Source organism: Siphateles boraxobius, unplaced genomic scaffold (assembly GCF_051911475.1).
Source record: "Siphateles boraxobius isolate OS27281-9 unplaced genomic scaffold, OSU_SipBor_1 61, whole genome shotgun sequence".
NCBI classification, from domain to species: Eukaryota; Metazoa; Chordata; class Actinopteri; order Cypriniformes; family Leuciscidae; genus Siphateles; species Siphateles boraxobius.
This window is the reverse complement of record NW_027509188.1, coordinates 4,123,797-4,195,885: the sequence shown is the minus strand read 5'-3', so window position 1 is coordinate 4,195,885 and position 72,089 is coordinate 4,123,797. Positions and strand designations below refer to the sequence as shown.

General features: G+C 42.2%; 2 protein-coding genes and 2 long non-coding RNA genes across 4 annotated transcripts; all 4 read right to left on the bottom strand.

Moving 5' to 3' along the window:
• Nucleotides 1-26,663: 26,663 nt before the first annotated feature.
• On the bottom strand, nt 26,664-34,054 carry LOC143718475 (uncharacterized). Its single transcript, XM_077209536.1, has 10 exons — nt 33,931-34,054; nt 32,611-32,772; nt 32,354-32,448; nt 32,145-32,195; nt 31,378-31,735; nt 31,161-31,298; nt 30,516-30,761; nt 27,562-27,804; nt 27,067-27,195; nt 26,664-27,007 (listed from the first exon to the last, which is right to left on the bottom strand). The coding sequence occupies exons 1-10, from the start codon at nt 34,052-34,054 to the stop codon at nt 26,664-26,666; spliced, it is 1,890 nt and encodes a 629-aa protein (XP_077065651.1).
• A 6,533-nt stretch (nt 34,055-40,587) lies between these two features.
• LOC143718512 (uncharacterized) lies at nt 40,588-53,033 on the bottom strand. Its single transcript, XR_013196418.1, has 3 exons — nt 52,874-53,033; nt 51,464-51,678; nt 40,588-40,876 (listed from the first exon to the last, which is right to left on the bottom strand). It is a non-coding gene; the product is annotated as an uncharacterized LOC143718512 (long non-coding RNA).
• A 3,230-nt stretch (nt 53,034-56,263) lies between these two features.
• LOC143718474 (uncharacterized) lies at nt 56,264-60,282 on the bottom strand. The gene is made up of 8 exons (XM_077209535.1): nt 59,500-60,282; nt 59,307-59,413; nt 58,708-58,740; nt 58,162-58,247; nt 57,699-57,913; nt 57,568-57,618; nt 57,329-57,385; nt 56,264-56,791 (listed from the first exon to the last, which is right to left on the bottom strand). The coding sequence occupies exons 1-8, from the start codon at nt 59,710-59,712 to the stop codon at nt 56,264-56,266; spliced, it is 1,290 nt and encodes a 429-aa protein (XP_077065650.1). The 5' UTR covers nt 59,713-60,282.
• An 8,092-nt stretch (nt 60,283-68,374) lies between these two features.
• Nucleotides 68,375-71,612, bottom strand: LOC143718511 (uncharacterized). The gene is made up of 6 exons (XR_013196417.1): nt 71,391-71,612; nt 71,183-71,279; nt 70,907-71,067; nt 70,705-70,786; nt 69,160-69,447; nt 68,375-68,559 (listed from the first exon to the last, which is right to left on the bottom strand). It is a non-coding gene; the product is annotated as an uncharacterized LOC143718511 (long non-coding RNA).
• Between the last annotated feature and the right edge of the window lie 477 nt (nt 71,613-72,089).

Below are 72,089 nucleotides of genomic sequence, written 5' to 3'. Positions count from 1 at the left end.
CAATTGTTAGGGTTTGTTTTGTTTGAATGGCTAATATGTCATATGAATGGCTCAGCTAAACAGGCCAATAAGAGACTATTAACTACCTCATTCTAATTATATTAATGTCTAATTAAAACGTCTATAACGTGTATAAAACTGATCAGAGATCAGGTAAAACCCACAGACACTTCTTCATTGGTTCTCAGTGACTCATTATTCATGGGTTGACAGAGATCATTGTCCCCAGGGGTAAACCATTGAAATTTCGAAGTGTTTCAAAACAGTTATGAAAATGAAGCCGCGTTTACTGAAATCACGTGACTCTGGCAGTTTGATACACGCTCCGAACCATTGATTCGGAACAAAAGATTCGTAAAGGCTTCGAAGCTTCATGAAGCAGTGTTTTGAAATTGCCATCACTAGTAATTAGTGCCCTTACACAACTCTCACCTGATTTCCCTGTTGTTTGATTTCTCACACTATTTAGATCCGTTCTTTATCTGCCTTCTCTTCCAGAGTGTTTTGACTGTTTTGACCATTTCAAGCCATTCAAATATTGCTATATTTAGTTTTGTCAAGTACTTTGATCTTATTTTGTTTCTCCTAGCCCTGCAGCTTAATTTTCCTCAACCATTTTAGGATTTGCCTCCGTTATTGGAACTTTGCCTGTACCTGGATTAATCTCTGCCCTGTTCCTTGGACTGTGTTTGCTGGTTCTGACCCTGCCTACCTCTTGACCACTCTCCTGTCTTGCCCTCTTGCATTGTTGCCTTGTTGGACTGCCTACCCGTTGCTGACCCTTGTCTGTCCTTGGACTACAGATTCATCTCTTCCCCCGGAAGCTCGGTGGCTCAGCTGCCTGATTTAATATTGTTTCCTTTTACTTTGCTTTTTGTCTAATAAACACTGTTGGAACTGATCTGCTCTTGGGTTCTCTGGGTTTTTTTTTTCGTCCAGCCATTTCATCTATCTTTAAACTACTTTAAAATACTTTAAAGAAAGTTCAAAGTATTTCAAAGTACTTTAAAGTATTTTAAAGTAGTTTAAACTAATTTAAACTTCAAACTACTTTAAACTTCTTCAAACTTCCTGGTCCAAACTTTCTCAGGCCAACTTAAAGTTTGTCTACAAACTTTTTAATCTAGTTCATTTTTTTATTTTATTAAATACTGTGAGAATCCCGTTAAATCTGATTTCAATGCCACAGCTGTGGAGTATCTATAAGGAGGTTGTTGACAGTATTCTGTTCATGTTTCTACATTTTACATGGCGTTCACTGCCCAATATTGTTTGTGAGAAATAAGTATTTAAACCCACAGTAACTTTCCTTATAGAATGCTCTAACATCTTTTTCAATTGCTTTTCTCCAGCAAACAGCTTAGGAGATCGTTCATCCTAAAATGCACAGATCTACCTCTAGTCCACCTTCATTCCCACACCCACCTGGCCATCAGTGTTTTCATTAAATATGAAACATGCAATAAAATAATAAATATGCAGTCCATAACCAGTGTCTGTCATGCACAATCTGTTCCATGTTCATTGCAAATGTTTTGGATTGTTCTATTAAAGCTCATTATAATCTGTGAGACCAGGTCATCAGCGGAAGCCAGAGTCGGTACGGGACCTTATTTGTGACTATATTCACCTTTATGCTCTCAGCAGTTACTACATTAAATTGAATTTTTAAAAAATATATATTTAAAGATGGACTTAAAGTTTAATCAATTCTCTGGAGAGTAAATGGCATTACATATGTGAATATGTAATATGAATCAAATTAACATTTGTATATTGTTTCTTCCTAAGGCTTCTTCCTTGTAAATCTACAAGGGTTTTCTTTACATTGCCATTTGCCAGCTTTTCCTTGCTCAATTGGAGTTTGTAAGCATCTTTGTTTGGAACAAAATAAGAAAATGGCTTGGTGTGTGTTAAACTATTTCCGTGCATAGCATAGTCAAAGAACCACCTGACACATGAAAGAAAAACAAGACATTCAGAAATGCATAGAACACACCAGGCTTTTATTTAGATTGCAAAATAATTTATTGAGGGCAATTATATAAAATAAATAATATGAACAGAAAAATAATGAGCAAACTATTTACATAGAGCCATGAATAAAAAGGACGTCGCTTGGAAGTTGGAAAAGCCACAGGGGACAACATTTAGGAGAAGAGGAAGGAGGGCATTCTGCGTTTCCTGCAGAGCCTGCTGCTCATTTCTTTTTTAAACTACTCTGAATTTTAGTAGCGGGCGGGGGAGGGGGGGTGTCAAATTGCTCCAAATTTAGCTCAATGGTGCTGTTTTCCAACGCCAATTTATAAATTTGGAATTTAACAATTTCTTTAACATGAGGCGGCATGCTCTGTAGAAAAGCCAGAAGGCCGAGGAGGAAGTGCTCATCTGCGGACAGTGGCGGTTGGGCTGAGGTCGTGCCAGAGGTTGCGCCAGAAAGTCGCTGCTCCACCTCCGACAGACCATCCTGTGACCACTCACGGGGCCGCCGACGGGCTCTCCTCCTCTGTTGGCCTGTGAAATAAAAAAATGTATGCCATGGTCTGGGTGAATACTCGATTCTGATTGGCTGCAGGGTGTCCGTTAAAAAGTGATAGAGGACACCTAGTAAAGTAGTTCTGGTGAAACTGCCTGTTTACAATTCAAAATTAATAAATAAATTGCGCTGCCTACAACAGCTGTGAGTAACCATAGCAACATGCAGTCAAAGTATCCGTTAACAATTTGCTCTATCAAAAGAAACGTCTAACGTTAGTTAGATATTACGTAGCCAGCCTACTAATACAACAATGAGCGACTTCGTTATTTCTTTTAACATTTATGGAGAATACGACAACTTTGACGACTGGGATGCTGCTGAAGAAAGAAAAAATGTAAATAAAACGGAGAAACGACACAAAGAGATAACACCGGGAGAATTGAATCAAATAGAAGACGAAAAAGATGAGATCAACACAAAAAAAAATACGAAATGGGCAGTAAATACACTCAGAGTGTAAGAGCCATAAGTCACTTTTCTTTATATAGATGCGGAAGAAATAATTGTGTGCATTATGCAATCAATAAATAATTAGAAGTAAATAATTGTATATGTGTAATATAATATTTTGTATTAACGATGATGTCATTCCCGGCAATGACGGTTAGTTTTTCTTCTGAAGCAATGTTGGAGCGATACAGTTTTTTGCAGGGGTGGTAAAAGTACTCAAAAATTATACTCGAGTAAAAGTATATATACCTAAATAAAAAATGACTCCAGTAAAAGTAGAAAGTCCTCCATTCAAACATCACTTGAGTAAAAGTACAAAAGTATCCGATTCAAAACGTACTTAAGTACCGAAAGTAAAAAGTAAATATTCAAACTGTAAATATCAATAATTAAACATTGCATATCACTCCCAAAACAATTGATCTGTTTTAATTGAACAAATTATTAGATACGGCAATTAAGAATTTGTTAGATTTGCAATCATAAGAGACAATGAAGCACCTTGCATCAATTCTAAACAATTTCATTAAGTTTAGTGACAGCATATCATGGTGCAATGACTGGTAGGCCATTCTTTGATACAAATTTTACAATTTCAATTCAATTATTGTGGTTTGATTCCGATCTTGATTCAATAGATTCATTTTGATAAATATTTGGTACAGTAGATGCATGTTAATTTTTAAATGAAGAAAATATCACCTAATTCTGTAAACATAGGCTACAGAGAGCCATGTCAGCTGGTATTATTACATGTTAAAAATACATGTGATTTTTATTATAATAACAACTTTATAATATTTTAATTATATAAGTAAAAATATAATAAATATATAGTGCACATTTAACAAAATACTTATTTATACTAATATTACATATATTATAAAATACAAATTTTTCTAGCCAACTAACATATTATGGTCATTAAATGTTTTTTTTTTTTTTTCCTGAGGTAAATGTAACGTTATGTGACATTGTTCTCCAGCTGTTTTATTGACCTCTATCCGCAGTTGAAAAACACTGATTTATTGATATTATGTATAAGGTATATACATTTCGGTAAGTTGTACTGTATCTTTCAACATAGGCTACCTATTATTGTTCATTTGTGTTTATTTACAATTAACTAGTAGTAAAGAGATTAACGGCACCCCATAGCAGGCGCTAGCTATCTGTCACGTCACATTTAAAAGCTCCAAAACGGTATTTATTGTTTGAATTTCATAATAAAATTGACAGAATCTGAGAGCTGAGAATTTGTTCCATATCAAAAGTAACCTACTCTGTCTTGTCTGTCGGTGTCAGTGTCCTCTTTGCTTCGCGATTTTTCTCTGCGTGAGAAAATGGATGTGTGTCGTGAGAGCGTGTGGAAAGTGTCAATTGCGTGAGTCTCACACTGAATGAGTGAGAGTTGGCAGCTCTGCAATAGACATGTTCCATAACATTAGCTGCATCAAACAGAAGATGTGCAAGATTCAAGGTAAGCGGAAATCTCGGGATCATTGCTGGGCAGAGCTGCACCTTCACCTGTTTCTGCGGTCATCTTCCACAATGGCGAACAGACTGCTATGTGAGCGTATGCTGGCAAAGAGCTTGCGCGTTCTTTTTTTCAAAATAAAACCAAGTTTTTCATTGGTTTGGAAAGCCAAGGCAAGGCAAGGCAAGGCAAGTTTATTTATATAGCACATTTCATACACAATGGTAATTCAAAGTGCTTTACATAGAAGAAATTAAAATAATCAAAAGAAATCAGAATAATTAAAACAGTTTAGAATAAAAGATAAAATACAGAAATCAGAATGATTAAAACATAAAATAAAATACAGTGCAAACAGTCGGACGAACAGTGGCACAGTGCTCATTCAGTAAATGCACAGCTAAACAGATGTGTTTTGAGTCTGGATTTGAATGTGACTACTGTAGGAGCACATCTGATCTCTTCTGGAAGCCAGTGTAATAAATACTTGGAGCAGGCTTTGGGAAATGTAACTGAGTAAAAAGTAAACTTTGTCTTCAATATTGTAGTGGAGTAAGAGTAAAAGTAGATGCAAATAAAACATACTCAAGTAAAGTACAGATCCCCAAAAAAAATACTTAAGTAAAGTAACGAAGTATTTCTACTTCGTTACTTACCACCACTGGTTTTTTGAACGTGTAACATTTTCCAGTTAATTTTGTTATTAAACTTGACCGAAAAGAAGTTGCTGGATTATGGTATGTTATTCGAGTTCAAATCACGCTCACCTAAACATGAAGAAGTAATAAAGATGAATATCAAGACGGATTGCTATCACATTGAAAGTCAAAAAACTCGCACGATGGATTTGGAAAGTGAAACTGAAGCGGCGCGGGCGGCACGCACTTGAACCGTGACGTCGTTGGAAAGGACTGTCTGTGAATGAACATTGCAACGTTTCATGATCGTGGATTATGAATATCGGACATTGATGCTGCTACGGTGGATTTAATTAAACAGCCCGTCACAGAGAAGACCGTTGTCACTCTACAGAGTTTCATTATTTGAGGTAACGGACTTTGAACCAGCTATTAATTTTACAAATGCATGTTTGAAGAAGCTGAAATGCACACGTTTGATACAGAAAGGTAATTAGATTGCTTTTAATCGTGTGCAAGCAGTTTGCATTGGTAGAATTAAGATGGCTGAAGGAGGAGAGGATAACGTTGCCGTTTTTGAACACAAGAGGGCGCCTAAAACAACCGAAAGAGCATTAGAGGAGCAACTGCACAGACGCATTGGACAGAGAAGAGCGAAATTATCAGCTCTTACCAGTAAGATCAACGCTATTGAAAAGTTGATGATTGATGAAGAAAATCTGCAGAATGTACAAGATTTGATGCAATTTGACTTTGTACAATTGATAACTGAGTTTAAGGATTTAAATTCACAAATTCAAGATATTTTGCCTCAAGATGAAAAGATTGCAGATCAACAAAATTGGTTTCAGCCTAAAATGGATTCCATGAGACTTTTCGAAAATAAAACAAACAATTGGATTGCTGCTGTTGGTGATAAAAAAGGCCAAGATGATGAGGTTGATGTGGAGGATGATGTTTCTCCTCATGACAGTGTCTCACAAGTATCTGTGAAAAAGAGGGAATCTAAAAAGAAGTGTGATTCAGATATTGAAAGTCGATCTGTTTTCTCCTCCGTATCATCTGCATATGCACGTGAAGATTCAAAACGTGCAGCCCTGATAGCAAGGGCAGCTTCCTTAAAGAAAAAACAACAACTTGAAATCGAAAAGATGCAGCTCATAGCCAAAATGGAGGAACTGGAAATAGAAACAGCGCTTGCAGAAAGCAATGCTAAATTAAAAGTTCTGAAAGAACATGAAAACTCAGAAGATGGCAAATGCAGTATACAATCTAAGTCAAGAAGGGGAATTCACCAGAAGCCAAAAGAACTTAAAACAGAGCAGATTGACGATTCATCAGGTCATTCGTCTGAGAAAGAAAGAAAAAAGAAAGTCACCTCAAATCCAGTCTTTCTTGCACCGCTACAATCGGACACATCTAGGGCCACAGACCACAGCAGTAATCGTCAAGCAGATGACAACATTATTCAAATTATGCAGAAGCAAAATGAACTAACAGAATTGCTTGTGAAACAGCAGACACAAATTCAGCTTCCAAGTAAAGACATTCAAGTGTTTACTGGTGATCCACTGACGTTCAAATCCTTCATCAGGTCCTTTGAGCATACCATAGAACATAAAACAGACAATGAAAAAGACAAGCTATATTATCTAGAGCAATACACCGCTGGAGAGCCACAAGAAATAGTAAGAAGCTGTGAATATATGTCATCAAGCAAGGGTTTTAAAGAAGCAAAACGATTGCTGCAAAGGCATTATGGAGACAAGCTAATCATAGCAAGTGCTTATATTGATAAAGCGCTAAAGTGGCCTCAGATCAAGTCTGATGATGGAAAAGCCTTAAGTGCATATGCTCTGTTCTTGATTGGTTGTCGGAATACAATGGAAGATGGAGAGTTCATGGAGGAAATGGACAATCCTACCAATATGAGAGTTATACTTTCAAAGCTACCATACAAGATGAAAGAAAGGTGGCGATCAGAAGCTTATGACATCAAAGAGCGACAAGGAGTAAGAGCAAGATTTACTCACTTGGTTAACTTTATTGATCGTCAAGCTAAAGTGGCCATGGATCCCCTCTTTGGTGACATAATAGACCATCGCAATGTTGTGGCAGAAAAAGTGAATCGAAAAGAGAAGTATCCTATTAAAAAAGGAATAACAAGGAGCAGTTTTGCTACCAACATTTGCATGGAGGAAAGAAAACCTCAATATGTGTCAAAGAAACAGGTCAGTCCACTCAAGATGCTCAATGCCTTTGAGAAACAATGTATGTTTTGCACAAAGGATCATGCTCTCGAGTTATGTAGTGAAATAAAGGAGCAGCCACATATGGTGCGTGTGGAATTCCTGAAGTCTAAGGGCTTATGCTTTGGATGCTTAACTCAAGGCCATATTAGTAAATCTTGCAAAAAGAGAATGGAGTGTAAAGAATGTTCCCAAAAACACCCAGGCTTTCTACACATTAAGGAGAATCTAAAAGAAACAAAAGATGTTGAAATACCAGACAGGAAGATCTCATGTGCTCTCTTAACCACCAATCAAGTGATTGCACAGAATATAGAGGAGATAACTGTGTGCTGTCAATAGTGCCAGTAAAAGTCAAGTCAAACAAGGGTGACAGAGTTGTAGAAACGTATGCTTTCCTGGATGCAGGAAGTACAGCTACATTTTGTACGGAGGAATTGCAAAGGAAACTGAACCTGAAAGGAAAGCCAATTCAGATTCTGCTGAGCACTATGTGTCAAGATAAGCCAGGAGAGCAGAAATTAATAAACAGTTTCATCCTTACAGACTTGGAAGTGTGCGCGTTGGAAGACACAAAGTACTTTGAGTTACCTAAAGTTTTCACACACAGCAGTATCCCTGTTCAAAATGAGAACATTCCCAACCAAGAAGACATCAGAAAATGGCCATACCTAAGCAAAGTAAACAAACCTAATATCGATTCAAATGTAGGTCTTCTAATTGGAGCCAACAATTCAAAGGCAATGGAACCATGGTACATCATCAACAGTCAACAAGATGGACCGTATGCTGTAAAAACTGCGCTAGGATGGGTAGTGAATGGACCCATCAAAAAAGAAAGCAACACTTCAGAAAAGTCCAAACTGCCACATCATTCAGTTAATCGGCTCTCAGTGGTGGAAATAGAGCAATTGTTGATTCAGCAGTACAATACTGATTATCTAGAGCGCCACTATGAAGAGAAAGAGGAAATGTCCCTGGAGGACAAACAGTTCATGCAAGTAGTGCAGGAAAAGACTAAGTTTGAGGATGGACATTACTGTGTGAAACTACCATTGAAAAATGAAGCAGTCAAGATGCCAAACAATCGAAGAGTTGCTGAACTGCGTGCAGCTAACCTGAAGAGAAAGCTTCAAAGGAACTAAAGTTTGCTTGAAGACTACAGTAACTTTATGAAGAGAATAATAGAGAAAGGATATGCAGTTAAAGTTCCCACAGAACAGCTTGGTCGCAGCGACAGCAGAGTGTGGTATATACCACACCACGGGGTGTACCACCCAAAGAAAAACAAAATTCGAGTGGTTTTCGATTGTACTGCTTCGTTTCAAGGCATGTCTCTGAACGGTCAATTGTTACAAGGTCCAAACCTCACAAACACACTTATTGATGTCCTTGCCAGATTTAGAGAAGAACCAATAGCCATGATGGCAGATGTGGAATCGATGTTCTATCAGGTGAGGGTTCCAGAGGAGGACGCAGATCTGCTTCGCTTTCTTTGGTGGCCAGAGGGCAAGCTGGATGCACCTATAGAAGAATTTAGGATGATGGTGCATTTATTCGGAGCCGCTTCGTCACCTAGCTGTGCCTCTTATGCATTGAAAAGGACAGCAGAGGACAGAAAAGATGTAGCATCTCCAAAGGCTGTTGAAACAGTTTTGCACAATTTTTATGTGGACGACTGCTTGAAATCTGTGTCTACAGAACAAGAAGCAATTGACTTAGCAAAGGGTGTTAGAAATTTGCCAGGCGCTCAATTCGCGCGTAACGCGTCTTTGCATTGACTTAACATTGAAATCACTCGCGCTAGACGCTCTATTCGCGTCCGGTGTGAACGCACCATTAAAGCCGTAGATCATGGAATAAATTAAATTGTTACTCAAATTATCAAGCTTGTTATGCTACACTCTTAATTAAGAAGGGTCTAATTTATGCTTTCTGCAATATAAAAGAATAAATGTTGAACCACACCTATAATCAGCAGGTAGCTATAATCTTTACCTCAAATGTAAAACTTGGCTGGCATTTTTTGCATGTTTTTTTTTTTTTTTACTGAGGGATCAAGCAAACAAACAAATGTGATCCAGAAAGTGTTCCTGTGTTGTTGTTGGTTTTTTTTACATTATTTTTATTATATATTCTGATTTGTATCCATTACGAGGATAAAGTTGCCCTTAACAAATCATTGAAATCATTATTTAAATAAATCCATGTCTGTTATATTTATGCTTATATTACATTATTCTGTACTGAAAGCAAAAAAAAAAAAGCAAAAAAAAAAATAAGTGTCCCTCATAAATATTAATGTAGTAAGACAAAATGGATCAGTGAAACTACATTAACCAATGGAAAATCTCTTAATAAGGGTAAAACTACTGATTTTGTTTTCACATACATGTGTATGCTGATCAACTTCAAACAATGAGCCATCAATGTATGTTTTTTATATAATTATTTAAAATATATATATATATATTTCCGTGTTTACACTGGATGTGAGTGGCACAATGCGGAGCAACTTCAGACCCCCGGCCGCGTCGGCTGATCTGCTCGATCCTACTTCGTGGCAACGTGCAATTTCAATGTTGAAGAATCATCGTATAGGGAATGTGATGGTACGTCACACAGTGTTGCATTATGGGACGTGGGCGCCATCTTTACAAGCACGATTTCTGTTTACCTTTGGTATAATAGTGGGTGTGTTTGGCTAAAACAAGGTAAAATTCAAGAAGAACGGAAGAAATGGAGATTTCGTTATTTGAAAAAACGTTATTTGGACAAACTGTCCACGATAAACAACGTTGATACATATGATTTGATTATGAAGTTGATTACCATCGTATATATATTGTTCTAGCTATTTGACCTGAGAAGCAGATCTCATAGTTAATGTTAGCTTGCTATTTTCAGCATATGTTAAGTTTTCATAGGTTGTGCAAGAAAAAATTTTTACATTAGTTTATAATGCCACAAGATGGGGTAACTTGTTAAATGATTTCCATTACACGAGAGTAGATGTTAAAACTTCATGCTGATTTGTACTCGGCTTTCGCCAAGATAATCACCAACTAAGACGTAGCTTTACAGTAACCTATGCTTCTCCATCCATTCTTTCCATCTGGTGACGTGAATTTTCTGTCTGGTGTTAATACAGTGTATTGCGCGTCAGCACACACAACGGCTGCAACCACAGTGCGGTCCCCCCATAACAACCCTCTGGATTGAGCGGAGTAGGGAACATCTCTAGGGTCTTCAAGTGGGCACCTTCCGTCCTCAGTGTTTCGTCGACTAGCCCACGACACCTCAAGAGGGCTCGACAGTGACTCTGGCGTCCCAGAGTCACCCCCTCCGTCCCCCACTCAACTCAGCCCAGCTTACTGACCTCTACTTCCCTCTTGCTGCTGAGACCTAACCACAATCTCACAATCTCTCCGCAACCCAACCATACGCGCCAACCCGTTTGACTAAGGCTGTCGAGCCCCACTGGTGCGTTAATATGCAGTTTCAGTGGCAACGGTTCCGTATGGCATACCACCTACCACAAAACACAATATCTGCCCAACCACCCGTCATCCACGCAATATACACAGGAACGTAATGACTGTGAATACTATACAACCTATACAAATAAACCAACAGTTGCTGCTGAGACCTAACCACAATCTCACCGCAACCCAACCATACGCGCCAACCCGTTTGACTAAGGCTGTCGAGCCCCACTGGTGCGTTAATATGCAGTTTCAGTGGCAACGGTTCCGTATGGCATACCACCTACCACAAAACACAATATCTGCCCAACCACCCGTCATTCACGCAATATATACAGGAACGTAATGACTGTAAATACTATACAACCTATACAAATAAACCAACAGTTGCTGCTGAGACCTAACCACAATCTCACAACCTATACAAATAAACCAACAGTTGCTGCTGAGACCTAACCACAATCTCACAATCTCTCCGCAACCCAACCATACGCGCCAACCCATTTGACTAAGGCTGTCGACCCCCACTGGTGCGTTAATATGCAGTTTCAGTGGCAACGGTTCCGTATGGCATACCACCTACCGCAAAACACAATATCTGCCCAACCACCCGTCATTCACGCAATATACACAGGAACGTAATGACTGTAAATACTATACAACCTATACAAATAAACCAACAGACCTTTCAAGTTTTCAAGAATTCTACGAAACCGTAGCATGGCGGCCTGTACACAGCCAGCTCGAATCTTTCCGTCTCAACCACAGCCAGTTGCTGCTCCTTTCTGCTGCTTCAGATAAGTTCTTTACTGTACGACGCAACTCTTGGCCACTGAATCCGACGTCTCTGAGGAACCGGGTTGTAGAGTGTGCCACAAAACCACGACAACCCACTTCCACTGGATAAACCTGGACTCTCCATCCTCGCTGTCCTGCTTCAGTGGCCAGATGAGCATACCGCAGTTTCTTCCTCTCATATGCCTCATCTACCGCATCCTCCCATGGCACTGTTAACTCTATCAGTTGAACAATGCGTGCTGATCCAGACCACAAAACAATATCTGGTCGTAGGTTAGTGGTGGCAATCTCAGGTGGAAAAATAAGCCGTTGATCAAGATCAACCAGCATCTTCCAGTCCCTAGCAGCTTCCAGTTGTCCTGGGCGAGAATTGGTGTTAGCACCTTTTCTTGGTGGTTGCTCGCCTGGGCGGAGGAATATTGTCTTCTGCGTGTAATGTTTTGCTAGAACAGGCGGCAATTTATTGGTCATACTACGCTTGCCTTCCAATGCTACAGCCAAACATCGCAATACTTGGTCATGGCGCCAAGTAAACCGACCCTGGCTAAGAGCCACCTTACATCCTGTCAAAATGTGCCTTAATGTGGCAGGTGATGAACACAAAGGACAAGATGGATCCTCTCCTACCCAGAGGTTTAGGTTCTGCGGTGATGGGAGAACATCATATGTTGACCTAATAAGGAAACTGATCCTACTCTCTTCCATTGACCAAAGGTCTTGCCAGCCCATTTTGCGTTGTTCCACACTCTCCCATCTCATCCACTCTCCCTGCTTGGCCTGGGAAATGGCCTTTATACATCTCATCCTCTCCTCCTGCTTTCGCACCTCGTTGACTACCAGCTTCCTCCTTTGGGCTGGGCCTGCCTTGTGCCATTTAGGAGGAGCTAAACTGAGCCCAAAACCCCCTCTTCCATGCTGTACCTGTCCCACGATATCCCCAATTTGAAGGTCAGCCTTTGCCTCTACTACAGATTTCTTTGCTGACCACTTTCTACCAGTTTTTACCACAGGGGCTGTCTCCCTTACACATTTGTCGCGTGACTCTGCTAAAGTCATTTCCAGTCTGACCTTGGCACACTTAAACTCCTCGGTTAAAGCAGAGACTGGCAGCTGCAATACTCCTTTACTATAAAGTCCCACTCTGCTGAGGCAGCGTGGAACTCCCAACCATTTCCTGATGTATAAACTTATTAACGCTTCCAGCTTATCCACTGTTGTCAAAGAAACCTCATACACAGTCAGTGGCCACAGCAACCTTGGCAGTAGACCAAACTGAAAGCACCAGAGTTTCAGTTTGCCTGGTAGAGCACAGCTGTTTATGCTCTTCAACCCTTCCACTGCTTGTCGTCTAACTTCTCCCACTCGAACTGTGTCCTTTAGATCCCCATCGTACCATCTCCCTAGACTCTTCACTGGCTTCTGAGAAACTGTTGGTATTGCCTCACCATTAATGAAGAATGTTTTATCTACTACCTTGCCTTTAATTATGGAGATGCTCCTTGATTTAGAGGGCTTAAATTGCATTCGTGCCCATTCAATATTATCTGTTAACTTCCCCAATAACCGATTAGTGCAGGCTACCGTTGTAGTCATGGTTGTCATGTCATCCATGTATGCTCTGATTGGTGGTAGTCGCTTCCCAGAAGCCAAGCGCTCTCCTCCTACTACCCATTTTGATGCCCTAATGATTACTTCCATTGCCATGGTAAAAGCCAGTGGAGAAATGGTGCATCCTGCCATTATTCCAACCTCTAAGCATTGCCATGTAGTGCTGAATTCTGGAGTTGAGAAAATAAATTGCAAATCTCCAAAATAGGCTTTCACTAAATTTGTTATCGACATCGGTACCCTGAAAAAATCAAATGATGCCCAAAGAAGCTCATGTGGCACTGAACCATACGCATTAGCCAAATCCAGGAATGTCACGTGGAGCTCCTTCCTCTCCTTTTTAGCTGATTGAATTCGTTGCCAGATAACACTGATGTGTTCTAAGCATCCTGAGAATCCTGGAATGCCCGCTTTTTGAACTGAAGTGTCAATGAAGCCATTCTTTAATAGGTAGGTTGACAATCTCTGAGCAATAATGCTGAAGAAAATCTTTCCTTCGACGTTTAATAGTGAAATAGGGCGAAACTGACTGATGCTTGTAGCATCTTTTTCTTTGGGTATAAAGACTCCCCCTGCTCTGCGCCATGCTCTAGGTACAACCTGCTTTTCCCAAGCCACTTTTATCAATTTCCACAGAATTCGTAGAACTCCTGAAGCACTCTTGTACACTCTGTACGGAACTCCATTAGGCCCTGGAGATGATGAAGCCCTTGCCTTTCTCACAACCTGCTCTATCTCTTTCCACTTAGGTGCACAGACCTCCATTTGGTATTCTGGTGGATTGACAGGTGGGATGTCTGACGGAATAGACATAGGCTTATGCCTTTTTGCATCTGTATGTGTTTCCTCCAAATATCTCTCTAGCTCAACCCTAGATGCTTTTAAAGTGCCATTCTTCTCACTGGTGAATAACTTCTTTGCGAATTTGAATGGATCTTTATAGAAATTAGCCCTCGCACGCTCCTTCTTTTTGTAGCGTTTCCGTAGGCGCTCAGCTCTGCGTAATGTTGCAAGCTTATCTTTTATGGCCCTTTGTAAGAGATTGAGTCCCTCCTTCTGACTTTGTTCCGCTCTTTTCCATTGCTTCCTCAGCTGTCTCCTTTCTCTAACTAACCCTTCAATTTTCTGCTGCCGTCTAGACAATCCAGGAGTAGTTTGTACTTTTTCCTTCCTTTTTTCCACACCAAACCTCTCACTTCCATATGCGTAAATGATGTCCCCAAATTTATCCAGCTTCTTTTCAACTGTACCAGTTAATCTTTCTAATGCAAAGCATAGATCTGTGTTTACCCTGTCCCATGCAGTTTTCTCACAAGCTCTTGGCCATCTAACTCCAGGCCTATGCCCGTTGAGGTTCTTTTCTCTCTTATGCTGGTTAGTCTGACCAGGTTCACAAGAATCAATGTGTTCATCACTAACTGTGCAAACCCTCCTCTCCTCTATGACAGGGGTGCTGATATCCTGCGAACTGTGGTTTGCTTCCTGTCGCTGGATTTCATTCGACTGACTTGACTGACTTCGTAAGAAGTACTGATCAATGCGAGGCCCTTGTCCCTTCTCCCTCAAGCATTTCATTTTCCCTTGATGAATCTTCAAACCCCTGACCGTTGTCGCCTTGCTCCAGCCACAGACACAAGCTTGGAGTTCAATGGCTTTGCTAACTGCAGGACCTGAACTAGTCTTTTGTGAAGTACTCTCTATACTCATATCCGTTTCCATTCCAAAGTCGTTAACCATGTTGTCCACCATTGAGTCATCTTCCGCCCCTGCTCTCGCAGACTCTAGGGGTATTTTCCTCTTTAATTTTTCAGAAGCCTTGGGCGGGTGTCTCCAGCATCCTGTAAACACAGAGCTGGATACTGCCGACAAGGGTAGCTAACCCTTACCAGCCCCATTGGGGTCTCTTTCCTCCTGTCAGCTGTCTCTCCAGGCTGTCACAAGGTCTTTCCCTTGTTGCCAGCAGCACTATTCACCGCAGTCACTGGACGTATCCAGATCTTCATGATTTCCATTACACGAGAGTAGATGTTAAAACTTCATGCTGATTTGTACTCGGCTTTCGCCAAGATAATCACCAACTAAGACGTAGCTTTACAGTAACCTATGCTTCTCCATCCATTCTTTCCATCTGGTGACGTGAATTTTCTGTCTGGTGTTAATACAGTGTATTGCGCGTCAGCACACACAACGGCTGCAACCACAGTGCGGTCCCCCCATAACAACCCTCTGGATTGAGCGGAGTAGGGAACATCTCTAGGGTCTTCAAGTGGGCACCTTCCGTCCTCAGTGTTTCGTCGACTAGCCCACGACACCTCAAGAGGGCTCGACAGTGACTCTGGCGTCCCAGAGTCACCCCCTCCGTCCCCCACTCAACTCAGCCCAGCTTACTGACCTCTACTTCCCTCTTGCTGCTGAGACCTAACCACAATCTCACAATCTCTCCGCAACCCAACCATACGCGCCAACCCGTTTGACTAAGGCTGTCGAGCCCCACTGGTGCGTTAATATGCAGTTTCAGTGGCAACGGTTCCGTATGGCATACCACCTACCACAAAACACAATATCTGCCCAACCACCCGTCATCCACGCAATATACACAGGAACGTAATGACTGTGAATACTATACAACCTATACAAATAAACCAACAGTTGCTGCTGAGACCTAACCACAATCTCACCGCAACCCAACCATACGCGCCAACCCGTTTGACTAAGGCTGTCGAGCCCCACTGGTGCGTTAATATGCAGTTTCAGTGGCAACGGTTCCGTATGGCATACCACCTACCACAAAACACAATATCTGCCCAACCACCCGTCATTCACGCAATATATACAGGAACGTAATGACTGTAAATACTATACAACCTATACAAATAAACCAACAGTTGCTGCTGAGACCTAACCACAATCTCACAATCTCTCCGCAACCCAACCATACGCGCCAACCCATTTGACTAAGGCTGTCGAGCCCCACTGGTGCGTTAATATGCAGTTTCAGTGGCAACGGTTCCGTATGGCATACCACCTACCGCAAAACACAATATCTGCCCAACCACCCGTCATTCACGCGATATACACAGGAACGTAATGACTGTAAATACTATACAACCTATACAAATAAACCAACAGACCTTTCAAGTTTTCAAGAATTCTACGAAACCGTAGCATGGCGGCCTGTACACAGCCAGCTAGAATCTTTCCGTCTCAACCACAGCCAGTTGATGCTCCTTTCTGCTGCTTCAGATAAGTTCTTTACTGTACGACGCAACTCTTGGCCACTGAATCCGACGTCTCTGAGGAACCGGGTTGTAGAGTGTGCCACAAAACCACGACAACCCACTTCCACTGGATAAACCTGGACTCTCCATCCTCGCTGTCCTGCTTCAGTGGCCAGATGAGCATACCGCAGTTTCTTCCTCTCATATGCCTCATCTACCGCATCCTCCCATGGCACTGTTAACTCTATCAGTTGAACAATGCGTGCTGATCCAGACCACAAAACAATATTTGGTCGTAGGTTAGTGGTGGCAATCTCAGGTGGAAAAATAAGGCGTTGATCAAGATCAACCAGCATCTTCCAGTCCCTAGCAGCTTCCAGTTGTCCTGGGCGAGAATTGGTGTTAGCACCTTTTTTTTTTTTTTTTTTTTTTTTCTTTTTATTTAACAATCAGGCATACATACAAACAAACCAACATAGTGCAGTAGTGAGCAATCTTGTAAATCCATACTTCCAGCAGTGACAAGAGTGATTTAAGTGTTTAAGTGTGTATGTGTGCGGGTGTGAGTGTGGTTATGTGTATGTGTGTGTATGCGTAAACAAAGTAACCGTTTATTATGTATTACCATTGTTATTACCATCACCATCCCACTTCCCACTACCACCATATTGCCAATATTGTGTTGGTAGATTTTTTACTTCCATCCTTCCTCCTATGTAATAATTGCCATTGTCAATCCTGCATAAAATACGACATAATAAGATAATATAATATAAGATAATATAATATAACCTTCCCCCTCATCTCATCAGTCCATATCTTTTCCTAATTTTTTTTTTTAATTTTTAAATTTTTTTTTTTTGTGTTATGTGTGTTATGTGCAATGTCTAAGGTGCATTAAAATAGGGAGTACAGTGCGAGAGTGTCTCAAATTGGGACAGAGATGCTGTCCCGTTGAAACCACTTCTCGCCTGTCTAGCCTGCCTTGGTGTTTGTGAGGTTTTTCCATATATCCTTAATCCTTCTTTTTTTTTTTTTTTTTTTTTTTTTGTTGTGGTGCATTAAAAACCCATGAAGAGATAAGGGGGAAGTTATTGCACTAGTGATGACAATGATATCTAATTCTAAAACAGCATTGACAATGGCAATATTGATGATGATAATAATAATAATAATATTAATAATAATAATAAATGACAATGATGATGGCAGTGGTGATCATAACGGTAAGAGCAAAAGACAGCAACAACAGTAGTTACAACAATGAAAAAAAAAAAAAAAAAAAAAAAAAAAAAAAAAGTGAAATTAGTAATCATAACAGTAACAGTAAAGATAGCAATAACAATGATGACAGAAACAAGTTTAAACAACTAATATGAATATTCGTGGGTTGAGTAAGAAGGTGAGAGAAGTCAGAGTTGAAAACAGAGAAAGGATTCATAGCTGTAAGAGGTCAGAAAGTGTTGGACGGCAGGGATCAGTTTCAGATGTGTTATTATGAAGGGGAGATGCGAGTTCCATTGCCATGAAGTCTGTTATAAGATTTTTCCAGATGTTAATGTGTAATTTATTTCTGGTTTTCCAGTTCATGAGGATAGTTTTCTTGGCGATGGCTAGAGCTGTGAGGAGTATTTTAGAGTTTATGGTTTTATCAGTTATTATTGTGAGGTCCCCCAGCAAGCAAAGGGAAGGCGACATTGGGATGTGGCAGCCAACTATAGTTGATAGTGCCTGTGTGACCTCTTCCCAAAAGTGCTTGATTGGAGTGCAGTGCCAGGTTGCATGAATGTATGTATCTGTAGAATTTTGATTGCAATGTGTGCAAATTTCTGATGTGAATCCCATTTTAGCTAATCTATTGCCCGTGTAATGCGTTCTGTGAAGTATTTTGTATTGTATTAACTGAAGATTCGAATTTTTGGACATGTGATAGATGTTTTTACAGATTTGGGTCCAGAAGTTGGCATCAGGGGCTATTGATAGATCGTTTTCCCATTTTATTGTTGGTAAGTATATGGTCTGAAGTTGATTTGAGATCATTTTGTATATTTTACAGAGAAGTTTCTTTGGAGAGGAAATGTTGACCAAGTCTGATATTGCCGGTGGAAGTTCTAAATTTGTGTCTCTGATGTTTATTTTTGTCAGAACAGAAGATTTGAGTTGTAGGTATTTTAAAAATTCGTTGTTCCCGATGCCATACTCCTGGGCCAGTTCCGGAAATGGTCTAAATGTGTTAGATTTGAAAATATGCTTAATGTGGGTGATACCCTTTTCCGCCCATGTGTGAAAGTTCAATGTTTTTTTATTGCTTATAAAGTCACGGTTGTTCCACAGTGGGGTGAGGTTAGATGGAGCTAATGTAGAATTAGTGATTTGGTGAAATTTCCACCAGGCTGTCAGAGTGGTGGCTATAGTTACTGCCTTAAAACATGTGTGTTGTTTAATTGATTTGGTGAGGAATGGTATGTCAGCTATATTTAATTCTTTGCATAGTGATTGTTCTATATCTAGCCATACAATATCAGATTGGGTGGGGCGAATCCATTTGTATATGTATTGCAGTTGGTTAGCCATTGAGTAATATTGGAAATTTGGTGCTTCTAGTCCTCCTTGAACCTTACTTTTTTGAAGTGTAGTGAGTTTTATCCTTGGCGTTTTATTTTTCCAGTAGAAGCGAGTTATAATGGAGTCTAGTGATTTAAACCAGGTGAGTGTGGGGTGGGTTGGAATCATTGAGAATAGGTAATTAATTTTCGGTAAAATCGTCATTTTTATTGCTGCTATCCTGCCGATTATGGAGATTGGGAGATTGAGCCATCTGAGCAAGTCGTCTTCTATTTTTTTTAGCAATGGTGTGAAGTTGAGTGTTACCAACTCTGACAGTCTGGAGGAAATCTTAATGCCTAAGTAAGTGATGTGATCTTGACAAATAGGTATTGGTGATTGCTGGGGAGCCACAACCCATTTGGTTTTATGTAAAGGGAGGGTGGAAGATTTATTCCAGTTTATTGCATAATCGGATATTTTTGAGAAGGACTGAATTGTTTTAATTATTTCTTGAGTAGATGTTAGGGGTTCTTGTATATATAGTAGGATATCATCTGCATAGAGTGAGATTTTATGTGTTTGTTGTGGTGTTTCAATACCTTTGATTGCTGGGTTTTGACGGATAGCTGCTGCTAAAGGTTCAATAAAAATGGTGAATAGGGATGGAGAGAGTGGACATCCCTGCCTCGTTCCCCTGTGCAGTGTGAAGCTTTGTGATGTTAGTCCGTTCGTTGTTACTGTGGCCGATGGTGATGTGTATAAAATCTTGATCCAGTTAATAAACGACTCTCCAAAGCCGAATTTTTGTAACGTGGTGAATAAAAATTTCCAGTTGACCCTATCGAAAGCTTTTTCGGCGTCTAATGTGGTAATGAGAGTATCTTTCTGTTGTACTGATGAGTAGTGCATTAAGTTGTATAATCTGCGGGTATTATTAGATGCATGTCTACCTTTTATGAAGCCGGTCTGATCAGGATGGATTATATACGGTATAATTTGTTCAATTCTATGGGCTAGTGCTTTGCTAATAATTTTTATGTCGACATTCATAAGTGAGATAGGACGATAGTTGGATGTGAAGGTGTGGTCTTTGTTAGGTTTAGGGATGAGTGATATAAGTGCTGTATTCATGTGGGAAGGGAATTTTGCGTTATGTTTTATGTCTGTTATTGTTCTGCTAAATAGTGGGTATAAAGTTGACCAAAAATGTTCATAGAACTCAGCAGGGAAGCCATCCGGACCTGGTGGTTTATTATTTTGCATGCTTTTCAATGCGGAATGAAGTTCTTTTTCAGTGATTGGTGATTCTAGTGTGTTTATTTGTTCCATGTTGAGTTTTGGTAGAATGGTGTTATCGAGGAATTGGGTTATGTCTTCTTGGTTTGGATCAAGATCAGATGAGTATAATTTTGTATAGTAATCTTGAAATATCTTGTTTATTTCAACTGGTGAGTTGGTTAGCTTCCCTGCCGAGTTTCTGATGGAGGTTATGGCTGTTCTTTCTTTATTTCTTTTAATTTGACTGGCTAAATATTTTCCGGATTTATTGCTATGGTGAAAAGTTTCTTGACGGAGCCTGTGAATCAGAAACTGGTTTCTTTTGTTTATTATTTCATTGAGCAATATTTTTTTTTCTCTAATTTCTTTATAGATGCTTTCTGATTGATTATTTGCATGTAAAATTTCTAATTCTTTTATTCTTTCTTCCAGTTGGGTTTCTCTTTCTCTGTCCTTTTTTTTTTTATGTACTGAATATGAAATAATTTTCCCCCGTAAAACTACTTTCCATGTTTCCCAGAGTAGCGATGCTGATGACTTTGGAGAGTCATTTATTTCAAGGAAGGATGTCCACTCTCTCTTGAAGTAGCTGTCAAATTCTGGATCTTTCAAGAGTGATGTATTAAAACGCCATCTGGTGGGGTGCTTTTGTATTGCAGATAGGTTCCATGTTAGAGTTACCGCAGAGTGGTCGCTAATAATGATCGGATGTATTTTGGTTTCTAAAATATTTGGTATGATTGAATTACTGGTTAGAAAGAAATCAATGCGGGAGTAGGTTTGGTGGACATTAGAATAAAAGGTGTATTCTCTGGCAAGTGGGTGTTGTAGCCTCCAACCATCGCAAAGACCAAAATCACTCATGAACTGTTTTATTGTTTTGGAAGATTGCCCAGATTTTCCTGTGTGTTTTGACCTGTCAAGTGATGGATTGATTACAGTGTTATAGTCTCCCCCTATAATTATTGGACCGTTAGAAATGTTTGAAAGAGAAGAGAAGAAATTTACAAAGAAGGAGGAATCATCAGAGTTTGGCCCATAAATGTTGCCAATTGTAATTGGATTATTATTGATTGAAATGTTAATAATGATAAAACGGCCTTCATGATCTGAAATGGTTGTATGGTGGTTAAACTGTATTTTTTTGTTTATTAAGATGCATACTCCTCTTTGTTTTGAATTATAGTGGGAGGAAAAACAGTGGTTAAAATGTGTAGTTTTTAAGCTGTTCTGTGTATATTGAGAGAGGTGTGTTTCCTGTATTAGACATATATCCGCTTGTGTATTTTTTAGGTAATTTAAAACTTTATTTTTTTTTTTGTTTGTGAACCAACACCACGAATATTCCAAGTTATGAATTTCAATTGCATGAACCTATAATGTATATTTCATAGTTACCTTGTGTGAATATAAGTCTGTGTGTGTGGATGTGAATGTGGTTGAGTGTGTGTGTGTGTGTGTGTGTGTGTGTGTGTAAATCTATAACAACAAATGACAAATAAAACAGGGATACCTATAAACAACAAATACAGAACATATAAACAGTGAGCAAGGCTATTTAGGTGCATTTAGAATACAATATGCGTGTGTGGTGCAATTGGGTTAATGAAAGAATATGAAGATTATGAATTGACTATAAATTGAGCATAAACGGATTGGAAATGTTACATTGCTATTTTCAATTATTAGTAAAGCCAGGGAGTAGTGTCTTTGTCTCTAAATAATTGTCCATCAATATATAATTTGTCCACTGTGATGATTGCTTTTTTACCTTGATTGATCATTGTCCTACGGATGGGGAAAAGTAGCTTACGTCTGCGGATGATTTCTTGTGGATATTGATCGTTGAGTCCGTAATGAGTCCCTTTGAGCTGTCGTCCTTGTCGCTGTACCAGTACTTTTTGTTTGAAGTGTTCAAATTTGGCGATGATGGGGCGGGAACGGGTGGAGTTGATGTGTTTCTGTCCTAAACGGTGAACGCGATGGAAAGTGATGTGCTCTACAGTCTCTGGTGAAAGTTTGAGCTGGTTGATCAGGAAGTCCTTAACAGATTTTTCGGGGTCCTCGGTGGATGATTCAGGGATGCCGGAGAAGATTAGATTGTCTCTCATACTGCGTGACTGTATATCCAGGATGGTTTCTTGCATGGCTTTGTTCTCAGCGGTGACGGAGGTAAGTTGACTGTTTACTGTTGAGAGTTTTGTAGTGAGTGTGTCCACGGAGCTTTTCAGTGATTTGTTTTCTTCAGTGAGCGAATCGACTTGTTGTTGACTGTATTCCAGGCTGTGGCGGAGGTTTTGAAATTCTTTGTGCAGTACTTCGATTAGTGAGAGTCTAGATTCCAGGTTAGCTAAGCGCTCGTTGATTGATAAGAGTACGTCGGAACAGCAGTTTGTTTTGATCGGCGTGGAAGCTGGTGATGTTGGTGACGGCGGTGAATCGGTTGATAAGGGTGAATCCGAGGTGCGTGGTTTTTTGGCTTTGCTTGATCGGCCCATTGCAACGTTACAGAGTCTGTTGAAGTGATGGTCAATGTAATCCTCCAGTTGGTCCAGTTCCGAGTTGAAATCCAGGTTTTAAGTTAGGGTTAACGCGGGTGATGTTGTAGCGGAAAAGAAAGAGAAGAGAAAAAAAAAAAAAAAAAAAAATACAAAGTTTGTTTGTCTTATCTAGCAGCGGCGCGCTGCCATGTTGAATTTCGCACCCAACGCGCACACACACACACTACGTCAGTACGTCAGTACGTCATCATGTCATCACCCAACCTCACCTTTTCTTGGTGGTTGCTCGCCTGGGCGGAGGAATATTGTCTTCTGCGTGTAATGTTTTGCTAGAACAGGCGGCAATTTATTGGTCATACTACGCTTGCCTTCCAATGCTACAGCCAAACATCGCAATACTTGGTCATGGCGCCAAGTAAACCGACCCTGGCTAAGAGCCACCTTACATCCTGTCAAAATGTGCCTTAATGTGGCAGGTGATGAACACAAAGGACAAGATGGATCCTCTCCTACCCAGAGGTTTAGGTTCTGCGGTGATGGGAGAACATCATATGTTGACCTAATAAGGAAACTGATCCTACTCTCTTCCATTGACCAAAGGTCTTGCCAGCCCATTTTGCGTTGTTCCACACTCTCCCATCTCATCCACTCTCCCTGCTTGGCCTGGGAAATGGCCTTTATACATCTCATCCTCTCCTCCTGCTTTCGCACCTCGTTGACTACCAGCTTCCTCCTTTGGGCTGGGCCTGCCTTGTGCCATTTAGGAGGAGATAAACTGAGCCCAAAACCCCCTCTTCCATGCTGTACCTGTCCCACGATATCCCCAATTTGAAGGTCAGCCTTTGCCTCTACTACAGATTTCTTTGCTGACCACTTTCTACCAGTTTTTACCACAGGGGCTGTCTCCCTTACACATTTGTCGCGTGACTCTGCTAAAGTCATTTCCAGTCTGACCTTGGCACACTTAAACTCCTCGGTTAAAGCAGAGACTGGCAGCTGCAATACTCCTTTACTATAAAGTCCCACTCTGCTGAGGCAGCGTGGGACTCCCAACCATTTCCTGATGTATGAACTTATTAACGCTTCCAGCTTATCCACTGTTGTCAAAGAAACCTCATACACAGTCAGTGGCCACAGCAACCTTGGCAGTAGACCAAACTGAAAGCACCAGAGTTTCAGTTTGCCTGGTAGAGCACAGCTGTTTATGCTCTTCAACCCTTCCACTGCTTGTCGTCTAACTTCTCCCACTCGAACTGTGTCCTTTAGATCCCCATCGTACCATCTCCCTAGACTCTTCACTGGCTTCTGAGAAAGTGTTGGTATTGCCTCACCATTAATGAAAATACAATACAATATGTTAAATACAACTGTGCCTTATTGTCATCAGTTAATAATGATACATGTAAAAATGAGGGTATTTGTGGATGCAATCAGTACAGAAACAGATAAGTCACTTAATGTATTTATTAAGCAGTTATATAAAAACTTGATTCACACACATTGTAAAAACCATGTAAAAATATGTACAGAATATCAAAGCAAATTATTATTTGAAAACAAAATAAATATAATTTGATTCATGCAATGTGGCCTGGCTTTATCATCTGCTAACATTGTTGTAAACCTTTTTCTTCTTAAGTTTAGAAAACTCAGAAGCGAAGACCAGGAGACTTGGGGGTATCTTTTATGAGTTCTTTATTGCTGTGGCATCGCTGTAATCTTCCCAAGTCTAACTAAGGCAGTATACACTGTAGTTTATATACCTTTCCCTGATCTCATCAGCATGACAGTGTCATGTATAGATGGTGATCCAATCAACCTGATTAGATCACTCAAACATTAACATTATCATAGAGACAACGGCCCAGCTGTACTTTGAGAAGTGACAAAAGGTTAATGGGTCACTCAAACCTTAACATTATCATAGAGACAAAAGGCCCAGCTGTACTTTGAGAAGTGTCAGCAAGCAGGATTGCTCTTTAAATCTCAATATCTATGCCTCAAAATGGAAAACAGTGTGCAGAACTTTCTCAGTTAAAATACTATTGTATTGGAACCTAAATTAAACATTTTAATACATTTGTAACACTACAACATGAACCACAAATTCAACATCATTCATCAACTATCCTACTAGTCATCAAGGAATATACAATACACAACCTCTTGCTTTGTACAACTTTTAACAAGTGTAGTATGCAGTGGAGGACAGTAACTAAGTAAAGTTTTTCCTCCTGATTGCGGCACCCCACGCGATCAGGCGTCTTTTCGTCAGCTCCTCGACCGGCTTCCCTTATTGTTTTTTCCAAGAAGGAAAGCTGAAAAAACGTATTCTGTTGTTCAGTTTCCTCCCTGAACAATCGTGTGCCCTGCTATGGCGGTTCTTGATCAAGCAGCACTGGCCAACCATATCGATGTTTATCAAAATCTTGATAGAAAATCCAAACACAGCCTCCAACACACAAATGTAAATACAGCGGGATAGGGTGCGATCCTGTAAATATGGCGGTGGACCCATAATGCAACACGGCGTGACGTCACCTTCACATTCCCTATAGAGTAGCGTTTCTCAACGGGGGCGTTTGGACAGTGTTGGGGGGCGGTGTGAACGAGGCATTTAATATTTAAATGTTGCTAGTAGCCCACTCAGACTTGTCCGGCTACTTACCGGCAAATGATCTCCATAGCAACGCCTAAAAACAAATGCCGCAGCTGTCAGAGTGGTAGAAAGAATGTGTCCAATCAAAATGTACACAAGCTTCGCAGTTTAAGATTAATGTGTCCAATCAAAATCCACACAAGCACAATTACGTAGGCTAAAACAATTTTGATATCAAAACACATTCAAACATCATGGTTGAAAACAAGAAGTAGTGAGTTGGTGACGATATGGGGAAGAGACCTCTAGTGGACACCCAGGGGAACATATACCAGACACTGTGACATTATATAGGTAGGCTATATTTTGTTTCAGTTCATTTTTGAGACACACTCCAGTTCACAGAGATCATGAAAGTGCACTTGATTGTTTTATTTAATTTTACAAAAGCACAATGTTTTCTTGTTATTGTGAGTTTACACAAATAAAAGTAGTTGCGAATGATGTATTATTCTTTTCTGCATTACCGCAAATCAGAGTATTTTAAGTTGTTTCCACTGTTGATAGGAAAATGTGTGTTCGCGCCGGCACCTCCGGGGCATGCAGTGCGCACTACACACTCGCACAAACACTTGGATATGCGTCAAAATCTTGTGTTTATTTGTGATAATCTTAGCCCTGTATTATTATTATTGTCTAACCTGTATTATGACTGACATTTGACGAATTGCTTTGTTCCTTTTTTTGATAAAAGCCATTCTAAATATGTAGCCTAAATGTAATAATGATGATAATTATTATTATTTGCGTTTATAACTATAAATGAGTTCACTGAAGACAGTAATACTGTATGTTTATCATAAAATAATTTATGAATGTTTTATTTTCATATAACCTAACCTTGTGTTTGTGTTATATTTCTTTTTTTATATGTGAAGTCTTTTTTTTTTGGCTTATTCTATTATACTGAGCTTTTTCCTCCCAAGATACAAGTAGCCTAAATTTCGTTTTTTTGGAAAATTCAAGAAATTATCCATTTTAAAAAATAAAGTTTAAACATAATGAAATCCTGCACCTGTCACAGTCCTCGTCTGCACCAGCCTGTCTTCGTCTTCACTACACTCCCCAGAATCCTCCTTGTCTCCTCACCTGAACTCACTCCCTCAATCATCCACCTGTTCAGCGTTATCATCATCTGTGTCACCTGTCCTCACCTTGTTATGTTTGATTTGTGCTTGTATTTAGTTCCCTCAGTTCATTCAGTCTGGGTCGATTGTTAGTCATTCATAGTTGTGTTAGTGTGAGTTTTGTCTGCCCGTTTGCCTGCCTGTACCTGTTTTGAGTTTGTTATGAGTAAATCTTTGCATTGGAGCCTTCTTGCCTTGAGTTCTCTTTCAACCCGCACCACAACCGTGACAGAACAATCGACCGCCCCAAGATGGACGATGGGGTCACAATTATTGCCCTGGCTGAGAGATGCCACCACTTCCTCTCGTTCGCCGAGGGTTTCATCCGGATTGCCCTCCACAGCACCCTCGACGACGAGAGGTTGGGTATCCTGTTCCGGATCGGGGCCACCTTTCACCACCGGATCGACCTCCCAGACACCACCGGTCTGAACTGGAGGGAAACCGTTCTCCGGTGTCTGGAGAGTGTCGATCCCCGATCTGGAACACTACCTTCCCGCTCAGATTCTTCACCGCTGGACCCGTCCAGCACAGAGCCTTCACCGCTGGTTCCGCCCAGCACAGAACCTTCACCGCTGGTGCCGTCCAGTTCAGAGTCTTCACCGCTGGTCCTGTTCAGCACTGATTTAATAGACTTTTTCACAGAGCTTCCTTCACCGCTGGTCCCGTCCAGCACAGAGCCTTCACCGCTGGTCCCTTCCGGCACAGAGCCTTCACCGCTGGTCCCGTCCAGCACAGAGCCTTCACCGCTGGTCCCGTCCAGCACAGAGCCTTCACCGCTGGTCCCGTCCAGCACAGAGCCTTCACCACTGGTCCCAGCCAGTACACAGCCTTCACCGCTGGTCCCGCCCAGCACAGATCCTTCACCGCTGGTCCCGCCCAGCACAGATCCTTCACCGCTCGTCCCGGCCAGCACAAAGTCTTCACCGCTGGTTCCATCCAGCACAGAGCCTATTGATCATGCGCCAGAGCCCGATGTTCCTGTGCCTGAGCCCGTTGATCCTAGCCCCGAGCCCTCACTGCTGACGCCGTTCAGCCCAGAACCCTTGCCACTGACGTTGTGCAGTCTAGAACCCTCGCCGCTGACGCCTTGCAGTCCCGAGCCCTCACTGCTGACGCCTTTCAGCCCAGAGCCCTCGCCACTGACGCCGTGCAGCCCCGAGCCCTCACGGCTGGTTCCGTCCAGCCCAGCCGAACCTTCACCGCTGGTGCACGTCAGCCACGCCGAGACTGTTCACGTCCCATCTGCCCAGCCAGAGCCTGTCCCCGACTCTATTCTGGAGTCGGGATCGAAATCTGTCACGCTCCCCAATAATTTTTTTGGGGGGGGGCCAAAGGTCCTCGCCGTGGCCACCCGAAGGGTCTTCACCGCCGTGGCCGCCCGAAGGGTCCTCACCGCCACGGCCGCCCGAAGGTCCGACTGCTCCGCCGTGGTCACGCCCACAGCCTGCTCCGCCCTGGACGCCCGAGGGTCCAACAGCTCCGCCCTGGACGCCCGAGGTTTCGTCTGCTCCGCCCTGGCCACGCCCATGTCTTGCTCCGCCCTGGTCACGCCCACGTCCTGCTCCGCCCTGGTCACGCCCACGTCCTGCTCCGCCCTGGCCACGCCCACGTCCTGCTCCGCCCTGGCCACCTGCACGTCCTGCTCCGCCCTGGCCACCTGCACGTCCTGCTCCGCCCTGGCCGCCTGCACGTCATGTGCCGCCCTGGCCACCCGAGGGGTGGTCTCCTATTCCGCCATGGCCCCCTGACCAGTCTGCTCCGCCAGGGCCGCCTGGACCATCCTGGAGTCCGTCTTGCTGCACCCGGTCCTCCTTCCTGTCACGGACTCCAGGATGCCCACCCCCCCTCCCGTGTTCTGTCTTGTACGGCGCGGGTCGCGCCTAGCGGGAGGGGGGAGTAATGTCACAGTCCTCGTCTGCACCAGCCTGTCTTCGTCTTCACTACACTCCCCAGAATCCTCCTTGTCTCCTCACCTGAATTCACTCCCTCAATCATCCACCTGTTCAGCGTTATCATCATCTGTGTCACCTGTCCTCACCTTGTTATGTTTGATTTGTGCTTGTATTTAGTTCCCTCAGTTCATTCAGTCTGGGTCGATTGTTAGTCATTCATAGTTGTGTTAGTGTGAGTTTTGTCTGCCCGTTTGCCTGCCTGTACCTGTTTTGAGTTTGTTATGAGTAAATCTTTGCATTGGAGCCTTCTTGCCTTGAGTTCTCTTTCAACCCGCACCACAACCGTGACAGCACCTAAACATGAGGCCTAGTTGAATCACCCGGCACAGACTGGGGGAGGGGCCACAAATTCGTGAGTGGGTACAGATTGCAAAAACTGAAGGCAGGGTTTACAAATCTGTGAGCACGATTTGTTAAACCGTGGGAACAGTTTAAGAATTCGCGAGTGCAGTTTATAAACTGAGGGGACGGATTGCAAAACAGTCTGCAATTGCAATTGTTTGGCTGTAATAGTATTTCTGAATTGTGTTTTGTTTGGGGGGGGGGGGGGCATTTGTTCAAAAAAGGTTGAGAACTACTGGTATAAAGGTAAGGAAGACGGCTCATTAACTATTAAAAACAGTCGTTCACATGCAATGTTTACCAGATGCTACGATCTTTTTACTCTTATAGCTCTCAAGGTTAACTAATCGGGTTGATTGTAACATTATATTTAGATCTATAACATTATATTTAGATTTGTAGCATTATATTTATATCTTGGCATGAAAGGTTGCAGCATGTAGTCGATCACAAACATGTTGAGTGCATGAATGCTTACATAAAAGTCTGTTTGCAAAGCATGCGCCGAAATTGCAACTGATTTACCAAAGAATCCACAGTGAAATCTGAAATGTAACATACAAATAAATAATGCTCAACTGAGACATTCACATTGTTGAAAATAAATAACCAAATTCCTAGCATTAGGATCCTGTGGAAGGTAAAGTAATTATAGTAATCATGTATCGCTCTTCTCGCCTCGTCATCTCATTAACACACCAGTGGGTGCAGCCAAAGTGGCAATGATGAAGTAAGCGTTGATTTTCTTCTGCATCTATTCCACAACGAGTCGTTCTCTGAGCCTAGTTACGCTAAAAGCTGTTCTTGGACTGACAAGGAAGTTTCCAGTTCTACCAGAAAGACTCGGGAGATATAATGATGTAACAAAGCATTAATTTATTGACAGCCCAGAAAGCGATTATTTATAAAGTTCTTTGGCGTCGGTCCCGTAATTCATAATCCGAGGGTAGCGGATCTGCATTTCCTGCCTGAAGACAAAGGCAGACCCACAGGACCGTCCTGGTGGTGGTGGGGAGGATGGAGGTAGTTGTCGCGTCAGCATCTGTGAACTCAAACGTGTGTAAGTACCGATCTTTTATACAACGAGTATCTTTATAAGGACATGATTGGATAGATGTGAAGTAATAATGACCTTGTAATTAAGTCTTCAAGGCAGAACTTTATGCTAAAGCTTTCATTTCTGAAACATACAGGATATTATTATAGTATAATGACCTCATATATGTCAAAAGCTCAAGAAAATTTTGATTTATCAATTCATGACCACTTAAAAATAAACAATTTCTTAAAACAACAAAAAACTTATGAATTCATTTAAATTTTGTCATTAAAACAGGTGAAACCATTTTTTTTTAACTCACCATAAACCATGAGATAGAAATCAATCCTCACACAATACTGTTGATCTGTAGAGTATAAGAATTTTTGAAGGACAAATGATCTCTACTCACCATAGACAGGTTGTTCTCAGTTGCTGACAGACTGTTCATCAGCGCATTAGTTATGGAAGCCAAGACTTAATGTCTGTCGTCATCTCCATTCGCAGTAATTATGTAACTTACTGTAATATAGGCTGTAAATAAAATGTGCTTCTCTTCTCATTATGTGCTGTCTTGCATCGTGTCTGATGGTTCTTTTGATTACATTGATCTCCTTGTTGTGTGTGGGGAGAAAATGCCCGTCCATGGAAACTCTTGGTAGACGGACAGCACACGGGACTCTCTGACACACAGGAACACGGGGAGAAGCGTGTCGAAGCCGTGTGAAATCCCCCGGCCACAGTCACAGCAATGGCTGATCTGGAAACGTCTGGGCTTGAGCTGAAACTGGCCTCTTTGAGAGGAACATCTTGCAGCTGCTGCAACAATCCATCAGGGACGCTGGAAAACGCTGAAGGGGAACGTCTTGCTTCTCTTTGGAGGGTTTTTAAACCAGTCGTGATGTAAAATGGCATGTAAAGTCATCCGTGTCCCTCTGTCATGAAGTTTCTCAAGAAGATCCAGGCATTCTGTAAACGTTTTCAGAAGACAGTTGATTAGTCACGTTTGTCCTTATAGACACTCATCAAAAGATTTTGAGAAATGTAGTTCATGTAAGGTCATGTTACCATGACACACACAGCATTTCTTGCTGTTACTAAGATATTCTCTGGATGCCCATTCCCATGATTCATTGCTAAACATTCATTGTCAATCCGCTGTGTTTTACACTTTACACTAATCATTTTACTGAGCTCTGTATGTTTTTCAAGCAATGTTATTTCCATTTCATTCCTGTTGTTGGTCTCACCTTTGGACAGATGTGACATTTGCCAAAACCAATGGCTTATTCTCGGGACGAGCGCATCCAGCAGTTTGCGTATGTCGTCAGTCGCGGCCCACTCAGCGTACTTTCTGACCGCTGCGTTTAAAATGGGTTCATCAGCTCCTGTAAGAATACATTTCCAGAGTTTAGTAAAGCACCATCAAAAACATCAACAGTGAAAGGTGTTGGAGAAGCGACTCACGTCCTTCTGCGAGGAGCAGTGCGCCGCTGAAGTCCATCAGCTGGACTTGCAGGCTGTTTGGGTAGATGAGGACGTTCTTCATGTGTGTGTCGTGATAAACGCCATGATCCGTGCAGTGCTGCAGCGCAACAACGAGCTGCCGAATGATGTGTTTCACGACGTATTCATCCAGGCTGCCTCTGTTTCTCTGCACGTACTCAAACAAGGTCATGCCGTTTTGTGGATACTCCAGAACCAGGATGTCTTGATCTTCCATGACAAACATATCATATAAGTGTATGATATGTGTGCTAGTTGGAGGCTTTTGTAGCAGCAACATTGCAGCTGCGTCTCGACTCAAAGGTATGGAAAACCCCGGCTAAACAAAAGAGATCGACTGAAGGTTAGTTGATTCCTAACTAATCTCTAATCTCGTAACTAAAGGCCCGGGAAACTTCATTTTCCATCTCGCGAGCCTTTCAAAGTAAACTCTTGGGCTGCCCTGACTAAAGAGTAGTCATTCATTCAAGCCATTATCAATTAATCACATGTTTATATTAATTTAATTACGTAAATTAATGAACCACATACTTTGTGGTCTGTGGTGCAAAACCATACTTTGGGCTTAAAGAGTTAATTAAAGATGAAAGCAATGTACTTTACAACTGATGTTTCTAGGCTTTCAACTATATCTTATACTGTCTACATACAGTTTTATCAATTACCAAATTAGAATTTAATAAAACGATTCTTGGAGATTTTCATGAAGAATAAAGTTGTCAACTTACAAATTCCACGAGCTTCTCAGGCCGGCTCTTCTTAAAAAAACTGATGATCACCTAAAAAATGAAGAAAATTGTTGCAAACGTAGGTTATTTTTGTTTGTGTGCATGGTAATCTAAAATCCTTAAATTTCTGATTAAAACTGTATGTTTATGTCAGGACTGAAAGACTAAAGGCAGAAGGAAACAAGAGGAAACAAGTTTGAGTAACATACTCGTTTGCTGTCCGAGTTTCGAAATCCCATATAATCACTGCGATCGCCTCTGGATTTCAGTTTCTTCACCGCGACATAAAGAGATTCAAAGGATCCTGAAAAACACAGGTTAGCATGTTAATATACAGCATGAGCCTGAAGTCCAGCAGCAAACACACCTGAGGCCAGTGCGGAGCCGACAGGAGTCGAGATTCAACTAAAGCCAGAAGCATCAGCTGAAGAGGAGATGAAGCAGTGAGATAATAATGAACACTCACTGTCTGTCGGCCTGAACTCCAGTGGATCTGTCCGTGTGTGTGGAAGCTCCTGCGACGGCACAAAAGCACACACTGGGGTTTCGTTGGTGTGGAAGAGACGTTTACCAGCCTTCCACGCTCTCCGGACGCCAGCACACACACTCGTCCATTTCCAGTGCTTTTCTGCGGACAACAATATTGATTAGAATCGTGTTTTATTAGCGCAGATTACAGCTGAATGCTCCACTAGTTTTGCATCGAAGAACACTAGTAAAATGACACGCACGTTATAATTGTCTCCTGTTTATTTCTGTCTATATGCTCATGAGACCCAGAGAAAAAACGTTTTGTGAATTTAGTGTTTTTTTTTATGTCATTACATTGTTTAGAACATAAGAAACAAATGGGGAAAACATTTGTGAAATAGGATATTTTATTTTTTGGACACCAGGACTCAGTTGTTTAAAAATAAAAGTACATGAAATGACATTGAGATTTATTTATTTTAATTCACCAATAAATGTTTAGGTTTCAGGATTTTTTTTAACCAAACTTTGTATAAAGATGATTCTCAACTATGTTATGGAAGATATATATATATATATGAATTGATATGCCATTTCATTGCAATATGAGGGTAAAATGGCCATAAATGTAATTCCCATTCAATACAATGTATCTGTACACTGTATCTAATTGGCATATTCATTTGTTCTTGTTGTTGACTTTTATTATCCCCATGTTGCAATGAGTTTCAACATGCGGACACAGAAAGAACAAGAATAAATACGTAAATACTGTACAAAAACACATTTTAAAAATCACAAAATCACTGACAAAAACAGAAGCGATTCCCCCAGACACGTCACGGAGGATCACTCAGTAAACTCTACAAGAAAGAAAAAAACACTATTTTTCATTTAAGCATTAATGCAAAAATGCTGGCATCCTAAACCTCAGACCGATGGTAATCTCTGGAACTCATTAAACAGAGCTTGTCTATGGTGTGACAGGATCTTCATGGCTTTGCTAAGGAATCTGGTTTGGTAAATTGTGGCAATATTTAATGGGAAAAAAGTGTAATAATGAGAGTAATAATTGGCAAAATTTTCATATTATCTAATATTTCATAGGAATATGAACATGTTCTTTACAGGACATCCAGAATTCACAATCCGGCATGCATAGTCTAAAATATAATGTACTCAAAAGTGTGTGTGTGTGTGTGTGTGTGTGTGTGTGTGTGTGTGTGTGTGTGTGTGTGTGTGTGTGTGTGTGTGTGTGTGTGTGTGTGTGTGTGTGTGTGTGTGTGTGTGAGAGAGAGAGAGTGAGTGAATGAACCTGTGGTGTTGTTCCCCCACGCGACTCTAGGGGGAGCGGGAGCTTCATACTCCTCTGTTATGTTTCTCTCCTCCAACACTTCACTGCTGGTCTCCTCATCCACTTGGGAATGTGCAAACATCATGTCCACTGCAGATCCTGGGCTTTACAGCTACAACTGTGTTTTCTACACTGTGAGACTAACTCTGGTAATAACTCTAACTCTGAGTCTGATAATCGCTGCACTGACCCGAACAACTCGCCCTGTGACGTTATATGGAATCCGCGCTGCCGGTGACGTCACAGTCGCTGCTCTGCGCGCGGTCGATCGATCCCTCGAACACATTTAAAGACACAGTTCACCAAAAGTTAAAAAAGGATCATTATTTAATCACACTCATGTCGTTCCCGTGAGACTTTGAAATCTGACAGCTTTCCACACAACAGAGTTAAAGAGATTGTTACACTATAATCTATTTAAATCAAGCGGTTTAGCCCAAATCTCCTGAAGAGACTCGATCGCTTTTTATGATGAACCGATTGAATTTAGGCTTTTATTCTATGCTGTAAAAAACAAACCCTCTAATGCTAACTTTATAGGGAATTGTGTTGTTTTTATGTCCAAAACCACACTGCATTAATGTATTAATCAGCATTTATACACACACTAAGCCACATTTTCAACTTTACATAGTCTTTAACTATGTACAGTGCAAGTCATAAGTACAGAAAACTCAAAACATCAATACATAAATTAAACAATATAATCATTGAATGAATTTTTTTGGGGGGGGGGGGGGGGGGTAGTTTAATAATGATTTAATCACTGATACTCTCCATAATTTTGTCCAAAACATCAAGAAACAAATAAGACACAACAACGTTCATTAAGAGCATTTCCAGCATCTCTCCTGTTTTATTTGTGCTCATGTTGAGTTTCTCAGGGAGAATCTGAGCTCTCTCGTTCCTGATGAAGGACTATCCGTTTCAGTGGATGATGAAGAGGATGATGATGAAGAGGAGGAAGAGGATAATGAATGAATGAAGAGGAGGAAGAGGATGATGAATGAATGAATGAGGCATTTTATTTATACTACTGAAATATATACTACAGCCAAAGTGCTTTACAGTCATATCAGGGAATCTCTCCTCAATCAGCGCCACATACAGCTCAACACACACACACACACACACACACACACACACACACACACACACACACACACACACACACACACACACACACACACACACACACACACACACACACACACACACACACACCAGCTACAGGTGGAGAGGAGAGAGAGTGATAGAGCCAATTCAGGATGATGATGATGATGATGATGGTGGAGGAAGAGTCTCTTTCTTAGACTGACACTAACTCTTCATTAAGTCTTCATCTTTGCAAACTGGAATTTGAAAAATAAAATTGACCATACTATCACAGTCAGGTTTATTGCTTCTTGTTAAAAAGGTGCTGTATGAGAAAATTATGTCTAACTTCCGTGTTCCTCCTCCTCTTCATCCTCTTCATCCTCAGACGCGCCTCGCCTGAAGTGTGTGTGAGAGAAGACACTGCAGTGATGATGATGATGAAGTGTGTGTGAGAGAAGACACTGCAGTGATGATGATGATGATGATGAAGTGTGTGTGAGAGAAGACACTGCAGTGATGATGATGATGAAGTGTGTGTGTGAGAGAAGACACTGCAGTGATGATGATGATGAAGTGTGTGTGAGAGAAGACACTGCAGTGATGATGATGATGATGATGAAGTGTGTGTGAGAGAAGACACTGCAGTGATGATGATGATGAAGTGTGTGTGAGAGAAGACACTGCAGTGATAATGATGATGAAGTGTGTGTGAGAGAAGACACTGCAGTGATGATGATGAAGTGTGTGTGAGAGAAGACACTGCAGTGATGATGATGATGAAATGTGTGTGTGAGAGAAGACACTGCAGTGATAATGATGATGAAGTGTGTGTGAGAGAAGACACTGCAGTGATGATGATGTAGTGTGTGTGAGAGAAGACACTGCAGTGATGATGATGATGAAGTGTGTGTGAGAGAAGACACTGCAGTGATGATGATGAAGTGTGTGTTAGAGAAGACACTGCAATGATGATGATGATGAAGTGTGTGTGAGAGAAGACACTGCAGTGATGATGATGATGAAATGTGTGTGTGAGAGAAGACACTGCAGTGATAATGATGATGAAGTGTGTGTGAGAGAAGACACTGCAGTGATGATGATGAAGTGTGTGTTAGAGAAGACACTGCAGTGATGATGATGATGAAGTGTGTGTGAGAGAAGACACTGCAGTGATAATGATGATGAAGTGTGTGTGAGAGAAGACACTGCAGTGATGATGATGATGATGAAGTGTGTGTGAGAGAAGACACTGCAGTGATGATGATGATGAAGTGTGTGTGAGAGAAGACACTGCAGTGATAATGATGATGAAGTGTGTGTGAGAGAAGACACTGCAGTGATAATGATGATGAAGTGTGTGTGTGAGAGAAGACACTGCAGTGATGATGATGATGAAGTGTGTGTGAGAGAAGACACTGCAGTGATAATGATGATGAAGTGTGTGTGTGAGAGAAGACACTGCAGTGATGATGATGAAGTGTGTGTGAGAGAAGACACTGCAGTGATGATGATGATGAAGTGTGTGTGAGAGAAGACACTGCAGTGATAATGATGAAGTGTGTGTGTGAGAGAAGACACTGCAGTGATGATGATGAAGTGTGTGTGAGAGAAGACACTGCAGTGATAATGATGATGAAGTGTGTGTGAGAGAAGACACTGCAGTGATGATGATGATGAAGTGTGTGTGAGAGAAGACACTGCAGTGATAATGATGATGAAGTGTGTGTGTGAGAGAAGACACTGCAGTGATGATGATGAAGTGTGTGTGAGAGAAGACACTGCAGTGATGATGATGATGAAGTGTGTGTGAGAGAAGACACTGCAGTGATAATGATGAAGTGTGTGTGAGAGAAGACACTGCAGTGATGATGATGATGAAGTGTGTGTGAGAGAAGACACTGCAGTGATAATGATGATGAAGTGTGTGTGTGAGAGAAGACACTGCAGTGATAATGATGATGAAGTGTGTGTGAGAGAAGACACTGCAGTGATGATGATGATGAAGTGTGTGTGAGAGAAGACACTGCAGTGATGATGATGATGAAGTGTGTGTGAGAGAAGACACTGCAGTGATGATGATGAAGTGTGTGTGAGAGAAGACACTGCAGTGATAATGATGATGAAGTGTGTGTGAGAGAAGACACTGCAGTGATGATGATGATGAAGTGTGTGTGAGAGAAGACACTGCAGTGATAATGATGATGAAGTGTGTGTGTGAGAGAAGACACTGCAGTGATGATGATGAAGTGTGTGTGAGAGAAGACACTGCAGTGATGATGATGATGAAGTGTGTGTGAGAGAAGACACTGCAGTGATAATGATGATGAAGTGTGTGTGTGAGAGAAGACACTGCAGTGATGATGATGAAGTGTGTGTGAGAGAAGACACTGCAGTGATGATGATGATGAAGTGTGTGTGAGAGAAGACACTGCAGTGATAATGATGATGAAGTGTGTGTGAGAGAAGACACTGCAGTGATGATGATGATGAAGTGTGTGTGAGAGAAGACACTGCAGTGATAATGATGATGAAGTGTGTGTGTGAGAGAAGACACTGCAGTGATGATGATGAAGTGTGTGTGAGAGAAGACACTGCAGTGATGATGATGATGATGAAGTGTGTGTGAGAGAAGACACTGCAGTGATGATGATGATGAAGTGTGTGTGAGAGAAGACACTGCAGTGATAATGATGATGAAGTGTGTGTGTGAGAGAAGACACTGCAGTGATGATGATGATGAAGTGTGTGTGTGAGAGAAGACACTGCAGTGATAATGATGATGAAGTGTGTGTGAGAGAAGACACTGCAGTGATGATGATGATGAAGTGTGTGTGAGAGAAGACACTGCAGTGATAATGATGATGAAGTGTGTGTGTGAGAGAAGACACTGCAGTGATGATGATGATGAAGTGTGTGTGAGAGAAGACACTGCAGTGATAATGATGATGAAGTGTGTGTGTGAGAGAAGACACTGCAGTGATGATGATGAAGTGTGTGTGAGAGAAGACACTGCAGTGATGATGATGATGAAGTGTGTGTGAGAGAAGACACTGCAGTGATAATGATGATGAAGTGTGTGTGAGAGAAGGCACTGCAGTGATGATGATGATGAGGATGAAGTGTATGGCGAGTGGATAGTGTCACGGATAACCCACCGAAGTCGACAGTCGTGTACTTTTACGTGACAGAAGGGGTACGCCGCACCACAGACGCGTGACACCGACGCGTGACACCAACGTCGCACCACAGACGCGTGACACCAACGTCGCACCACAGACGCGTGACACCAACGTCGCACCACAGACGCGTGACACCAACGTCGCACCACAGACGCGTGACACCAACGTCGCACCACAGACGCGTGACACCAACGTCGCACCACAGCACGTCGCACCACAGACGCGTGACACCAACGTCGCACCACAGCACGCCGCACCACAGACACGTGACACCAACGTCGCACCACAGACGCGTGACACCAACGTCGCACCACAGACGCGTGACACCAACGTCGCACCACAGACGCGTGACACCAACGTCGCACCACAGCACGTCGCACCACAGACGCGTGACACCAACGTCGCACCACAGCACGCCGCACCACAGACGCGTGACACCAACGTCGCACCACAGACGCGTGACACCAACGTCGCACCACAGCACGCTGCACCACAGACGCGTGACACCAACGTCGCACCACAGACGCGTGACACCAACGTCGCACCACAGACGCGTGACACCAACGTCGCACCACAGCACGCCGCACCACAGATGCGTGACACCAACGTCGCACCACAGACGCTTGACACCAACGTCGCACCACAGCACGCCGCACCACAGACGCGTGACACCAACGTCGCACCACAGACGCGTGACACCAACGTCGCACCACAATAAATTAATATCTACCCCCCCCCCCCTCCTAGCTTTTCTTATCTTTTCTTTGTTATCTTTCTAATCAATCATTATTTTCTTGTGTTCTGATGACATTGAAAATATCATTGATACAAATTTTGTATTGTATACGAAGTTGTGTAGGCCTATGTCATTAATGTCATCTCTGAATGGTTTACGAACATATATATATATATTTTTTTTTTTCACTTTCTACTGGATATGAGGACTATGCAAATTATAGCCTACACCATCAAAGTCACAACTTTTTGCACAATTATTACCAACAACTTTAAAGTTGAACAGATAAATTCATTAATTGTAATCTATAAACATAATATTCTGGACTGTGTCATTCTGAGTTTTTACTTTTGAAGGTGGTAATAATTTTAATTAACACAGTTGACCATAATGGGCGAATACACAATATGAAACTATTCACGAAATTGTTTACAGGAGAAGGTGACAAGAAAGTATTTTAATAGCCTATTATTTTCAAGAAATCAACAATGAAAAAATATAAGACATGGAAATAGTCTTTTAGTCACAAAATGCAAAACAATGTAGGTTCATGTTCAAAACTAGGGCTGTCAGTGTCGACTATTTTATTTATGTATTTTTTGGTCATAAAGATAGATCTGAAGTGAACAATTGCCTTTAGTATGACTTAAATACATATTACAAATGAGGCAATATAATTGGTTCAAATAAAGTATTAAAAGTAATTATATTGTTTTATTTAACAACACTATTACATATGTTTATATATATAAACACTGAACTTATGTATATTATGTATCATAACAAATGCCAACAGGCCTGACGCTAATTGTTACACTTTACATCAAGAGCAAACCATTGTTTATCTAGTGTTTGATTGCACTTAATCTGTAATTTTTTCCTATAGCCAACAGTTTCATTTTGAAACCTCAAACATCTTTTTGCATTCTTAGAAATATATATTGGTTAATTTTTTGTGTTGTTAACATGTGTTTTTAAGTTACTAAATAAGTTCAACAGCACAAGTTTCGTCCATATTCCAAAATGCACGTTATTGTGAGAAAAGTACCGAAGCATAAAATAAAACAAGGAATGTCCATTTTTGCCACAAACTCAACTCTGTTGAACATAATAGTACCAATGGGTTAAATATATATGGATCTATTGTCCCACAACCGTATTTCTTTTTCGTTCTTCTTTGGAAAATAAAAAATACAAGACTTATGGAAGACTTTTACACATCACTCAAAAATATTATTTTTGGGATTTCCTCAGATAAACACAATGGCTCATTTCAGAGAAATTTTATAAACTGTCTGGTTTTACCTTGGCAAGTGATTCCTTACAGGCATTTTTATTCACATTGGCACCTAATGAATTGTATATATTTGATCCATTAATTTATATACTGTAAAAAAATGTATATTTATTATCATGTTTAATTTTAAATCAATAGTTATGTATTTAGTTATACTCATTTAAACTATATTTTATTGTGGGCTCAAACGTTTACTATGAAGACTTGAAAAAAACTCAAAATAGACAATGTCGTAAAACATCATTTATTATTTCAACATGAACAAATTGTATATATATATATATATATATATAATTAAGTAATCAGCATGAAAGGGCTATTAGGCTAGTCCAAAATGTGGGGACTGCACAATTCCTAAAGCCATATATTGGCTGAAGCTATCATACGAGGCATGAATTGGTAGCCTCAGTATCAAGGCGCATGTGTTAGCCTCTGGGTACAGTCTTTGCAAACCATTGACTGGAGTATGTAGGAAGTCAAGAGTGGGTTGTTGGTCAAACCCCAGGGCAGGAATTCTGTCTGTCCCAGTGGCAAACATCAGAAGAAGTTCAAAAGTTATCTGAACTTCAGCTCCTTCAGACAGCACAGCATCTCCGCCTGAAATGTAAAAGGGAGGGGGGATTAAGACATTTAGATCTACAAAGTCTGCATTAAATGAAGCTACGCAGGGCCCTTTCTTCTCTATTGTGATGTATCTGTCACCGGGGTGACAAAGGCAGGCGGAACCTTTTAATCACGGCCGGGTTTCCGAGGGGAGGGATTTCCGGTGTGGGACCCGGAAGACTCCAGTTCCGGAAAACTCCGAGCAGAGACGGAGGATGATTAGTTGATACAAAACAGGTGCGGGAGAGGATGATTGCGATCGCGATTGGGACGCGTTGTCAGTTGGGAAGGATAAAAGGACATTTCATCTTCAATGAAGGAGGAAGGAGAGAGGAATAGCGGCGGGAGATATTCGGGTGAATCTGGAGATGTGGAGAGGAGAACTGTGGCGGATAAGAGATAAGTGCTGTTGATGTTTGGAGTGAGAAATGAGAAATCTGGTGGAGGACGTGATGAGAAGATAAGTGTTATTGATGTTAGGACTGTGATATGAGAAATCTGTTTGGAGGATGTGATGAGGCTGCATGAAGTGTAATTTTGTCTTTTTGGAGGAAGTTGAATGCCCCACGCTCCATTGGAAAAAGTCCAAGAGATTGAGAGAGGTGCAGTGGACCAGACCCCCTGTCTCCGCCCTAGTTTGTGAGTGACGAGACTTTGCAGTGTTGTTCATTAATGTAAACACGTGTGCAGATTTGTGCGAGTTGCAGTTGAGCACGAGTGGAGGTGTAATGCAGTGACATTGGGGAAGCGGTCCTGGCTGTGGAGACATCGTCCGTGACTCATTGGATGGAGACCGTTGGAAGAAGTCATCTAGTGGTGAAATTCTCCTTTTCTCCTCTTTAATCGTTACGGGGCATTGTGAAGTGTTAGCTTTGCTGTGGAAACCTCATCTTCTCTCTGTCTGAGCCCTGTGAATGGAACTAGCTTTGCTGTGGAGTCCTCATCTTCTCTCTGTCTGAGCCCTGTGAATGGAGCTAGCTTTGCTGTGGAATCCTCATCTTCTCTCTGTCTGAGCCCTGTGAATGGAGCTAGCTTTGCTGTGGAATCCTCATCTTCTCTCTCTGTCTGCCGGAGCCTTGTGAGTAGAACCAGCTTCACTGTGGAATCCTCATCTTCTTTCTGTCTGAGCCCTGTGAATGGAACTAGCTTTGCTGTGGAAACCTCATCTTCTCTCTGTCTGAGCCCTGTGAATGGAACTAGCTTTGCTGTGGAATCCTCATCTTCTCTCTGTCTGAGCCCTGTGAATGGAACTAACTTTGCTGTGGAATCCTCATCTTCTCTCTGTCTGAGCCCTGTGAATGGAGCTAGCTTTGCTGTGGAATCCTCATCTTCTCTCTCTGTCTGCCGGAGCCTTGTGAGTAGAACCAGCTTCACTGTGGAATCCTCATCTTCCCTCTGTCTGAACCCTGTGAATGGAACTAGCTTTGCTGTGGAAACCTCATCTTCTCTCTGTCTGAGCCCTGTGAAGAGAAAGACAGTTCTGCTGTGAATCCGAGAGAAACAGTTCTGCGGGTAATTCTTACCTGTCCTCTACCTGTCTGAGCCCCGAGAGGAGAGCCAGTCCTGTGGCTGATTCCGTATTCCTCTCCGTCCACCCGAGTCCTGTGAAGAGAGACAGTTCTGCTGTGAATCCGAGAGAAACAGTTCTGCTGATAATTCTTACCTGTCCTCTACCTGTCTGAGCCCCGAGAGGAGAGCCAGTCCTGTGGCTGATTCCGTATTCCTCTCCGTCCACCCGAATCCTGTGAAGAGAGACAGTTCTGCTGTGAATCCGAGAGAAACAGTTCTGCTGATAATTCTTACCTGTCCTCTACCTGTCTGAGCCCCGAGAAGCGAGCCAGTCTTGTGGCTGATTCCGTACTCTCCGTCTAGCCGAATCCTGGGAAGAGAGAGACAGTTCTGCTGTGAATCCGAGAGAAACAGTTTCGCTGATAACTCTTACCGGTTCTCTGCCTGCCTGTGCCCCGAGAAAAGAGCCAACTCTGTGCTGATTCCGTACTCCTCTCCGTCCAACCCGAATCCTGTGAAGAGAGACAGTTCTGCTGTGAATCCGAGAGAAGCAGTTCCGCTGATAATTCTTACCTGTTCCTTGCCTGCCAGAGTCCTGAGAAGGACCAGTTATACGGCTGAAACCTCACCTTCCTCCAGTTGGCTTGAGGTTGTTTTTACTTAATTTATTCAATAAAGATTCTGTGTTTTTCTACATTACTTTGCCTCTGTGTCCTCTGTGGTGTTGGCTCCTCGCGGTGGTACGTGAGTCGGGGGCTGGGACGGCCGGTGATCTGGCGTCCACTCCTCCCCCGACCCGGTGGCATAAAGTGGCGTAGTCGGCAGGATTGTTGCCACCGCGAGTTGAAGCGGCCACAGGTTCACTATGGCCGACGAAGAGATGGTGGCTGCAAGACCGCAGGTCATGCCCGTGTTTATGGGAGCCCCTTGGGCCCAGCGTTATGGAGGACCGGGATCAGAACTACATCTCCAGGACTGGAGGACGCAAACTGAATACCTGGCTGGCCTACAGGGGCTGAGTGATGCACAGAAGATACAGTTTGTTCTGGGCTCCCTGGAGGGAGAAGCAAAGAGGGAAGTTCTTGCTGCACCCAGCACTGCACGAGCCACCGCCAAGGCCATCTTTGACTTTTTGGCGGAACTGTATGGGGATACTACCCCCGTGGCCGCCCTTCGGGCTCAGTTCTTCAACTTTCGACAAGGTCCTAGGCAAGCCTTACGGGCTTATGCGTTGAAGCTACGTGAGCAGTTTGTTCGATTGAAAGGGCGACCCGATCATGGTCTGGGTGATGGAGATTCCTTATTGCGAGATCAGTTCGTTTTGGGGCTCCGAGACGGGCCTATCCGACAGAGTATAAAGCTCCAGCTCCGCCGAGACCCAGCGTTAACTTTTGAAGATCTCCGACAGGAGGCCTTGGCGTTGGAGATGGATCAGGGTGAGGCAACTGACCCACCGGTGTGTATGGCTGTTGGTGGTGCCTCTACTCCAACCGTAGATTGGAAACAGAAGTTGCGTGCAGAACTGTTGGAGGACGTCAAAGGACAGATGGCTGAACTATCTAGGACCCTCCTAGAAGAACTGCGCCGGGGACAACTCAGTGGCCGGGATCGATCCTATTCCGAGGGGAGCCGAGAGCCCGGACGGCGCCCTGGACGACCGGCTAATCCGAGGTTCCAGTGGGAGGGTCAGGGCAGGCCCATTTGTAACAGCTGTGGGGAATCAGGACATTATAGCCGTCAGTGTGGCTCCCGACGCAGTTCCCAAGAGGGTTTTTAGTTGTGCCGGCCACTGCGGGTCAAGTGGCCGGGACCCCCTTAAATGACCCCCTTTCTATGCCTATCCTCCGAGACGACTGGGTTGGACGTTGTCCAACCGTGAAGATTCAGGTTAATGGGGTGGAGATTGAAGGTTTAGTCGATACCGGTTCCCAAGTCACGTTATTCTCCGAGAGCCTGTCCAGGGAACTCTTTAAAAACCGACGACTTCAGGAGGCGGAGTCCTCACAACTTGTGTTGAGAGGAGCAAACGGGCTAGACATTCCCTATACCGGCTATGTGATGGTGGACTTCCATGTTCAAGGGGTCCCCGTACGACAAAAAGGAGTTGTTATCGTTAGAGACCGCTGCTTGGGTTCACATCGAGCATTGATTGGCATGAATGTCATTTCGGAATGCTGGGAAGAGCTGTTCCGAAACCGGCCGGCCCAGGCCCCTTCGGTCCCAGAGCGACAGGAATGGGAGCGTATTCTGGCTGACTGCCGTAGGATTCAGGCGGCTAACCGCGAGGAGGATCGCGAAAGCATTGGGCGAGTAATTTGCCGGTTTGGCCTGACAGTGCCAGCACGAAGCGAGGCAGTGATATGGGCTCGGCTGCCTCCAAGGTCTTATGGCGCGGACGACTGGGTCCTCCTCGAACCACATTGGGATTGCCAATCCATCGGAGTGGCCCGAGGGCTGGCTGTGGTCCATCGGGGCCGGGTCTCGGTGCGGGTACGGAACGTTAACCCGTATCCTGTCGTCCTTCGCCGCCATCAACGCCTGGTCCGAGTCACCGCGGTGCGATCCCACCAGGTGAGGGAAGAGAGAGACGTTTGCTTCCGTCAAGTGAGCTCTGTGGTAGTGGAAGTGGCTGTTAGATCGGTAGAGCCGAGGAATGACCCCCAGAGAGGTGGAATACCGGATCATGTGGCAGGAGATTCCTTAAAAGGAGAGGGCCTGGAAGAGGAACAACAACTCCAACTCCGAGACTTTCTGGCGAAATGGCAACATGTGTTCTCTACCCACGATGAAGACTATGGTTGTACGGGGATTGTCAAACATCAGATTCCTACAGGCGACGCGGCACCAAGCAGAGAGCGGTATCGGCCGGTGCCCCCGACGCTTTATTCAGAGGTTCGCACCCTGCTGAAGGGGATGCTGGATGGAGGAATCATACGGGAGAGTAGTAGCCCTTGGGCGGCCCCAATTGTGCTAGTGCGGAAAAAGACCGGTGCCTGGAGATTTTGTGTTGACTATCGGAAGTTGAATGACGTGACGAAGAAGGACGCATTCCCCTTACCACGCATTGAGGATTCCCTCACTAGTCTGACTCAGGCCGCCTGGTACTCCACGTTAGATCTGGCCAGTGGGTACTGGCAGGTGCAGGTGGACGAGAGGGATAGGGAGAAGACTGCCTTTACCACTCCATTTGGGCTCTTTGAGTGGGAGCGGATGCCGTTTGGGCTGTGCAATGCCCCTGCGACTTTCCAGAGGCTAATGCAGCGATGCTTGGGAGGGCAGTTAGTTGATTCAACCTTGGTCTACCTCGATGACGTCATAGTATTCTCGCCAGACTTCGCCTCCCATCTGCTCCACCTGGAACGTGTGTTCCAGGCTATGGAAAAATATGGATTGAAGTTGCGGCCGGATAAATGCCAGCTATTTAGGAGTGAGGTGCAGTTTCTGGGCCATCGGGTCAGCGCTGCAGGGGTGTCCCCTGACCCGGAGAAGGTGTCTGCCGTCCAAGGCTGGGAGGTGCCAAAAACTGTCCGGCAAGTAAGGTCCTTCTTGGGTTTTGTAGGCTACTATCGACGTTTCATCAAGGGGTTTTCGGGGATTGCCAAGCCCCTGAATCGACTCCTCGAAGGTACCGGACGCTCCCGACCCCGGGGATCTCCCTCCGTGGACTGGGACTCGGCGTGTGAATCGGCTTTCCAAAAACTCAAGCGGGAACTCCTTCAGGCCCCGATCCTGGCGTATGCTGATTTTACTCAGCCGTTTATCCTATACACCGACGCAAGTAATGCAGGATTGGGAGCTGTACTCGCACAACGACAGCAGGGAGAGGAGAGAGTTATTGCATATGCCAGCCGGAGTCTCCATCCAGCCGAGCGGAATGCCTCCAACTATAGCTCTTTCAAGATAGAACTTCTGGCAATGAAGTGGGCGATGACGGAAAAATTTAAAGACTACTTATGGGGAGCGAAGGTGATGGTGGTGACCGATAACAACCCCCTGGTTCATCTGCAGACAGCCAGATTGGGAGCGGTGGAGCAGCGTTGGGTGGCCCAGCTGGCAAATTACGATTACCAGCTTCAATATCGACCAGGTAGAGAGCATACTAATGCGGATGCGCTGTCCCGACTCCCTGTGCCTAACGAGAGTGGGCGAACCGTACCCCCTACTTTTGAACCGGAGGAAAGACTGCTAGTGGGAGTGGTGGAAGCCCCCGGAATCCGGTTGGAGGGAGTACCCACTGGCTGGGGATGGGACCCAGGCCGGTGGAAAGAGTTACAGCAGAGGGATGTTGACCTGGCAAGGGTGCATGCTTACCTGCAACAAGGTTCTAGGCCGGGGGTAGAAGAGAGGCAGACTCAAACCGTGGCAGTAAGGAAACTCATGGGGCAGTGGAAGAGACTCAGTTTGAGAGAGGGGGTGATCTGTCGTTTTATTCAAGAGCCAGTAAACCAGGAGGCAGTATACCAGGTGGTGGTGCCAGAAGAACAGCGTTTGGCCCTGCTGGAAGCCTACCACACGCACACAGGACACCAAGGACAAGAAAGGACATTATCCCTGTTAAGGAGGTATTTTCACTGGACAGGGATGGAAGCGACGGTCAGGGAGTTCGTTCAAAGTTGCCCCCGGTGTGTACTTTTTAAAACCAGGAAAGAGGCAAGAGCTCCCTTGGTCCCCATGTGCCCTAGAGCACCTCTGCACATCGTGGGGATGGACTTCTTAACGCTGGGTCGGCCCACGGATCGGTACCAGAACATCTTGGTAGCAACTGATCTATTTACCAAATACGCATGGGCTATTCCTACCCCAGACCAAACAGCTGTTACCACTGCCGGTGTACTCTGGCGAGCTATTATCCAGCCCTTCGGGTGCCCCGAGACTCTTCACTCGGATCAGGGCCCGAACTTTGAAGCTAGGGTTGTACAAGAACTGAGCCGCCTTTATGGGTGCCGGAAGACTCGCACTACCTCGTATCACCCCCAAGGTAACGGGGGGTGCGAGAGGTTCAACCAGACCCTGTTGGGGTTACTCGGGACCTTGGAAGCCGACCAACAGAGTCAGTGGGAGGAATGCCTCCCTGCCCTAGTACAAGCCTATAATAACAGTGTACACAGCACCACAGGTTATGCCCCGGCATTCTTGATGTTTGGGAGACACATGCGGTTACCGGTTGATCTGTTGCTGGGGACTAAGCCTACGGAGGGAGTTCAGAGTACGACGGAGTGGGTGGGTCGTCATCATCGGCAGCTCCATTACGCCTACCGTCGGGTTACGGACCATCTGAGCGCAGCAGCAGCCAAAAATAAACGGTTGTATGATCGGACAGCTCGAGAAGCCCCCCTACTGCCCGGAGAGCGAGTATTGGTGCGAGACAATCGACGCCCAGGGAAGGGCAAACTCAGCGACCGTTGGGAGACTGTACCGTATGTGGTGGAACGCCAACAAAGGCCTGATCTACCTGTGTATACCGTTCGCCCTGAAGGAAGGCTAGGCCCTGAGCGGGTACTCCACCGGAATTTGCTTCGTCCTTGCCCAAATTATTTGGCCCCGATGGAAGAGGCCCCTGAACGGTCTATGACCCCAGTAGCTCCATCAGTGGGATGGGCCGTGGTCCCAAGGGGCCCCGAAATCGAGGCGGTAAGAGCAGTCCCCTTATCCCCACCTCGACGTTCCCAGAGGGACAACCAGGGGAGGCCACCCCAGCGATACGGCGAGTGGGCCGAAGTTTCCCGGTCCTAGGGACTAGTCCCGAATGGCAGGGGGGGATGTCACCGGGGTGACAAAGGCAGGCGGAACCTTTTAATCACGGCCGGGTTTCCGAGGGGAGGGATTTCCGGTGTGGGACCCGGAAGACTCCAGTTCCGGAAAACTCCGAGCAGAGACGGAGGATGATTAGTTGATACAAAACAGGTGCGGGAGAGGATGATTGCGATCGCGATTGGGACGCGTTGTCAGTTGGGAAGGATAAAAGGACATTTCATCTTCAATGAAGGAGGAAGGAGAGAGGAATAGCGGCGGGAGATATTCGGGTGAATCTGGAGATGTGGAGAGGAGAACTGTGGCGGATAAGAGATAAGTGCTGTTGATGTTTGGAGTGAGAAATGAGAAATCTGGTGGAGGACGTGATGAGAAGATAAGTGTTATTGATGTTAGGACTGTGATATGAGAAATCTGTTTGGAGGATGTGATGAGGCTGCATGAAGTGTAATTTTGTCTTTTTGGAGGAAGTTGAATGCCCCACGCTCCATTGGAAAAAGTCCAAGAGATTGAGAGAGGTGCAGTGGACCAGACCCCCTGTCTCCGCCCTAGTTTGTGAGTGACGAGACTTTGCAGTGTTGTTCATTAATGTAAACACGTGTGCAGATTTGTGCGAGTTGCAGTTGAGCACGAGTGGAGGTGTAATGCAGTGACATTGGGGAAGCGGTCCTGGCTGTGGAGACATCGTCCGTGACTCATTGGATGGAGACCGTTGGAAGAAGTCATCTAGTGGTGAAATTCTCCTTTTCTCCTCTTTAATCGTTACGGGGCATTGTGAAGTGTTAGCTTTGCTGTGGAAACCTCATCTTCTCTCTGTCTGAGCCCTGTGAATGGAACTAGCTTTGCTGTGGAGTCCTCATCTTCTCTCTGTCTGAGCCCTGTGAATGGAGCTAGCTTTGCTGTGGAATCCTCATCTTCTCTCTGTCTGAGCCCTGTGAATGGAGCTAGCTTTGCTGTGGAATCCTCATCTTCTCTCTCTGTCTGCCGGAGCCTTGTGAGTAGAACCAGCTTCACTGTGGAATCCTCATCTTCTTTCTGTCTGAGCCCTGTGAATGGAACTAGCTTTGCTGTGGAAACCTCATCTTCTCTCTGTCTGAGCCCTGTGAATGGAACTAGCTTTGCTGTGGAATCCTCATCTTCTCTCTGTCTGAGCCCTGTGAATGGAACTAACTTTGCTGTGGAATCCTCATCTTCTCTCTGTCTGAGCCCTGTGAATGGAGCTAGCTTTGCTGTGGAATCCTCATCTTCTCTCTCTGTCTGCCGGAGCCTTGTGAGTAGAACCAGCTTCACTGTGGAATCCTCATCTTCCCTCTGTCTGAACCCTGTGAATGGAACTAGCTTTGCTGTGGAAACCTCATCTTCTCTCTGTCTGAGCCCTGTGAAGAGAAAGACAGTTCTGCTGTGAATCCGAGAGAAACAGTTCTGCGGGTAATTCTTACCTGTCCTCTACCTGTCTGAGCCCCGAGAGGAGAGCCAGTCCTGTGGCTGATTCCGTATTCCTCTCCGTCCACCCGAGTCCTGTGAAGAGAGACAGTTCTGCTGTGAATCCGAGAGAAACAGTTCTGCTGATAATTCTTACCTGTCCTCTACCTGTCTGAGCCCCGAGAGGAGAGCCAGTCCTGTGGCTGATTCCGTATTCCTCTCCGTCCACCCGAATCCTGTGAAGAGAGACAGTTCTGCTGTGAATCCGAGAGAAACAGTTCTGCTGATAATTCTTACCTGTCCTCTACCTGTCTGAGCCCCGAGAAGCGAGCCAGTCTTGTGGCTGATTCCGTACTCTCCGTCTAGCCGAATCCTGGGAAGAGAGAGACAGTTCTGCTGTGAATCCGAGAGAAACAGTTTCGCTGATAACTCTTACCGGTTCTCTGCCTGCCTGTGCCCCGAGAAAAGAGCCAACTCTGTGCTGATTCCGTACTCCTCTCCGTCCAACCCGAATCCTGTGAAGAGAGACAGTTCTGCTGTGAATCCGAGAGAAGCAGTTCCGCTGATAATTCTTACCTGTTCCTTGCCTGCCAGAGTCCTGAGAAGGACCAGTTATACGGCTGAAACCTCACCTTCCTCCAGTTGGCTTGAGGTTGTTTTTACTTAATTTATTCAATAAAGATTCTGTGTTTTTCTACATTACTTTGCCTCTGTGTCCTCTGTGGTGTTGGCTCCTCGCGGTGGTACGTGAGTCGGGGGCTGGGACGGCCGGTGATCTGGCGTCCACTCCTCCCCCGACCCGGTGGCATATCTCTCTCTCTCTCTATATATATATATATATATATATGAGTAAAATGGTTGGTGTGTCCCAGTTCACCTACTTATACTCAGCCCTTCATGTATGTACTCTTTTTGTGAAGAAAAAGTGCATACGTGCATTATTTGCGTGTAGCAAAACAGTAGAATGGCTTTGGGACATATTGTCATGTCATTAAATTGTTTTTTACAGAAGCTATGCCGCTTAGTTACGACCATATTGTCACCATAAACTGGTCTGTCAATCATCTTTTGGTAACGTCCTCTACATTTAATAAAACTGAACATATAATTTAATATAAAATAAAATAACACATCTCAGACAATGCACGGTCCCAAATTCAGGTTGTGCTTGAATGATCAGTATACACAGAATTACAATATTTCAAGATACCTGTCTTGGTGAGTATTCATGCAAACATAGTTGGTTATGTATTGTGCAAACATTTGAGAAAAAACATTTGATATGTAACATTACATTATATCTGTGCATATGATCATAACAAATTGCTGTCTGTAATTAATGTTCATTAAATAACATAAAAGAGGCAATTATTGATTTTGAAGTGACATTTTTTTGGCTGCAAAATATGTATTCAATCTGTTTTGTTACTTAAATGCTTCTATTTTGATATGAAGTGTAAAACAAAGCACTGTTTTTTTCATTTGTTTCTTATAATTATTGTACTGTTTGTTGTATTTTAATAAAAACATTCAATAACAAAACAACCTTAAGTTGTTTCAAACCTGTTTGAGTTTGTTTCTTCTGCTGAACACAAAAGAAGATATTTTGAAGAATGTCGGCAAACAAAAGTTGATGGGCCCCATTGACTTCCATTGTATTTTCTTTTCCTACTATGAAAGTCAATGGGGCCCATCAACTGTCTGGTTAATGACAGTCTTCAAAATATCTTCCTTTGTGTTCAGCAGAAGAAAGAAATTCATACAGGTATAAAACAACTTGAGGGTGAGTAAATGATGACAGAATTTTCATTTCAAAGCGAACTATTCCTTTAACATTACTATGTAATACATTGTTTATGTTTGACATTTTTCATTTGTACTCATCAAAACTGTGCATACCCTCAATGTCAATTAACCAGTCTCTCCACTGGCCAACTGCACGCTCCTCCTGTGACCGCCGAGAACTGCCTCTCTCTGAATAATTGACCTTAAAGAGGCCTGTGATTGTCTGTGCAGTCAATGGGGCAGGGGGACCTCCAGCAAACAGGCTACTTAGGGCACTGTCTTGTTGAAGTCCCTTTAGCACTCTCAATGTATCCAGGCCCTCCTGCAATCTAGTAAAAACATTACATAAACTGACTTCATTGAACAGTAACTTTACTACATGGTTGTAAAAACAGATGCTTGTGACAATTACATTTTCATATGTATTTGCCAATCTTATGAAGACATTAAAAGGGTGATGAACTAAGAAATCAAATTTTCCTTGAGCTTTTAACATATAGAAAGATGCTGTCTTATAAGTATATTCTGTAAGTTTCGGAACTGAAAACTTCCTTGTTAGTCCAACAAAAGCTTTTATAGACACCAGGCTCAGCGAACGACAGGTTTTTCAAAGTGGAGATCTATGAGGTCAAAGGGTATCAAACTCCGCCACCGCAGAAGATCAACGCCTACTTCAACACTGCCTGTCTAGCCCCGCCCACCGATTTGCGCATGAATTGCAATAGCTAAATAACATAGGCCTACGTGGTGGGAGCTACCAAGCAATAAACATACCGTTTACGAAATATTGACGCTGCATAAGCTTCCTTTGGATTCCAATATTAGGAATGCGTGGTTAAACTTTATTTTTAATAAAGTTCCAGCTGATGTGGGAAAAACATTGTGCGTTTGTTCGCTTCATTTCACCGCAGATTGTTTTTGTAAACAAGACACAGGTTGAGACTGGATTTGCAGATCGATTAAAATAAAAACCATACTGTGCCTTCTATATTGGATCCGACAGGAATGGTGTAAAATTCTCATGTGAGTAAAATTATTTTGTTTTATTTATATATATATATATATATATATATATATATATATATATATATATGATAGTATTGCATTGTTACAGGTGGTTTGATATCTAATGATTATGTGTACATGTCTAACCAGTCACAGATATGTCCAACTATAAGGGATGTAGCTTGTCAAAAAGACACACTGAATTTAACATCACAAGGCTCAAACTAATTATGAAATAAAAAAAATATGAAAACTAAAATATGCAAAACTGTTATCCAATTATAGCAGTGGGCGTTTACTTCCAAGTCTTTAATGCAGGAGCTAGGCTCAAAACCAGGGTATAAAATAGGTTATTATTTATTCATTTTGATGTTTTTGAATGTAAAAACCAAGCGAACGTCACAAGTTAACCTTAATTTTGATTTAAATCCAGTTCATGACTTTAAAACGGCACTCAGGGCATTTACTTGTACACAAGGTTGCATTACCAGAAACAACTGCCACAGTAAAAACACTTACTGTCTCAAGGGCCCTTCCAGTCTTCCCTCCAGATAATATTTCAAAGAGGACTCTACAATATCATCACGGTCACTTAGTGAACGAATCACAGTCAAGGACCCTAAAAGTGCAAGGTTGGAGGCTGCCTCTCCAACAGCTTCCCGGGTTTCCTCCACTGTATTTGCTTGTTGAATCTACAATAAACAAAACAATTATCTTTACTATTCATGACACAACTTCATAATCTGTTGAAATGTCACTGGTATCCAGTATATGTGACTGGAATATACTGTAGGTGCAAAGCAAGGAATGGATGGACCTGACATTTTTAATTTTTTCTGTAATATTTTGTGTAGATACATTCACCAACTTATTTCAAATTTTGAATGTGCAATGGACCCAGGTACAGTATTGTCAAATGCCATGGAAATCTTGTCGGTTTATTTTTTCCAGCCAAGCTATGCAACATTTAACATAAATACAACCACAATAACAATTGTATTTCATATGCCTAAGTTTATTGTTAATATTCTCATATGATTCATGTGTTTCATCTAGCCATGTGTTTAAAAAAAAAAATGTGTCAGGGTATGAGTGTTTAAGTGGTAAACTGTCAAATGTAATTGTTGTAATGAATTTGCAACTGGCCTTCTGAAATTGTCTTTTCAAGTCTTCATCATCCACTTCCTGGATGTCAACAGGGGGTCTTGGCTCCCCGGTCAGCTGGCAAAGCAGTCTTTTTGAAAAAACATGGGGCCCTATCCCTCCATTTACCAGGCAGACAGAAATGATGGTTCCAATCACCCTGTACATGCCCCAGCTCAGTCCTGAAAATATAAAAGACATTTCCAATTTTGTAAGGTTAAATTCTAATAATATACAGTTCAAGACTGTAGTGGAAGCTGCAGTTGTATTACCGTTATTTATTGTTTGGCTTATAATGGTAAGTTGTGAGCTCAGCTCAGCTCACTTTTTATCAACATGGCCTGGTCCAACTCTCAGCAAAAAAACAATATCCTGTCACTTTCAACTGATTTTTGTCCATTAAAGTTCTGAACGTGTAAACGTGAACATAAAAACAACTGAGACATAAACTTGACAAATTTCGAAGATGGTTGACATTCCGAAATTGAATGAGTCCATGAACAAAAAAAAGGCTAAAAAAACTACAATGCAGTTTGTCCTCATGAAAAAAAATGATATATACAGTATATATACACACACACACAGACATACCTGTATATTTGTTTATCAAAAAGATATACATGCTATCCCGTCATGTACATACCTATGGAATCCAGTCCCAGGTTCTTCCTCCACACAGGCCCCACAAAAAAACGTGAGTTGAGAAGTTCTCTCATAAGAAGGGTCAGAAATTCCCTGGTGGGTCCACCACTGTCCACTGCTCTTTCACCTTGACCACACTGGTCTACAAACACCACATCAAGTTTGTTAGCCGTTGGAGGCAGTTCCTCAAAATTTACATTTTAACTGCAGAGTGCGGAGTACCACTCTTAGGTCAGACTTTGTGGGAGACTGTGGTGGAGACTGTCGTGGAGGCCGTGGTGGAGACTGTCGTGGAGACCGTGGTGGAGACTGTCGTGGAGACCGTGGTGGAGACTGTCGTGGAGACTGTCGTGGAGACTGTGGTGAAAACTGTCGTGGAGACTGTGGTCGAGACTGTGGTGAAAACTGTGGTGGAAACTGTGGTCGAGACTGTGGTGAAAACTGTCGTGGAGACCGTGGTGGAGACTGTCGTGGAGACTGTGGTGAAAACTGTCGTGGAGACCGTGGTGGAGACTGTGGTGGAGACCGTGGTGGAGACTGTCGTGGAGACTGTCGTGGAGACTGTCGTGGAGACTGTCGTGAAAACTGTCGTGGAGACTGTGGTGAAAACTGTCGTGAAAACTGTCGTGGAGACTGTGGTGAAAACTGTGGTGGAAACTGTGGTCGAGACTGTGGTGAAAACTGTCGTGGAGACCGTGGTGGAGACTGTCGTGGAGACTGTGGTGAAAACTGTCGTGGAGACTGTGGTGAAAACTGTCGTGGAGACTGTGGTGAAAACTGTCGTGGAGACTGTGGTCGAGACTGTTGTGAAAACTGTCGTGGAGACTGTCGTGGGGACTGTCGTGGAGACTGTGGTGAAAACTGTCGTGGAGACTGTGGTCGAGACTGTGGTGAAAACTGTGGTGGAAACTGTGGTCGAGACTGTGGTGAAAACTGTCGTGGAGACCGTGGTGGAGACTGTCGTGGAGACTGTGGTGAAAACTGTCGTGGAGACCGTGGTGGAGACTGTGGTGGAGACCGTGGTGGAGACTGTCGTGGAGACTGTCGTGGAGACTGTCGTGGAGACTGTCGTGAAAACTGTCGTGGAGACTGTGGTGAAAACTGTCGTGAAAACTGTCGTGGAGACTGTGGTGAAAACTGTGGTGGAAACTGTGGTCGAGACTGTGGTGAAAACTGTCGTGGAGACCGTGGTGGAGACTGTCGTGGAGACTGTGGTGAAAACTGTCGTGGAGACTGTGGTGAAAACTGTCGTGGAGACTGTGGTGAAAACTGTCGTGGAGACTGTGGTCGAGACTGTTGTGAAAACTGTCGTGGAGACTGTGGTGAAAACTGTCGTGGAGACCGTGGTGGAGACTGTGGTGAAAACTGTCGTGGAGACCGTGGTGGAGACTGTCGTGGAGACTGTGGTGAAAACTGTCTTGGAGACCGTGGTGGAGACTGTGGTGAAAACTGTCGTGGAGACCGTGGTGGAGACTGTCGTGGAGACTGTGGTGAAAACTGTCGTGGAGACAGTGGTGGAGACTGTCGTGGAGACTGTGGTGAAAACTGTCGTGGAGACTGTGGTGAAAACTGTCGTGGAGACTGTGGTCGAGACTGTTGTGGAGACTGTGGTGAAAACTGTCGTGGAGACCCCGGTGGAGACTGTGGTGAAAACTGTCATGGAGACCGTGGTGGAGACTGTGGTGAAAACTGTCGTGCAGTCCGTGGTGGAGACTGTGGTGAAAACTGTCGTGGAGACCGTGGTGGAGACTGTCGTGGAGACTGTGGTGAAAACTGTCGTGGAGACCGTGGTGGAGACTGTCGTGGAGACTGTGGTGAAAACTGTCGTGCAGACCGTGGTGGAGACTGGGGTGGAGACTGTCGTGGAGACTGTGGTGAAAACTGTCGTGGAGACTGTGGTGAAAACTGTCGAGGAGACTGGGGTGGAGACTGTCGTGGAGACTGTGGTGAAAACTGTCGTGGAGACTGTGGTGAAAACTGTCGAGGAGACTGTGGTCGAGACTGTCGTGGAGACTGTGGTGAAAACTGTCGTGGAGACTGTGGTGAAAACTGTCGAGGAGACTGTGGTCGAGACTGTCGTGGAGACTGTGGTCGAGACTGTCGTGGCGACTGTGGTCGAGACTGTCATGGAGACTGTGGTGCAAACTGTCCTGGAGACTGTGGTCGAGACTGTCGTGGAGACTGTGGTGAAAACTGTCGTGGAGACTCAGGTGAAAACCGTGGTGGAGTCTGTCGTGGAGACCGTGGTGGAAACTGTCGTGGAGACAGTGGTGAAAACTTTCGTGGAGACAGTGGTGAAAACTTTCGTGGAGACAGTGGTGAAAACTGCCGTGGAGACAGTGGTGAAAACTGTGGTCGAGACTGTCGTGGAGACTGTGGTGAAAACTGTGGTCGAGACTGTCGTGGAGACTGTGGTGAAAACTGTGGTCGAGACTGTCGTGGAGACTGTGGTGAGAACTGTGGTCGAGACTGTAGTGGAGACTGTGGTGAAAACTGTCGTGGAGACTGTGATGAAAACTGTGGTCGAGACTGTCGTGGAGACTGTGGTGAAAACTGTGGTCGAGACTGTCGTGGAGACTGTGGTGAAAACTGTGGTGGAGAAGCCCATGGTGGAGAACCTTGAGATGCCCATGGTGGAGACTGTGGTGGAGACTTGATGTGGCAACACAGAGAAAACATGCAAGAGTTTATGTTGATGTAAATGGCAGCTTTACTTCTTCCAGCTGCTCATTCAAAGAGATGAGACATAAATATGCACATTTACAACAACCATCTACAACATATTATAATATAAAACCCATAAGGTAAACATTGGCAGTTCATCAAATGTGAATCATAAGTAATTTTTAGACATAGATGAGCAGTATTGACCAACTGCAACCGCTATTAAACTGTGATTCTATTGAGCATACAACAGCGTTTAAACTTTAATCAGTGCAATGCTCACATTAAGTAAATTGAATAATCGCCTTTTGAATAATAATGGCATTTCTCATTTGCACAGTATTTCTGTTTTTCCGTTCCCAAATTTAAGACCTCTTAGAATAACTTAGACTTTTGTAATAGTATGTCAGACATTTTATAGCCTTATGATGAAAGCAATTTTAAGAATTGTTGAGGACCTGCAGAAACCCTGTAATTAAGTTTCTTGTTGAATTACAACAAAGTTGCATCATGTAGTGAACTCACTATATTTGTCTCATTTTCAGACGTCCCGTGTGTTTTTTCTTCCTCTGCATCACTTTCCTATTGGGATACATTACTATATTAGTAGATCAGTTGCTGTACATTGTGACTATTTTCTGGGTGCATTATAGCTTATCCAGTCCATATGAAAGTCTTACGAATAAAATTTTTTAGTTTGCAATTTAAAAGATAAACTGTAATTAATACAATTAAATACCTAGTACTTTTGTTCAGAACCTTACCAAAGAAATCACCTCTGTGATGTCACTGTCACCGTCTGTATTAATGTCATGCTACGAAATATAAAAACATTTAAATTAGAATAAGACATTTACAGATAACATTTTAACTCTGGTAACTAACTGTACCTCACCTCTGGACGAATGTACAGTGCAGAGCACCCCAACACTCCACTTGACCTAATGGCGTGGGGAGTGCATTGAGTCAGGGGGACCACAACCCGATGTCGATTTACTTTGCAAAGGTCAAAGTTTATCCTTTCAAGTTGTGGATAAATTGCCCTCAAGAATTCCTGAAAGCCTGCTTCAGTCAGATTCTTTGGAACCTTGACGACTTTTACCTCTTCCGCTAAAAATGTACGGAAAACATAGACAACAGATAATAAAAACTGAGAAATAAATAAATCAGTTGTTCCCATGTCGTTTGTTATTTTGACTTTGGAATGTTCAGGATTGTGAATGTAAGTAAAAAAAAATTTGCACAATGATGTGACACAGAGGTCACTAATCAGCCTTTTATCCAAAACAGAAACTCTATTAGAGGCCATCGCTAACACATTCATCATTAAAAAACAGTTTAACAAACATTGGTTTTACCTTGCCAGCAGTTGAATGTGATTTGATGTGTTAACATCAGGGTAATCCTCATTGACCATGTGTTGCACCTCAGAGTATCTGGAGTCCTTCTTACAGAAAGAAAAATGATCACTCAATCAAGTAAATTTTAAACATTCTTAAACCAACCAAACAGAGAATAATGTTGATGGAAATTTGCCATTACTAAACATTTATGAAAAAAACTGTAAACAGACATCATTTGATACATTTTCAAGTGAAAGAACACATGTAAATGTCCTTAAGTGTCATTAATTAACTGGGGTCTCAGAAGTGTAACATTTCCCTGAAATACAACTCCAATTCAAGACAAAACTTTTGTGGCACACCTACACGACTTTATTCTTGAATGAGCTTTAGACAAATTTAAGCAACCAATTTAATGCTAACTGCTTACTCAGCAGTGTGACGTTGGAGATGATAACAACACAAGAACCCAGTGATGAAAACTAGGTAAAATACTTTATGCAACAGTCTTATGTCAATATAATGACATTAATACAAAGTTAGTTTAGAATTTTCACTCACATACTGGTGGAGTCTGTCACCTTTGCAGCAATGCTGTAATGCAAATCATATTAAGTCAACATCAATATGTCCAGTTATTTATTTAGAAAGAAATATACGTCTTGCAAGTTATAAGCATTGATCACTCAGAATGCACAGTTGATGGTCCCCATTGACTTCCATAGTATTTTCTTTCTTACTATGCTTGTCAATGGGGTCCATCAACTTTCTAATAAAAAAACATTCTTCAAAATATCTTCTTTTAAGTTCAACAGATTAAAGAAACTTACACAGATTTGAAACAACATGAGGTTGAGTAAATTATGACAAAATTTCCAGTCTGTGGTGAACTATCCCTTTAAGGAGTGAGAAACCTGTGAGTCTAGTGATAACTAACTGTCAGAACTACCTGTCTGAGGAAAATGTGTGACCTGCTATAGCTAAACTCATTAGTTACAATGGGCATTAAGAGTTATTAAATGAGTTCCAACAAACAGTCAGCAGTATGTCCTCGTATTGTTATGCTGAGCCAGGAATGAAGCGGAGAGAGAATCCACATGCAAGCACTACTTTAATAGCCTTTCTCTATTGTGAAAATAGTAAAATAATAAGTCGCATACCTAGTGATGCAGTGTGCTTTGTGGCTTTCAAGAACATGCAATGCCACTTGTTGTTTGCAGTTCACGCAGGTTTGCTTCAAAGGTTCCCCCTCTCTCACACTGTCAACCTAAAATGCAAATCACACAGAATATCAGAGAATATAAGGGAGAACATTTACATAATACACACAAAGAAGTAGCTGATATAGCTTACCTTTTGAATATCCCCATTTAGGGGGAGATCACATTGCAGCGGGACAATGTAAGCCACAGCTTTGTTAAGATTACTTGTTTCCTTTAGATATTCAACAGAATACCCTTCTGTCGGCATCGCTATATCTATAAGCTGTCTGCTCCTGCAGCAACGCATCAGCTTGAAGCCTCCAGCATGCCTCAGTAAAGGAAAAGACTCCTCAATTATCATCATAAACTGTTGAGGTGTGCACTTCACATCACAAAATCTGACTTTTTTGTTTTTGTTTTGTTTGGTCCGTTTGCCTGGAGGCTCATACTTTCCTCAAGACTAGGAATTTGATTTGTATTAACTATAGCACAGCAAAAAAAATGGGTGCTCCCATGGCTGGCTGGCATGTTGTTGTTTTTTTGAACCTTTACTGTAAGGTTGAAACAGTCTGCTCAAAGATCCCGTGACCTTGTTTGGTTGGTAACCTGAAAACTGACACAGGGAGGGAAATGGGAGCCGAACAGTTGGAGGCACTGCTGTTGGTGCTGAGGACAATGCAGTGACAGATCCAGCAGCAGACCCCATCAGTCCAGTAGTCGGTCCAGTCAGTCCGGCAGGTGGTCCAGTCAGTCCCATCTGTGCATGAGTCGGTCCAGTCAGTCCGGCAGGTGATCCAGTCAGTCCCATCTGTGCCGTGGGAATGCTTGAGGGTGCTGTTGATGGTCCATCTTGAACTCATGTTTGGTCCCTAAGAAGGCGACCCAGCTCCTTTATAAGTGCAGATGCCCTATATCAATGGACAAATAAAAAGCATAGACAAAAATCAAATATGGCTGCAATCAGGCCGATATATGGATTTTTTTTTTTTAAATATCGGTCATCCTGCTCTCTAAGATATTGGCCGTCAAAAAAATATATATCGGTCGACCACTAGTGGACAGAGGAGAAAGAAAAACCAAAGCAGCTACTTGAAGCTGAAAATATTGAAATAATGACATGGCCAGCTACCCCATTTCAAGTCCTGATCTACACCTGGCGGAAAATCATAATTTGGTGATAAAGTTATGTCTGAGAGACACACTACAGTAACCTAACTGTGAAAGGGACTGGAAGAAGTGTGGAACAAGGTCATAGCAGAGCTGTCAAGTGGCCGCAGATGTGAAGTCACGGAAAGCAAGGGGCTCTACACTTCCTACTACCCTTTGACTGCTGTAAAATTTAGTTGTAATCTTCATGTAAGTTCTGACTTTTTGTTTACAAGTAATAGACTTTGGCATGCTCTTGGCCACACCCATTTTCACATTTTCTGCATTGACTATCAGCTTGAATATACATCAAGTTTTTGGTTAAATCTGTAGTTTACAAAAAAGCTTTGCAGTATGACTTACATACAGCAGATAATAATTAATCCCCAAAATGTAATGTTGTTATTATATACTTTGTATATAATCTGTCATTACCAAAATGTATTATCAAATAACGTTTTACTCCAAAAATCAAACTGTTTTAAGTTACATTAACCAGCCCATTAGTTAAAATGCAAAAGTAAAAGTTAGGGTTGATTGCCATGGCTAATATCATAATCACTAATATTTAAGTCAATATTAAAATTAGTCATGTTTCAAGTATTTTTCAATCAATGTAGTTTCAGTGATCCATCCAGTAATGAAACAATTACGCCGATGATATGTTATGCCCTAAATGAATACATAATTAACTAACTGTATTTTTCTATGTACATTTCTGAAATGCATTTTCTGTAAAGCTGCTTTGAAACAATGTATTGTGAAAAGCGCTATACAAATACATTTGAATTGAACAATTGAAGCATTTGAGGGAGTCATTGAAAAATACATCTAAAATGAATTTTTAAGTAGGAATTGGTTCAATATAATGACACATTTTTAAATACACAGCCAGAAGTATTTTGCCAGAATTTTTGCCAGTTATTTCATTTACTTTGCATTCTGAATCATGCAGCATTAGGGCAAGGATGATATTTCTATCTCCCGATTCAACACTATGTCGGTACTTGGTGCTGACTCGATATACTTGCTATTTTTTAAGAATTGCTAATAAATATTGCGATTTTCCTTTTCTTTACACACACAAATTTTTTTATTTATTTCACAAGTAGGCCTATCATCCTTAACTACTGTGACGCATTGCTGCCACATACATATTATTTTGTCCACTCAATTATGTCGTAATAACGAGATGTTATGTCGTTAAAAGGACATCTTTTTAACGAGATCTTTTTAACGTTATATATATATATATATATATATATATATATATATATATATATATATATATATATATATATATATATATATATTGTGTGTGTGTGTAATCATGTACAAAATATGCCTTTATCCACATAAAATTGATAGCCAATCATGTCTTTATCATCTACGTTCAAAAAGCTGAAGAAATAGCAGCCCGCAATGGACATTCATGTTAGAAGATCAAATTCTGTACACACCTTATTAATAGCAGATGAGCCCAAAATACAAACATTGCGTTTAATTGCACATTAGGCTAAGCGTTTTCCTCCCATAGAAAACCCTCATAATAAAAAGCTTAATGTGGCTTAATAGGCTACTTCAGTGATAAAGATCAAACGCTGTACACACACCTTATTAACAAACCATACTATCCTACAGAAAAGCAGATGAGCCCAGAATATGAACGCAATGCACTGCGGTGCACAGCAAATCCTTTAAATGGTATTCAATGCAAAACATATAATCCTTTAAATGGTATTCAATGCAAAATATGTGAAATAAACATTATCTGAAAAATCAAAGTTCCATCGTATCAGCCTATTTGTCCCTGTCCGTCTCTTTTCTAAATGTTTCTTGTGCATCTGTGGTGTGTTTTATTATATATTATACATAAATTAACTACTATTATATTATACATTAACTACGTGCTTGTTTGTAAAAAGGTTGTGAATAAGTAGGCTATTCAATACGGTGACAAGTCACGTGACAAAAGAACGAAGGACTCAAACCCGAAGACTCGGGAAAATTAACTAATAATTTCTCTTTCTGGTACTGACAGAACAGGCTTTATGGGAAGAACGAAAGACTCGTGCTGCGTCCCAATTCGCCTACTTATACTACGCCTTAAAAGTATGTACTCTTTTTGTGAAGAAAAAGTACATATTTTTGAGTGTGTAGCAAAAGAGTAGGCAAGCTTTGGGACATACTACTTCGTCATCTTTAACGGACAGCTCTGTCGCGTGCATCACCGTGAACTGCCCTGTCAATCATCTCGTCACAGTTAAAATCCTCCATTCAATCTAATATAATTTCTTACCGTTTTGGAGAGAAATGTAGTAACTCGTTTATCTGCCAGTGTTTGCAATTTGAATTGTAATGATGCATTTAAAATTTAATGGCTAAACGTATCTTTACAAAAGTTCACAATGCTGCTGCAGATGCAATATAACGTAGCCAACATTGAATAAATAAATTTTCGTCAGGTTAATTGATAATTAATCACTTAAACCCCTTTATCTAAACCTTTCTACACAACCGCCGGACTCGCGAGTCCTCCATGTCTGTAGTTTTTTAACACTTTTCACTCGTGTTTGTAGTTCTAACCGAATCCTCGTCCAACACGCGATGGGTTGTGGGCAATATCAGCCGTTAGAGTGTGCATCGATCTGCACTTCGGATTCTGACCGGATATAGTAGACCGTCCGGGTCTCTTTGGAACACTCATTTCAACATACTACGATTTGGGACGTACTAGTTCTAGGCCCGAACCCGAAGACTCGGGAGAGATGAACTAATCATTTCTGTTTCCAGTACAGATTCAGAACAGAACCCATATGTTACGCAATGCGCATGCGCGGTCAACACAAAATGAACGAATAACTCTCTGAGACAACTCGATAGTCCCGAGTCATATTAAAGATTCGAATTCAAAACACATCACTAATTTTAAGCGCCATTTTCAAAAGGTGACTTCCATTTAGTTAGGTGTGTACCGTAGACAAAAGTTTTTATATTTGAACAATAAACTTTTATACAGTCCCTATATTATAATTTAAACGTTTGTATAACAGGTTGAATAGACTGTTATGAAGCAGCACCTATCCCTAGTTTGCTCTCTGTTTCAGCAAAAGTAGCCTACGATTTGAATGTTGCGATATGAGTTTAGTTACCTAATTTATCCAGAATCGTGCAATCGTCAAATAATAGAAATATTATTAATGAAATGTGTAACGTAGCACAATAAAATTTAAGATAACAATGTAATGTTTTACAATTTAAGGAGGATAACTCAGGCCGATGGAACCTGATTGAATGATAGCCCCTAAATGTAATAGCCTACCGTAAGTAACGTTAGTAGCCTAAAGTTAAAAAATATATATTTAGCCTAATGCAGAGACTTGTATGTGATTGCAAATTCAAGGTTATCTATCCTGTCTTCTATTAGTTGGTCAGTTCAAATGTACAGACTAAACTTTCACGAGGCTTAATAGTCAGTAATAGATATAGCAATTGCCTAAAGGTTATATAATTTTAAAAAGGGAAAATTACCGTTGTCGCTAGTCCGGATACATTCTAGATAAGGAGCTCGCCAATTGAAGGGTTTAGGCGCAAAATCCACAATTTCTATGTAGGGGGCGTGTCATTTGCTGTCCTTCAAATACATTGTGGAATCTTTATTGGCACGTAATTTTTTTAAATTATTATTATTATTATAATTTTTTTTAATTGATATTTTTAGAATATTTTATGGGTTAGCCCATAAAAATGTTTATATAACTGATAGAAATTCCAATTATCTAACGTTATATATATATATATATATATATATATATATATATATATATATATATATATATATATAAGATGATTTCCATTACACGAGAGTAGATGTTAAAACTTCATGTTGATTTGTACTCGGCTTTCGCCAAGATAATCACCAACTAAGACGTAGCTTTACAGTAACCTATGCTTCTCCATCCATTTACGCTTCTTTCCATCTAGTGACGTGAATCTTCTGTCTGGTGTTAATACAGTGTATTGCGCGTCAGCACACACAACGGCTGCAACCACAGTGCGGTCCCCCATAACAACCCTCTGGATTGAGCGGAGTAGGGAACATCTCTAGGGTCTTCAAGTGGGCACCTTCCGTCCTCAGTGTTTCGTCGACTAGCCCACGACACCTCAAGAGGGCTCGACAGTGACTCTGGCGTCCCAGAGTCACCCCCCTCCGTCCCCCACTCAACTCAGCCCAGCTTACTGACCTCTACTTCCCTCTTGCTGCTGAGACCTAACCACAATCTCACAATCTCTCCGCAACCCAACCATACGCGCCAACCCGTTTGACTAAGGCTGTCGAGCCCCACTGGTGCGTTAATATGCAGTTTCAGTGGCAACGGTTCCGTATGCCATACCACCTACCACAAAACACAATATCTGCCCAACCACCCGTCATTCACGCAATATACACAGGAACGTAATGACTGTGAATACTATACAACCTATACAAATAAACCAACAGTTGCTGCTGAGACCTAACCACAATCTCACCGCAACCCAACCATACGCGCCAACCCGTTTGACTAAGGCTGTCGAGCCCCACTGGTGCGTTAATATGCAGTTTCAGTGGCAACGGTTCCGTATGGCATACCACCTACCACAAAACACAATATCTGCCCAACCATCCGTCATTCACGCAATATATACAGGAACGTAATGACTGTAAATACTATACAACCTATACAAATAAACCAACAGTTGCTGCTGAGACCTAACCACAATCTCACAATCTCTCAGCAACCCAACCATACGCGCCAACCCGTTTGACTAAGGCTGTCGAGCCCCACTGGTGCGTTAATATGCAGTTTCAGTGGCAACGGTTCCGTATGGCATACCACCTACCGCAAAACACAATATCTGCCCAACCACCCGTCATTCACGCAATATACACAGGAACGTAATGACTGTAAATACTATACAACGTATACAAATAAACCAACAGACCTTTCAAGTTTTCAAGAATTCTACGAAACCGTAGCATGGCGGCCTGTACACAGCCAGCTAGAATCTTTCCGTCTCAACCACAGCCAGTTGCTGCTCCTTTCTGCTGCTTCAGATAAGTTCTTTACTGTACGACGCAACTCTTGGCCACTGAATCCGACGTCTCTGAGGAACCGGGTTGTAGAGTGTGCCACAAAACCACGACAACCCACTTCCACTGGATAAACCTGGACTCTCCATCCTCGCTGTTCTGCTTCAGTGGCCAGATGAGCATACCGCAGTTTCTTCCTCTCATATGCCTCATCTACCGCATCCTCCCATGGCACTGTTAAATCTATCAGTTGAACAATGCGTGCTGATCCAGACCACAAAACAATATCTGGTCGGAGGTTAGTGGTGGCAATCTCAGGTGGAAAAATAAGCCGTTGATCAAGATCAACCAGCATCTTCCAGTCCCTAGCAGCTTCCAGTTGTCCTGGGCGAGAATTGGTGTTAGCACCTTTTCTTGGTGGTTGCTCGCCTGGGCGGAGGAATATTGTCTTCTGCGTGTAATGTTTTGCTAGAACAGGCGGCAATTTATTGGTCATACTACGCTTGCCTTCCAATGCTAAAGCCAAACATCGCAATACTTGGTCATGGCGCCAAGTAAACCGACCCTGGCTAAGAGCCACCTTACATCCTGTCAAAATGTGCCTTAATGTGGCAGGTGATGAACACAAAGGACAAGATGGATCCTCTCCTACCCAGAGGTTTAGGTTCTGCGGTGATGGGAGAACATCTTATGTTGACCTAATAAGGAAACTGATCCTACTCTCTTCCATTGACCAAAGGTCTTGCCAGCCCATTTTGCGTTGTTCCACACTCTCCCATCTCATCCACTCTCCCTGCTTGGCCTGGGAAATGGCCTTTATACATCTCATCTCTCCTCCTGCTTTCGCACCTCGTTGACTACCAGCTTCCTCCTTTGGGCTGGGCCTGCCTTGTGCCATTTAGGAGGAGCTAAACTGAGCCCAAAACCCCCTCTTCCATGCTGTACCTGTCCCACGATATCCCCAATTTGAAGGTCAGCCTTTGCCTCTACTACAGATTTCTTTGCTGACCACTTTCTACCAGTTTTTACCACAGGGGCTGTCTCCCTTACACATTTGTCACGTGACTCTGCTAAAGTCATTTCCAGTCTGACCTTGGCACACTTAAACTCCTCGGTTAAAGCAGAGACTGGCAGCGGCAATACTCCTTTACTATAAAATCCCACTCTGCTGAGGCAGCGTGGAACTCCCAACCATTTCCTGATGTATGAACTTATTAACGCTTCCAGCTTATCCACTGTTGTCAAAGAAACCTCATACACAGTCAGTGGCCACAGCAACCTTGGCAGTAGACCAAACTGAAAGCACCAGAGTTTCAGTTTGCCTGGTAGAGCACAGCTGTTTATGCTCTTCAACCCTTCCACTGCTTGTCGTCTAACTTCTCCCACTCGAACTGTGTCCTTTAGATCCCCATCGTACCAATATATATATATATATATATATTATTACGGTATATATATATATATATATATATATATATATACATACATACATATATATATATATATATATATATATATATATATATATATATTATATTTTATTTTTATTTATTTATTTATAAATGTCGACACAATCTTTTTCCGTTTAACTTGATCACTTAAATTCAAATTCGATGTCGCGACAAACTCGTTTGGATACACTTTTTCAAAATGGGCTTTCACGCAAATGACAGACTTGCTAGTTCAAAGGCGAATTAAGTCTAGGCGTATAATAGGTCTATTAAGTCTAGGCTTTTTTTTTTTCTGTGAAATTCGGAATAAGCAGTGGGTTGCTCCATTTTAAATATAGCCCTATTAGCCTACAACCAAGCATTATTTTCAATCTACAATCTAATAAAACCAAATTAGAAAAATAATTCAACTGCATTCGTTTCTGAATATTGCTTGATGATCAAGTCTAAATAGTCTTTGTAACGAAGTTACCCCCCCCCCAAGAATTCAGGTTGATTTTTCGTTCTGAGGTAGAACTTTTGTTGAACAGCTGGAATATTCGATTTTAACACGGGCCCATGAAACGCCCCTATCCTCTGATTTTTTTTATTGAATTTTCAAAATTACAGAATTTGAAAAAAAAGTTCTTGACATTTATTTTACACATTTTCATATTAGGTAAGTAGGCCTATAACTTGAAACGAAAAAAAGAAAAGAACCAAACAAAAGATGAAGGGCATAACACACAAATCAGAGGAAAGGGGCGTTTCATTCCCGCCCACGTGTAGAAATCGAATATTCCAGCTGTTCAAAAGTTAAAAGACCCTTTCCAACCGAAAAGTCATTTGATCTTAAAAATAAAATTTAACATACGAGGAAGTTTAAAATGTGCTATATCAATATATCCATGCCTTTTAATATATTACTATTTTTCTTAAATGACTTATGAGGCGCATCATTTATTGCTGCATCTCTTCTGTTTGACTGCACAATTTTATTAGAAAAATGTAAAAAAGATTATATATGCTATAGCCTAGATGTTGCTGAAATCCCAAAACACTGTATTGGAGAAGTGTACTGATAACACAATTGTAAACTTCAACATTTAAAGCAAAATCAGTTATACATATATCTTTGCAGTTGTTTTTTTTCCTCTTCATGTTTTTAATTTGAAATAAAATGACAAGAATTCATTTCAACATGTTTTATTGTTCTCAATAGGCTACAAAGTTTATGTAATTCAAAATACTGAAAAAAATGGCAGGTTTACTGTATAAGGTAATGATCATAAAAGCTTAAAGTAGTATGAACACGTTTCACATTCCAGTACTTTAATTAATGTGATCCAACTAACTTTATTTCGAACCAATGGAAGTACCAAAATAAATCATTACAAAGCATTCCTCATAAAGCTGTAATTTTCTTATAAAAATCTGTTCAGCAGAGTCCATACACAGTGATGACATGATGGTAAGTACATCAGTATGAAGTTGTAATAGCTGTGCCAATTTCATCGTGTTCCTTAGTTCTTGCCTGGAATCTCTTGACTGGTTTGGGATCCCTCTGTGGACATGTGCAAGACACAAATTATTGAAAAATGTGGTCTGTTACGACTACATAGGATCCTATCCTAATATTTTAGGGTATGTGTAAAGTGTAGAAGTGATTTGGTTCAGGAAATGTGCTATCAGGATGATGTCCATTAAAACATATGCTCCAGTTCCAAGGCCCAAATCCATCAACCGGAAGTTGAAGCCAAACACGGGGGCCGCCATTGTAGCAGAACTTCACCTACTGTTAGCATTACATTGACTCCCATTCATTTTGGCGTCACTTTGACAGCGAATAACTTTACATCTGAGGCGTTTAAAGACTCCATTTGTCCATTATTTATTTCTAAAGAAACACGACAATGTATAAAGGGCTCCATTACTTTGTATCTTACGTTATGGCCCCGTAGAAGCCGTTTTTGTAAAAATAGGCTAACGATTGCGCCATAACCACTCGACTCTCTGTCGCACAATAGAGAAATTACCGTAAAGACAGAAAGAGAAGCTCGCAGGCAATTAGGGGGACATGGAGGCAAAATTACAAAATTATTAAATCAGAATACTTAGGAAAAGTTGCTCCTGCTGCTAGCTCATGGACAGCTCCTACTCACACTCTCAGTCTCTGCAAGATTCGGAAGGGAATGATTCAGATTTCTCTTGGCACAGCTACTAGAAGACACACAGGTTGCTCACGTCACATCTACGTCGTCAAGCTCAGTTTGAGTCTGCGCAGTACGCTTGACCATCAGGAAGTGAGTGCTTCTAATGGGCTTCACTTTTCTCTGTTGAGTCCCAATGGGGTTGCTGCCTCCATTTCTTTTACTGTCTATGTCCAGAACTCAATCCATAATCTTTTAATTGTTAAGAGCAGCATGGGAATCGGGGCAAATTTGTATGGTTTCTATAAACAAAAGACAAAAGAAATTTAAATCTTAAATCAAATATGTAGATTAAAGTTTTTCATCAGAATTGTACACCACCACCTCCTGAAAAGAATATATATATATATACAGTGCTATGCATAAGTGAACACACTCATGCTAAAGTTGACTAAAAAGAGGAATAAAAAAAAATCATATTTTGGAAATTGAACTTAATGGCTTAATTAAAAAAATTAGGAAAAATCCAACTTTTAAGGACACCAAGTTTTTTTGAAAATGAATAATGTATCGTAAATAAATAAATGTTCTTCCTTAAAATACAGGGTGCATACGTCAGGACACCACTATGTTAAATTCCCATAGAGGCAGCAGATTTTTAGTTTTAAAGGCCAGTTACTTCATGGATCCAGGATACTATGCATCCTGATAAAGTTCCCTTGGCCTTTGGAATTAAAATAGTCCCACATCATCACACACCCTTCACCATACCTAGAGACTGGCATGGTTTATCTCAGTTAGGCTAATAGCTGGTTTGATTTGTATTGAGAGATGATCTTATGGAAAGTACCCCATGCCAATCTCTAGGTATGATGAAGGGTGTGTGATGATGTGGGGCTATTTTAATTCCAAAGGCCAAGGGAACTTTATCAGGTGTCTAAACTTATGCATAGCACTGTATATGTGTGTGTGTGTGTATATATATATATATATATATATATATATATATATATATATATGTATATATATATAACTCACTGACACAGCTCACATTAGCATAATGTATGCGTGTGATGTTGTAGTAGAACCCAGAAGCCCTGCACTGTCTATACAACATAAACAGCATAGGAGAATGAAAGGGAAGGAGAAATTTAACCCAACCTCTGGGTTTGTCCATATTTGACCCAAAATTGGGTTAAAACAAACAAGCATTTTTTTTTTTGTATTCTTGTGGTATCATAACATTAAGGTTGAACCACTGGAGACACATGAGTATTATAATAAGGTCTAATACCATTTTGGGCCTTAAGTGTCATTTAAATTGCTATGGAGGGATCATAAAGCTCTCGGATTTCATTAAAAATATATGAATTTGTGTTCAGAAGATGAACGGAAGTCTTACAGGTTTGGAACGACATGAGGGTGAGTACTTACTGCCAATTAATATTTTTGGTTGAACTATCCTCTTTAAAGTTGAATAGACTGAAAGCTTAAAGTAAATATCTCTTCTATGCAAATTTTCAAAACTTCTGATGAGAGTTCTATCTACCCCAACTTACTGGGAGCGATATTAGAAGATCAATGTGTGTAGGTGAGAGCCAAGTTGGTGGAACATGCAATACAGAAATAAATGTCCATCCCCTGCAAAACAATATAAACAATACAAAAGTTTAAACTTTTATATAGAGACTTGACTGCACTGTAACATGTTGAAAGTAGTCAAAATCATAACTGGTTTTATGCCATACTGCCATCTCCTACCTAGCCTGGCTCCGCCCTCTTACGTACTTCCTCTCAATTTTATTTTTCCTTCAGTACTACGTCTGGGTTTGCTGTATATTCTTGGCGTTTCGCCTATCAATTTTTTACCAGTCCAATCACCGAACAGAGGGAGTGGCTGAGAACGATGAAGTTGAGGTGCGCTAGTTTGAGTTGTAGATATAAGTCACGACCAAACGTCAGCGATTGGTTATGGCATGCATATCCAGAGTGACTCTGGGCAGATCCAATAGTTTTTAACTTCAGCAGAATACCCACCTTCAAGGAAGTTAACGCTTGTCAATGGAGAATGGACAGACTCTCTGTACAAATGAATTGTACGAGAGTCTGTTAGGACCAGACCATCTCCTACCTCCTTTTTCAGAAGGAAATAAATAAATAATTATTATAAATATTAAAAAAAAAAAAAAATTCTCATAACATTGAACAGGGGTAACACTAACAACTTCACAAAAATGGTACTCACAAATAAATCCATGTTCCTTTGCAGACCAAAAGACAACAAACTGTCCTTAACTATCAGCTCGTTGGCTGGTTTGCTCACATCCAGGTCTAAGGCTGCGTTCACACTGCAGGGGCTTAATGCTCAAATACATTTTTTTGCAAGGCCGTTCACATTTCCAATTAAATGCAACCTTTTGTGATCTCCTGTTGTGAACGTGAACGTGAAATGAGCCAGAAGTGACCCGCATGCTAGAGATGCGCGGTTGGCGGTTACAGCCGCGGACTCCGCGGATAAACCGCGGATTGGGCGGATGACGTGACGAAAAATAATATTTTAATTAAATTCGGGCGGGTGGCGGGCGGTTGAACCAATCTAATGAAAAATATATGTATACATTGTTAAATATTGTTATCTATGGAAGCTTGTTTCCGCCACTAAATAAATAAATAATAATAATGATTGCGACTTTTTATCTCACAATTCTGACTTTTTTTCTCACAATTGCGAGTTTACATCTCGCAATTCTGACTTTATTTCTCAGAATTGCGAGATATAAAGTCAGAATTGCGTGATATAAAGTCGCAATTGGGTGTTATAAAGTCAGAATTGTGAGATATAAAGTCACAATTGCGTGTTATAAAGTCAGAATTGCGAGAGAGAAAACTAAGTATTCTGACTTTTTTTCTCGCAATTCCGACTTTATATCACGCAATTCTGACT

Bases quoted from the DNA above. Each gene is read 5' to 3' on its own strand.
- LOC143718475 (XM_077209536.1), bottom strand. From the start codon at position 34,054: ATGATGTTTGCACATTCCCAAGTGGATGAGGAGACCAGCAGTGAAGTG. The intron at 30,762-31,160 runs GTGAGACCAACA...GTTCCCCTTCAG, and splicing joins AATGTCACATCTGTCCAAAG to CGTTTTCCAGCGTCCCTGAT. The intron at 27,805-30,515 runs GTAATCAAAAGA...GGACGTGAACAG, and splicing joins CACACAACAAGGAGATCAAT to TCTCGGCGTGGCTGACGTGC.
- LOC143718474 (XM_077209535.1), bottom strand. From the start codon at position 59,712: ATGATGATAATTGAGGAGTCTTTTCCTTTACTGAGGCATGCTGGAGGC. The intron at 57,914-58,161 runs GTAAAACCAATG...GTACATTTTTAG, and splicing joins CACATTCAACTGCTGGCAAG to CGGAAGAGGTAAAAGTCGTC. The intron at 57,619-57,698 runs GTGAGGTACAGT...TATATTTCGTAG, and splicing joins CACTGTACATTCGTCCAGAG to CATGACATTAATACAGACGG.